This window comes from Ipomoea triloba, chromosome 10 (assembly GCF_003576645.1).
Source record: "Ipomoea triloba cultivar NCNSP0323 chromosome 10, ASM357664v1".
NCBI lineage: Eukaryota > Viridiplantae > Streptophyta > Magnoliopsida > Solanales > Convolvulaceae > Ipomoea > Ipomoea triloba.
Window position 1 is genome coordinate 19846237 of NC_044925.1, and position 71917 is coordinate 19918153.

The 71917-nt window shown below is 34.0% G+C and overlaps 6 protein-coding genes and 2 non-coding genes across 13 annotated transcripts in view; 3 read left to right on the top strand and 5 right to left on the bottom strand.

Moving 5' to 3' along the window:
* Window positions 1-8253: 8253 nt before the first annotated feature.
* On the bottom strand, window positions 8254-8327 carry TRNAV-CAC. The gene has a single exon. It is a non-coding gene; the product is annotated as a tRNA-Val (tRNA).
* Window positions 8328-10288: 1961 nt separating this feature from the next.
* Window positions 10289-10362, bottom strand: TRNAV-CAC. The gene has a single exon. It is a non-coding gene; the product is annotated as a tRNA-Val (tRNA).
* Window positions 10363-14016: 3654 nt separating this feature from the next.
* LOC116033031 (cysteine synthase-like) lies at window positions 14017-18595 on the top strand. Of its 3 annotated transcripts, XM_031275787.1 has the most exons (12): window positions 14090-14134; window positions 14513-14569; window positions 14657-14723; window positions 14805-14914; window positions 15095-15152; window positions 15462-15725; window positions 15801-15938; window positions 16071-16122; window positions 16532-16611; window positions 17301-17374; window positions 17466-17546; window positions 18174-18595. In XM_031275787.1, the coding sequence occupies exons 3-12, from the start codon at window positions 14685-14687 to the stop codon at window positions 18250-18252; spliced, it is 975 nt and encodes a 324-aa protein (XP_031131647.1). In that variant the 5' UTR covers window positions 14090-14134; window positions 14513-14569; window positions 14657-14684; the 3' UTR covers window positions 18253-18595. The 3 variants fall into 3 exon arrangements, with proteins under 3 accessions (XP_031131646.1, XP_031131647.1, XP_031131648.1); XM_031275786.1 differs by lacking the exon at window positions 14513-14569 and having other exon boundaries at window positions 14017-14134; XM_031275788.1 differs by lacking the exons at window positions 14090-14134; window positions 14513-14569 and having other exon boundaries at window positions 14685-14723; window positions 17301-17360; window positions 18174-18518.
* Window positions 18596-25422: 6827 nt separating this feature from the next.
* LOC116032387 lies at window positions 25423-29392 on the top strand. 2 transcript variants are annotated; one of them, XM_031274904.1, is made up of 4 exons: window positions 25423-25562; window positions 25683-25781; window positions 26833-27182; window positions 27260-29392. In XM_031274904.1, exons 3-4 carry the CDS (start codon window positions 26836-26838, stop codon window positions 29223-29225), a joined length of 2313 nt encoding a protein of 770 aa, XP_031130764.1. In that variant the 5' UTR covers window positions 25423-25562; window positions 25683-25781; window positions 26833-26835; the 3' UTR covers window positions 29226-29392. The 2 variants fall into 2 exon arrangements, with proteins under 2 accessions (XP_031130764.1, XP_031130763.1); XM_031274903.1 differs by having other exon boundaries at window positions 25479-25781.
* Window positions 29393-30583: 1191 nt separating this feature from the next.
* On the bottom strand, window positions 30584-33805 carry LOC116031812 (pirin-like protein). The gene is made up of 6 exons (XM_031274121.1): window positions 33513-33805; window positions 33341-33390; window positions 33156-33223; window positions 32799-32861; window positions 32589-32692; window positions 30584-31299 (listed from the first exon to the last, which is right to left on the bottom strand). Exons 1-6 carry the CDS (start codon window positions 33731-33733, stop codon window positions 30819-30821), a joined length of 987 nt encoding a protein of 328 aa, XP_031129981.1. The 5' UTR covers window positions 33734-33805; the 3' UTR covers window positions 30584-30818.
* A 4380-nt stretch (window positions 33806-38185) lies between these two features.
* LOC116031615 lies at window positions 38186-39857 on the top strand. Its single transcript, XM_031273862.1, has 2 exons — window positions 38186-39528; window positions 39611-39857. The coding sequence occupies exon 1, from the start codon at window positions 38380-38382 to the stop codon at window positions 39493-39495; it is 1116 nt and encodes a 371-aa protein (XP_031129722.1). The 5' UTR covers window positions 38186-38379; the 3' UTR covers window positions 39496-39528; window positions 39611-39857.
* A 7358-nt stretch (window positions 39858-47215) lies between these two features.
* Window positions 47216-54353, bottom strand: LOC116032295. 2 transcript variants are annotated; one of them, XM_031274793.1, is made up of 5 exons: window positions 53840-54353; window positions 51374-52868; window positions 49876-51199; window positions 48081-48182; window positions 47216-47927 (listed from the first exon to the last, which is right to left on the bottom strand). In XM_031274793.1, the coding sequence occupies exons 1-3, from the start codon at window positions 54141-54143 to the stop codon at window positions 51013-51015; spliced, it is 1986 nt and encodes a 661-aa protein (XP_031130653.1). In that variant the 5' UTR covers window positions 54144-54353; the 3' UTR covers window positions 47216-47927; window positions 48081-48182; window positions 49876-51012. The 2 variants fall into 2 exon arrangements, with proteins under 2 accessions (XP_031130653.1, XP_031130652.1); XM_031274792.1 differs by having other exon boundaries at window positions 47216-48182.
* A 15106-nt stretch (window positions 54354-69459) lies between these two features.
* The window catches only part of LOC116032012 (serine/threonine-protein kinase haspin homolog), an 8207-nt gene continuing 5749 nt past the window's right edge, over window positions 69460-71917 (bottom strand). The window contains exons 12-16 of one of the 2 annotated variants that reach the window (XR_004100702.1): window positions 71851-71917; window positions 71727-71779; window positions 71305-71642; window positions 70240-70306; window positions 69684-69757 (exon numbers count right to left, since the gene is read on the bottom strand). The exon at window positions 71851-71917 is cut by the window's right edge and continues 4 nt beyond it. Coding sequence is in view for 1 of the 2 variants with exons in the window: in XM_031274398.1 (XP_031130258.1) it covers window positions 69641-69757; window positions 70240-70306; window positions 71727-71779; window positions 71851-71917 (304 nt within the window). In the remaining variant the exon portion in view is untranslated. Of the gene's footprint in view, window positions 69758-70239; window positions 70307-71304; window positions 71643-71726; window positions 71780-71850 lie in introns of both variants that reach the window. The other variant, XM_031274398.1, reaches the window with a different exon arrangement.

Below are 71917 nucleotides of genomic sequence, written 5' to 3' on the forward strand. Positions count from 1 at the left end.
TCCCACGAGGAGTAACTAGTTTGATTTATGAGCTCAAATTAAAGAGGGGGGTTCGGTATGAAATTAACATTCAAAATAAGTAAATGAATAAATAAATAAATAAGAATAGAAAAGATGATAATCAAGCCAAAGTTTACGAAAGAAATCAATTGAACTTTTAATACTTGGTCTAAGAAAACATTCACCACCGGATTTTAGTAACTGATCATAGATTCAAGGTTAGTTCATAACAATTGAGCATTCGTTGTGGAACTAATTTCCAATTTCCCTTAGTCATAGGTAATCAAACACAAGCGGTATCAACTACCTCTAACTACCAAATAACACAAGACAAGCACTTATATTTAATTCGATAGCAGCATTAAAATGAGAAAATCAACGAAACTAAATAACATAAACACATGCGGTTATGTTTAATTTAGATTAATATTCTTCCTATGATTAAATTAACACTAAGCCGTGATAAAATTAATCATAGTTGCTACACAGATTAGAAAACCAATTGAACGAATCGTTAACTAATCTAGCAATAAACTGTTTAAGTAATTAAACTAGTAGGCCTCCTAGCAATTAACTAGAACAATCATATAAAATAAAAACACAGAGAAATATCAATTACTCAAATGAAAATGAATTCAATATAAAGAATTAATTCAATCTCACACTACAAATTGATCCATGGTTCATGTAACCTTGACCAAGTTTAGAGAATTAGCCTCGCAGGGCCATGAACCAGAAAACTTAACAAGAAAAGAAAAAAAATTGTAAACTGTAGAAAAATATAAAATAAACAGATAGTCTGATTCCTCAAACAACAGGAACTCACCCCTATTTATACACTTCTAATCCCAACAAAAACTCTTAAATTGAGGAAAATAATTAATCTAAAAATTAATATGAACCTCTTAAAAATAGATCCAAACAGTAGAAATTATCTTTGACATCCGTTTTATTGCTACCATTGTTGACTGACGAGTTCTCCTCCAAGCACGGTCGAAATCTGCGCTGCAATTTTGACAAAGTATTTCGCCTGCTTCTTCGTACGTACGTAGCTGCGCAGGGAGGGAAAGAAACCAACTGACAATTCGTTTGTTATTAGAATCACTAGTATTTTCACCCGTGCGTTGCACGGAATGAATTTATTATAATATTTTAAGAAATATTTGAATCGATATACAATTATATAAATTATAACATCGAATATGAGTATGAATAAGTGTATAAATGCAATTATAGTAAGAGTCTTCCTTGCATGCGACAAATATCACAAAAATTCAGTGTTCTAAAATAAGTGTATAAATGCAATAGGTAGATAATTTACATTATTGCATCATATTCATTAATTTAATTACTTGTCGGTTAGTTATTGCAAGATCTCGAGGTACACTTATATTTTGATATTCAGTAAGTATAACTATATTAGAGAAAAATTTACATGGGAGTAATGGGATAATCAGTTGAGTAATTGTTGGTTGACCGTAGAGCGTTGTGTTGGAGGAAGAAGATGATATATAGTGAAGATGATATTGCCCTTCACTATATATCATCTTCTTCCTTCAACACGTTGATATTCTCTGGACAAATAACTGTTGGAAAAAAATTAGCATAAAATGGCATTTTACTGGCAATATTGTGGTGCAAATATATGTGGGGTCCACTTTCGATTTGGGTCGGGTCAAAGTGGATTCGTGTTCTTCGTAGTTAGATGAAAAGATTGATATATTGTACGCTCAAAACTGATAATGGGTGAATGAGAAATTAGTTCTCAAAGTTGACCCATTTGAGTTAGAAAAATATAGAGAAAAACCTTTCAAGTAACTTTTGTCCCACATTGGTTTGAGAAGTGGTTTGCACCACTACTTATGCAAGAGTTTTTCTAAGGCTTATTGAATTGTATACCATAGAGGCTCTCTCTCGTGCGCAGGAGGGGTGCAAATGAAATCCGAGAATGAACTTAAAAAGGCTTGACTCGTGTGCCGACACCTGCATGCACGAATGTCGTTCAGAAAATTGTTCAGCGTTGCGGGTTGAATTATGCCAAATTTACATATTTTTTACAATATTACGGAAACTGTTTTGGGCGAAAAGTTAAAACTGAGGATATTGTTTTTATTAATAGTATAGATATAGATTGCATTGCAGAGAAATATATATACTGAATTACTACCATTAGTAATTCTAGTCTAGGATTGTATTACGAATAAGAACGTAGGGAAGAATATATTTTATTAGGAATTCTATATTAATTTACAATTGTATTAGGAATAGGAATTGTATTACCATATTTTACCATATTACGCACACCAAAATATTATAGGTCTGTTTTGGGCGGTAAGTTAAAACTGAGCATATTGTTTTTATTAATAGTATAGAATAGATTGCATTGCAGAGAAATATATATACTGAATTACTACCATTAGTAATTCTAGTCTAGAATTGTATTACGAATAGGAACGTAGGAAAGAATATATTTTATTAGGAATTCTATTTTAATTTACAATTGTATTAGGGATAGGAATTGTATTACCATATTTTACAATATTACGCAAACCAAAATATTATAGGTCTGTTTTGGGCGGGAAGTTAAAACTGAGGATATTGTTTTTATTAATAGTATAGATTCTATTTTAATTTACAATTGTATTAGGGATAGGAATTGTATTATAATATTACGCACACCAAAATATTATAGGTCTGTTTTGGGCGGGAAGTTAAAACTGAGGATATTGTTTTTATTAATAGTATAGATTGCATTGCAAAGAAATATATATACTGAATTATTACCATTAGTAATTATAATCTAGAATTTATTACAAATAGAAACGTAGGGAAGAATATATTTTATTAAGAATTCTATTTTAATTTACAATTGTATTAGGGATAGGAATTGTATTACCATATTTTACAATATTACGCAAACCATAATATTATAGGTGTCTTTTGGGCGGGAAGTTAAAACTGAGGATATTGTTTTTATTAATAATATAGATTACATTGCAGATAAATATATATACTATATACTGAATTATTACCATTAGTAATTATAGTCTAGAATTGTATTACGAATAGGAACGTAGGAAAGAATATATTTTTTATTTAGAATTCTATTTTAATTTACAATTGTATTAGGGATAGGAATTGTATTGCCATATCTTACAATATTACGCAAACCATAATATTATAGGTCTGTTTTGGGGGGGGGGAGAGAAGTTAAAACTGAGGATATTGTTTTTATTAATAGTATAGATTCTATTTTAATTTACAATTGTATTAGATATTGGAATTGTATTACAATATTTTACAATATTAAACACACCAAAATATTATAGGTCTGTTTTGGATGGAAAGTTAAAACTGAGGATATTGTTTTTATTAATAGTATAGATTCTATTTTAGTTTACAATCGTATTAGAGATAGGAATTGTATTACCATATTTTACAATATTACGCAAACCATAATATTATAGGTCTGTTTTGGGCAGGAAGTTAAAACTAAGGATATTGTTTTTATTAATAGTATAGATTGCATTGCAGAGAAATATATATACTGAATTATTACCATTAGTAATTATAGTCTAGAATTGTATTACGAATAGTAATGTAGAGAAGAATATATTTTATTAAGAATTCTATTTTAATTTACAATTGTATTAGGGATAGGAATTGTATTACAATATTTTACAATATTACGCACACCAAAATATTATAGGTCTGTTTTGGGCGGGAAGTTAAAATTGAGGATATTGTTTTTATAGATATTATAGATATAGATTGCATTGCAGAGAAATATATATACTGAATTATAACCATTAGTAATTCTAGTCTAGAATTGTATTACGAATAGGAACGTAATAGGAACGTAGGGAAGAATATATTTTATTAGGAATTCTATTTTAATTTACAATTGTATTAGAGATAGGAATTGTATTACAATATTACGCACACCAAAATATTATATGTCTGTTTTGGGCGGGAAGTTGAAACTGAGGATATTGTTTTTATTAATAGTATAGATTGCATTGTAGAGAAATATATATACTGAATTATTACCATTAGTAATTATAGTCTAGAATTGTATTACGAATAGGAACGTAGGGAAGAATATATTTTATTAAGATATTCTATTTTAATTTACAATTGTATTAGAGATAAGAATTGTATTACCATATTTTAAAATATTACGCAAACCATAATATTATAGGTCTGTTTTGGGCGGGAAGTTAAAACTGAGGATATTGTTTTTATTAATAGTATAGATTGCAGAGAAATATATATACTGAATTATAACCATTAGTAATTCTAGTCTAGAATTGTATTACGAATAGGACGTAATAGGAACGTAGGGAAGAATATATATTTTATTAGGAATTCTATTTTAATTTACAATTGTATTAGAGATAGGAATTGTATTACAATATTACGCACACCAAAATATTATAGGTCTGTTTTGGGCGGGAAGGTAAAACTGAGGATATTGTTTTTATTAATAGTATAGATTGCATTGCAGAGAAATATATATACTGAATTATTACCATTAGTAATTATAGTCTAGAATTGTATTACGAATAGGAACGCAGGGAAGAATATATTTTATTAAGAATTCTATTTTAATTTACAATTGTATTAGGGATAGGAATTGTATTACCATATTTTACAATATTACGCAAATCATAATATTATAGGTCTGTTTTGGGCGGGAAGTTAAAACTGAGGATATTGTTTTTATTAATAGTATACATTCTATTTTAATTTACAATTGTATTAGAGATAGGAATTGTATTACCATATTTTACAATATTACGCAACCCATAATATTATAGGTCTGTTTTGGGCGGGAAGTTAAAACTTAGGATATTGTTTTTATTAATAGTATAGGTTGCATTGCAGAGAAATATATATACTGAATTATTACCATTTGTAATTATAGTCTAGAATTGTATTACGAATAGGAACGTAGAGAAGAATATATTTTATTAGAAATTCTATTTTAATTTACAATTGTATTAGGGATAGGAATTGTATTACAATATTTTAAAATATTACGCACACCAAAATATTATAGGTCTGTTTTGGGCGAGAAGTTAAAACTGAGGATATTGTTTTTATTAATAGTATAGATATAGATTGCATTGCAGAGAAATATATATACTGAATTATAACCATTAGTAATTCTAGTCTAGAATTGTATTACGAATAGGAACGTAGGGAAGAATATATTTTATTAGGAATTCTATTTTAATTTACAATTGTATTAGAGATAGGAATTGTATTACCATATTTTACAATATTAAGCAAACCATAATATTATAGGTCTGTTTTGGGCGGGAAGTTGAATCTGAGGATATTGTTTTTATTAATAGTATAGATTAGGTTATATAGTTGGGCCTTAAATTTATTAAACAACTAAGAAATGGGCTAATTAAACAACACTAGGATGACAACTAAAATTTAACACTTATTTGGGCCTAAAAGTAAAACTAAAATTCTAAACTTTAATCATATCCAATAATTATTATAAAATATTTATTCTAACTAATTAACTCTAGCATTCTACAAATATTAAAATAAAGTAAAATAAAAATTAATAAATATAAATATACTATAAAAACCTACATAAATTAAAGTGTAAAAATATACTTGTCAAATTCCCCCCACACTAAAATGTTTGCTTGTCCCCAAGCAAAAATTATTATTTGCTAAATTAAAATAAAATTCTCAAAACTCATAACACATCATGAACAATAATCTGAAGCACCCTGCAATTAATAAGTTAGCACCCGGGTTCAAAATATGGAGAGAACTAAATAAGTAAGCCCTCACAGGAATATCACTCATAACGCTCAAGTGTTTGATGGGTATAAATTAATTTCACTCAAGTTCATTCCTATAAAATTGCTCTACCATAGGCTTGCATATCTTCTCAATCACCACTACAAGAGCCATGCATGACACAAATCATAAGGTCTTTATGAAGGTTGTAATGGGGCTAGGGACAAGGTAGGGAAAATTTAGGAAAGTAGCTCAAAAAGCTTTCAAACTAGAGGAGCAAATAAATACAAAGAATCCAACGCATTCAATTCCCATTCAAAAACACTCTCTTATTGATACTTCAAAACTACTATCATTCTCAAAAACAAATAATTCTTCCTCAATATCACAAGAACTTTCCCATACTCCATTTATTCAATAGTAACTCAAACTCAAAACTAATTGATGATTCTTTCTCATTTTCCCATAAATTTTCAGCAACATTTTTTCATTTTCAAACATATATTCTTCATTTTTCCATTCATTTTGCAATCTTTCATACTTTTTTTTTGAAATCATGAACTGCCTTCACTTTTCTTTTTTTTTTTTGAAGAAGAAGAATTACCTTCATTTTCTTTATAAAGACAAAAAAAAATAATTGGCAACAAAGATACAACCCACCTCACTCTCAATCTTATTAACAAAAGCAAGTGATCTCCCCCACACTTATTCTTCACAACCCATGTAGATTACATAAGGAATTTAAAATTTGCTCAACTAGTTATTCAGCTGGGTCAAGGCATTAATTTATGGTAATAAAGGCTTGTAATGTGGTTTGAAATAAAGAAAAGAATGGCCACAAAGCTCAAAGTGGGTTAACAAAGGAAAATAAATCATAGGGAAAACTGATTATTTGGCTAGTGAGGCTCAAAATCAAATAATGGCCTTAATCACACTTGAATCATGCATGGTCAAATTAGCTTTAACAGAGAATCAAGGCAAGTTCTAGAGAAACAAAATTATGGAAGAAATCACACAATAGACATGTTGTTGTTAGTAATCTCCTAAGAATAACATACAGAGATCTATGAGATTTATACCATCGACGATTGACAAACCTATATTTTTCTCTTAATATGATTTTTCTTTTGTTTAGATTTTGAATATCTTTGACCATTTTGGCCCTAAAATATTTAAATCCAAAAACATTTCGCCGTCAATTTGTTCGGAAGGACCAAAACTGATAAAATAATAAAGTTAAGCATCAAAATTGAAAAAATTTAAAATTATGCACCAAAAGTGATAAATCTCAAAAGTAGTGGGACCAAAAGTGAAATTAATTCATTCAAAAATAAGTTGTACTTCTACTACTAATGTAGTTTACAAAGAAGTTTTTAATAATTTATAATTTGTGCTTTCAATAATATTAAATTTTCTCTAAAAAAAGAAATTTGTTTGTTCGATCTTATTCTCTTTTTACACCAACACTTCATTTTAATTTATATAATATTAGTCCGTGCATCGCACGGGGCAATAGCTAGTTTATTTAATTTAATAAGACTAAAAAAGTGGGTATTTACTTTTGAATAATATACTCTAACATATTCGTAGTATATGTTCAACAATATGTCAACTTTGATTGGGATGGGGTTCGAACCTAAAACCTTTCTTATAGGAATTAATGGGCAAATTAAAAGTTAACAGAATATTAACGGAGAAGATAATATTTAATAAAAAATTTAACGGATAATCCTATAATTAAAGATAAATTAAAAAATCTCAAGAAAAAATATAAATCTAAACAATCTGAATCATCCATTTGATTTAATAATTTGACCGTCATTTTTTCTACCCATTATAGGCCTAACTTTCTTTGGCTCTTTTATATATATATGTGTGTGTGTGTGTGTGTGTATATACATACATATATACATATATGTATATACATATATATGTGTGTGTGTGTGTGTGTAAGGATTAGTATCTAAAGACATTAAATAAATGATTATACTTAAATATGTATTATTTGTCAAATGGAAGTATAATCATTTATTTAATGTCTTTAAATACTAATCCGTGTGTGTGCGCGCGCGCGTGTGAACTATAAATTTGTATATTTGTCAAATGGAAGTATAGTCATTTATTTAATGTCTTTAAATACTAATTCTTAATGACACTTTTGTCTAATGATGTTGAGATTACTAAATTGTCACTGAGTTTGGGCGGGAAAATCTGCCAATTATATATGTGTGTGTGATATATATATATATATACATATACATATACATATACATATACATATACATATACATATACATATACATATACATATATTACTTTAGTTATTTATTTATTTATTTATTTTGATTCTAATTCTTATACCAAAATGCACTCGCATGTTTTTAACAAGCTTAAGAGTTTAATTGAAAGTTTTTTTTTAAATATTTATGGAAAGAAAATAGTTGTCTGTAATCTATTAAATAAATAGAAAACATTTGATGTTAATGTCTAAGCCTAAGTTTGAACTGGAGACCTCTAGTGTGTGAGACTAGCATGATAACCAACTACACCACCCAGACACTTGTTTATGTTTTCCACTGCCTTTATTTTAGGGTTGAACGTTTCAGGCTTCGGTTCGAGTTTTTTCGGTTTCGATTTTTCAGTTTTAAATAAATTAAACCATTTGGTTTAACATTAAAGTTCGGTTCAGTTTGAAGCGGTTCGATTTCGGTTCGGTTTAAGATTCCTAAATTTTAACGTTTCCTAATTTTCCGAACATACTACCAAACAACACATATTTGATCACATAATCACATAATCCATATCCAAAATCTAAACATTATATAACAAAATAGCAATTCAAAGTTCAAGCATACTACTAATGGGAATACTCTTGACAAAAAAACTCCTAAAAACTCACAAATGGGAATACTCTTACTGAAGTAGTAATTTGGTTTAATTGAGCAAAAATTGATAGTAAATGGTGTCAATTATTATTATTAACTTCAGGGTAGCTAATTGCATTTTTCAATGTAATTTAATAACTAATTTGACGTTTATTTCTAATTGTAATGTTGCATACTAGTGACCAATAGGATTGTGACATAGGCTTTTACAACTCTGAACTCTTCCTGTACTAGGGGTGTAAATGAGCCGAGCGGTTCGTGAGCTGCTCGCGAGCCGCTCGGTCAAAGCTCGGCTCGAGCTCGGTCAAATTCGAGCTCGAGCCGAGCTCGAGCGGCTCATTTAATAATCGAGCCGAGCTCGAGCTCTAATGTATTAGGCTCGTGGCTCGTCGAGCCGCTCGCGAGCCATATATATATATATATATATATATATATATATATATATAATATAATATATACATATAAAATTATAGTTTATTTTTAATTGAAACATGAATATAAAATCAAACAGGTTAAATTTGGCACTCAAACTCAAGTTCAACCCTGATCTCGAGCTCGAATTCAAGCTCGAACTCGAGCTCAAGATCGAGCTCGAGCCGAACTCGAGCAGCTCGAAAATTGGCGAGCTCGAGCTCGAGCTCGAACTCGAGCCGAGCCTTCCTTAACGAGCTCGAGCACGAGCCACCCTATGCTCGAGCTCGGCTCGGCTCATTTACACCCCTATCCTGTACTATAGTAGTGTATAGATAGAAAGAAAGGTAGATCGCAATTTAAGAAATACAATAAGCCAATTGAAAAAAGATCATAATTATTGAAAAACTTTGTCTTGGATGCTATCCACTTAAATTTGTAATAAGATTGATGCTATACAAGAATTAATGGATGCTATGCATTTTCTTTGGGTGGGTTTTTGGGGGATAAGTTTACGTTATAGCATGAGTTTAGAGATTTTTTTCAAATTATTCTTGAATTTGAGCTAGGAGAAATTTTATAAGTTAAAAAAGTGTAAATTTATAAAGAAATTGATGGGCTAAAATATTAGTACAAAATCGTTTGGATAACATCTCACACAATGTTTACTATTATTAACAAAGGTTTCTATTCAGGTGAAAACATGTCTTTAGGTGTGAACGTATGGTCATTTTTGGATGGTATATTATTATTTTTAGTAGTTTTTATGCAATTTTCTAATTGGATGGTGTGGATTATTAGACCGCACATCCTCACCTAAAGCCTTGTTCTCATGGGATTAAGGACATATTAACAAATTTGTAATTATCTTAGGACAACCATAGCCAAGTTGGTTTGGTTATTGGGTTGGTAACCACAATGTTTGTTACTTAAGTTGGTTTACATCCTTGTTTTCTAGGTGGCTATGCATGTCCAATTTTGACATCTCTAAATTTTCAATCACCATGAGTTTTAATTTGTGTGAATTCAACTTGAAATTTAATAATTATTTTGAGAAAGACCTCAATTTATAGTAGGTGTTAGTTATATGGCTACATGATCAACACTAAATTTATTTGATTCCTACATGATCAGCACTAAATATATTCGATCCCAGGCTTCCCAGCTGTTGGTTAAAAATGCATCTGTAAAGTAATAGGAGAAAAAATAAACCCATTGCGTTTTGTCTGAGCCCGGGTTCGAACCGGGGACCTCTAGTGTGTGAGACTAGCGTGATAACCAACTACACCACCCAGACTAGTTGTGAAATCTATAACTACTTTCCTTTATGTTGTTAGTATTTTGGCTATGGTCTTTATATACAATGCTAAATGCCGTCCCTTACATTATCATTGTTGTTTTATGTGTCTCTAATTATATCATTGACATGTTCACAGACCAGGATAGGGTCTCCTAATCCAGACCTTGAACGGAAGATGAATATAATAACATCCCAGTAATACTATATCTACTTTTACTTTCTACAATATATTTTTTTTAATTTCTTGCAAATGTGTCAACTAGAGTTACGGCCAACTCCGATGAACATCCGACCAAAGTCTGGTATCCAAGTCAAGATATCAACGACCGGCGACGGTCAACCAGTCGCGTCTAGCCGTGCAGAAGGGAACCAAGTTGGTCGCCGTTGGTCGCCATCTCCGTCGACTGGAGATGGCGACCATTTGATCACCATCTCCATCGATTGGAGATGGCGACCATCTTTGTCGACTGGAGATGGTGACCAACTTGGTCGCCTTTTGCACGGTCGGAGAAGACGACCAGCCTTCTCCGACCAAACGCGACCGTCGACCGTCAACGGTTGCCGGTCGTTGATATTTTGATTTGATCGCCGGAATTTGGTTGGATGTTCATTTAAGTTGGCTGGAACTCTAGTTTGTATATGTATGTATCAAAACTGGATATGTATATATATATATATATATATATATATATATATATATATATATATATATATTATATAATATTGTTCAAATGCGGTTGGGGTATTCTGGTGCGGTTGGTCGGTGAAAGGAGAGTCATTGATCTTGTCAAAATCAACATTCAAGATTAACAATGTTTAGAAAAAACACGGTGGCAATTTGATCATTTTTCATATGGGTCCAAATTGAAGTGCGTGATTTTCCTTCTTAAGATATGTGATTTTTGTGCTTTAGGTGCGTGGTTTTGAGCTTATGGTGCGTTAGTTGTTGAAACTTAAGTGTGTCGGTCTAAAGCTTTAGGTGCATGATTTTTCTTCTAAAGGCGCATGATTTTCCTTCTTAATGTGTGTGGTTTGTGTGCTTTATGTGCATTATTTTTCTTCTTATGGTGCGTGTTTTTTTTTTTTTTTGGCAATTTCAAAAGACAAACAATATTTTTATAATAAGATTTTCTCTACAAAGTCATTTTTATGTTAATCCAGCTTAAGGTGATTAGATTAGAAGGTTAAGTTACATCAATTTTTTTTTAAAGAATAAATCACCGCATAACCGCACGGGAATCCTTTCCCGCACCTGAACCCTTCCCCCTCTCTGTATATAGACACACACAAACACTTTTAAATTAGTTAAGTTGTGGTAGTTTTTGTTAAACATCGTCAACTTTGTACTGCATTAGTCATTTTGACATTTTTTTTTAAACGGCGGCGGCTATGCACTACATTAGTCATTGTGACATATGTAATGACGATGAACTTGTTTTTTGGGCATTACTTATATTTGGTTGTCGTATTTTTTTTATTTTTTATTTACTTTTTTTGGTCAAACTTGGCAGTGGTTGTACTTGTAGGCAGTAATTTATTTAATCCATTAACATTACACTTATTCTCAATTTTTTTTTCTTTTTTCAGTGCATGACATGTTTCAGTTCGTTTAGAGAAAAAAAAAAAACACAAAAGTTTAACCTCTTAAAAGTTCATATATCATTTTTTAAAATTTAAATTTACCCAAAATTTTAATTAACTAGACTAGCCAATTGAATTGTTCTTTATTTGTTCAATCATTAATCGGTCATATTAGGATTATTAGCGTCAATTTTAACTAAATTAAATTTTCTGATTGATTCAGTTAGTTAATTAAGCTAATTGAAATTTTTTGAAGAATTTCTTAAAATTTTAACAACTTAACTAATTTAATACACACACACACGAGAATATTCAAGCTAAGTGAGAAAGACTAAGGTAAAAATGCCAAGATAAGTAGATAACTTAGAAAGATAATAAAAAAAATATATGTTTAATTTAATAATCCAGTTAGGTGCCACCGTGGCGAGGTAACCTATTGAAGAAATGACAAGTGACAACCTACTAATTGGTATAATTGAACAAATTTAGCTAGTTGAGGGATATAATTGCACATTTTTTAGTTCAATAACCTTATTGCATTTTTGTGTTTAATTAGATGACCAATTTAATGATTTTTTATTAATTAAATGTGCAATGACTAATTTGAACATATCCATTTGTATCATTCGATGTACTCATGACTCATTTGAAACTATATACTCTAGGGGAGAACTGACGCTCAAGAAAGAAATAGGAATTAATCTAAGTCGTCTATATAGAAAAGATTAATGCATCGGATGTAATTTTTTTAAAAAATAAAATGTGGTGAATTTTTTGTAAACAAATCAAACTTTGAGTGCAAGTAACATATGAAAGAGTGCAAGTAAATTTATTTAAAAGTGCAACCATTTACACTTAATAGTGAAAGTAATTTACCTTTTTTCACATTGGTGTACTTAATGACAATGTTTTGTGCAACTAATGATAACGTTATATGCATTTAATATTGTTGTTTGGTATATATTATATTGTTGCATTTTTAATACATTTTACTTCAACTTAAGTACACTCTATGAAATTATTACTTGCACTTTTAATACAATTTATTTGCACTTTAAAATTTGAATTATTTATAAAGATGCACTATATATATTTTTAAAAGTATTTTTGATTTGTTTGATCTATTTAGATGGACGCTTTTATATTTTGCTTACAATATTTTTCTCTTTAAGGAGCATTATCTAATTGGATTTTTCAATATTTTATTATTAATTATATTTTTAATTAGCGGTGCCATTAATAAATTAATGAACACTCATCAATGAATATAAGTCAAGTCAAGAAGAGAATTATAATAGAAGAAAAACATAAGCAAAAGAAAAGAAAAAAGGGAAATTGTAATTTATGCCCCTTTATAATATGCCAATTATCAATGTTGCCTCTGAATTATTAGTGGTGTAAATGTTGCGCCTCAATTTTTAAAAACGGTACATATATTGTCATTCCTGTACTGACATGAGGGGCAATATTTACGCCACGGAAGGGACAATATGTGTACTATTTTTAAAAATTAAGGGGTAATATTTACACCACTAATAATTCAGGGGTAACATTGATAATTGGCATATTATGGAGGGGTATAAATTATAATTTTCCCAAAGAAAAACATATAATAGGATTAGACAGAGTGAGTATAGCAATACATACATATCTACACGAGTTAATTCAATTTTTTGTCATAGATTTATAGGTGACAATCCGCTTTTAGTCGGTTTTTTTAAAACATCCACTTTTGGTCTTAGTATTATTATGGCATGACCATTTTTGGTCCTTTATCAATAAAATAGTTTAAATTTCATAAAATACAAGGACATTTTGGTCTTCAGTTATTGATTTCTTCAAAACAACAATCATAAAAAATATAGCTGGTCAACCTACTTTGTATAAAAAAAGATCGAAATATCCTTATATTCAACTGCATTTCAATGAGTTTTTGACGAAAGACCAAAAATAGTCATGTCAAAATAATTATGAACCAAAAAAGGATGTTCTGATAAAAAGGGAGTAAAAAGTGGATTTTCACCTATAAATCTAGGATAAAAATGGAATTATCTCTATCTGTACGTGTGTTTGATGTTTGAAGTTTGAAGTTTCAGACAGAAAATACAAGAAGTTAGCTACGGAGTATCATTTTAGGCAAATTTCACACCACAGCTGCTTGCTGCAGAAAGCATCCCAATTCCCAAAGGTATTACCTTCTCTTTATTTACTCTCTGATGATTGAAGGTAAAGAATTCACAGTTAAATGGGCACTGGATAGTGGATATTGTCTTTCTCAATGGGTGCATGATAAATCCCAGCATATATGAAGAGGACAGCTCCAATATTACTTCACTCTGTATTTATTTGTCATGTAATTTAATTTCTTCTGAGGATTCTTGAATTCTGTTTGCTATTGCCTCACAAGAGACTCTTACTTTCTTTTTAACTTCTCTTAATTTTGTGTTAGGTGAACTTTGACTTTTTGTCAATAAATTCAATTCATTGTTTAAGAACACAAAATTTTGTCTGAAAGATTGCATAGTATGTTCATGTGAGTTGCATCACCTTTAGTTTTTGCTGCAAGGAATATTTGAGTTCTCAAAATCAACATTGGTAGCTCATTTTAATTTGACAAGGGAAGGTAGGTTGAAAATTATGCATTTTTGAATACTCTTTTATGCATAAGTATTTTATTGGCATTATAATTGTTATTCCTTGTCATTTACAGTAACTCTGCTAGGGCTAGGGCTAGGGTTATGGAGGAAAAGGATAAAATTGCCAAAGATATTACTGAAGTATGCACCTTCTGATAATTATTCAACTCAAACTTTTCTTATGCATTGGTCTTCTAATATTTCGTAACTTTGATTCTATAGCTAATAGGAAACACGCCACTGGTATACCTCAACAATGTAGTGGAAGGATGTGTAGCTCGTATTGCTGCCAAATTGGAAATGATGGAGCCCTGTTCTAGCGTGAAAGACAGGCGAATCCTCTATTCATTCCTTAAATGCATTTGTTTTTTCTTTAATTTCTCCTTTGTTCTTAAAAATTAAAATAAATTTTTAGGTTGATTATATCGATCAACTTTGAAATGCTGTTATTAAAGAAGCATTTTTAAATTTGGTTAATAGTCTGAGCAATATTGCTGATTATCATAATGCAGGATAGCATACAGTATGATTAAAGATGCTGAAGATAAGGGTGTGATTACCCCTGGAAAGGTTAGTGAAGTGTAGTATATTACTATTAACTTCCTGTTGGAACATGGCTAAAATTTTTCAAGGTAAACTTGTTTTTTTGCCTGAGATTTTAAATGAGAAAACTCGTGCTTTGTAGGTGATTTATTGCTAAGATTGAGTTCAACAAGAAACCAAAATTTTTATCATATAATTTTTGAATGAATGACGAGGGAAACCTGCAGCCACTACTTATCATATAATTTTTAATTAGCTGCATAATAGTCCTCTTCACATTCTCAGACTGAAAAATTTGAACTGTTTTCTTCAAATTTGTAAATATGGTTGCTGAAGAGCGTCCTTGTAGAGGTAACCAGCGGCAATACTGGCATTGGTCTTGCATCTATTGCAGCAGCTTGGGGGTATAAACTTATAGTCGTGATGCCACATACATATAGTCTTGAAAGAAGAATTGTTCTTAAAGCTTTTGGAGCTGAACTACATATCACTGACGCAGCCAAGGGTTTAGATGGTGTTCTTGAAAAGGCCCAACAGATAATGGATAGGACCCCAAACAGTTATTTTTTACGTCAGTTTGAGAATCCTGCTAATCCAGAGGTATTCCTATTTTCGGATTCAGGAATTGGTTCGTAGATGGTAGAGGCATTCTTCTTATCAGCTATCCATGTGTAGATTCACTATGAAACAACTGGACCAGAGATATGGAAGTCCACTGAAGGGAATGTTCATGCTTTAATTGCTGGGATTGGAACAGGAGGAACAGTCACAGGTGCAGGAAGATTTCTCAAAGAAAAGAATCCAGAAATAAAGGTGGATTTGTTTTTTTCATAAATACCACTTCGGACTTGCTCATTCGTCATAGTTTTTTTTTTTTTTTTTTTTTTTAATTCTTTCATTTTTTTAGTTTTTAATTGCTTTGTATCCCCTTTTCCTCTCAAGCAGGTATACGGTGTAGAGCCAGCCGATAGTGCAATTCTAAATGGAGGAAAGCCAGGTTTGGAGTAATCTTTGGTGTCATTCAAAATTTTGGTTTTGGTAAAGTTTTTGTTTTGAGTTTTTTGTAACAACTGGGATAGAGTGTGGTAAGCTCAAAGTTGCATATCCGATTTTAGGAATTGGAAGGTTTTTTCTCCTACTGTAGAAAAGGTACATGGTCAAATGGAGTAATGAATTTTGTCTCATATCTTGATGTCAAGCCATGTTGTCCTAAAATCAAGCCTATAGTAATTACTGGCTGCATTAGTGAATGATATCAAAAATAAAAATCCCAAGTTTTGTAGGCTTGTAAGCCTATATAAACAGTCCTGTTTTTTTTTTTTTTTTTTTTTTTNTTTTTTTTTTTTTTTTTTTTCTTCCTCATCTGAGTTTAACATGGGCTATCATATCTACTTATCTTCATCCAGGAAAACATAAAATCCAAGGTATTGGTGCTGGTATGGTTCCTCCGGTTTTGGACGTGAGCATACTTGACGAAGTTGTTACAGTAAGACCCCCCCTTATTTTTCAAGCATAAGTTTCTCTTTTAATCACATTTATTAAGAAAGGAATTTGGGGAAAATGGAGCTGGGGTCTTCCTTGGGATCCTTCAGTTTGGAATTTTGTGACTATATTTAGTGTTTGCCTAAATGTTACAAAACAGATTTATACTGTACCAACCAAACTTTAATAAAATCACTATAAAATGGGGAACAAAATCAATTCTGAGAAGTCATTTTAGCTATAGCCAGTTAGGGGGCATACACAAAAACAAGTGGACCAATGGTACTGCAAGCCATAGTAAAACCATTGGGTCCATCAACAGCCATATGTTGAATTAATTTCCTTAATTAGTTACTTTGACCAAACAGATATTTGTATTCAATGTTAGTAGATTAGTAATGCTAAATTGTAAAGGTGCAGTTTTTTCATAGTACAAAGGAAAAGATATCAATCTTTAATTGTAGATTTTGAATATTCTAAACTGTGTTAGCAAAGCATCATCATTGTAGATTGATTCTTGAAGTGAATAGCAACTAAATCAGATGAAAATATCCATGCATAATCATCTCCTTCTTGAATTGTATTCTATATATTCTATTGCCAGGTAGCTGATCATGTGATTTTGTCTTTGGATATTTTGAATAATCTGCCCAATTTTGCTAACGGCTTGATCTTGTCCGGCATTAATTTTAGGTGACCAATGAGGAAGCCTTTGAAATGACGAAGCTTCTGTGTCTGAAAGAAGGTTTATTTGTATGTGTATTATGGTGATGCCATCTCTATGATGTAATTTCCCTTTAATTCTTCATTGTTTGATGTACATTGCCATAGACCTGAAAGTTCTCCATTTTCACTCAGGTGGGCATTTCATCAGGGGCAGCAACTGTTGCTGCAATCAAAATTGCGCGAAGGCCAGAGAATGCGGGAAAACTTCTTGTTGTAAGTCTGACTCATTTCATATGCGAAGACACTATGTTGGGCGGAGGTCATTAAAGGGCCAAGTCCATCAATTGATGGCTAGTGGGATTGTTGGGCAGAGGCCAGTAAAGGGCTAAGCCCAACATCCTACGCCGTCTATAAGGAAATAAAGTTGATCCTAACAAGTGGTATTAGAGTCGGGTTACGAGTTCGAGTGCAGTTAAGACCAGTTGTTATACCGTGGACCATGGTCATTTACTGATACTGCAGTTGTGTTGAAAGGGAACGGCAGTTGCGCGAAACGGAGGCCGTTTTATCCGTTTGGAACTATAGTTGTGTTGAATTGATACTGCAGTTGTGTTGAAAGGGAATTGCAGTTGCGTGGAACGGAGACGGTTTCATCCGTCTATTTTCATTAATCAAAACAGCGTCGTTTTAATGTGTGGTCCAAAGTAAAATTTGCCAGTTAAGACTGGCCCAAAAATTTGATGGCAGTCTAGATTTTCTCACTGCTCTACCGAGACTTTTGGTGCGAAGCTAGAAATATAAGTTGCATCTAAGCAATGGTCTCAAGTCTTCGAGTCTAGTTCATTACCCTAAAATCCATCACAGTGAAGCTTGCCTTGTTCAATGAAATGCCACTTGCAGGTCATTTTCCCAAGCTTTGGGGAGCGTTATCTCTCCACTGAGCTGTTCGATTCAGTACGGGAAGAAGTGGAGAATATGAGGTTCGAGTAAATGTCTAGCGCTGTTGATAAAGAAGGGGAGATTTGCCGGCTACAATGGTCTCTTTAATTCTTTATAGCTTAAAACAAGCTCATTGAGAGTGGTTCACATATGGTTTCTTCTTCAGTATTGGTTTTAAATCCTCAAAACATATGTATATCATTGCTCATCTACTCCACTAATGTTGTTACTATCTGTATCCTAGACTTGGATACCTGAAACATATTATGGATCTTGGAATGTGTAGTCTTGGGATAATTGCCACTACATCCTTTCACCTAGAAGCTTGGTAGAATCAATATCAAGTAAAAGTTTAAGGTAAAGAAAGATGATTCATTGGGCAAGTAGCTCTCCACAACTGAAAAATACCTCCAATAGTCACAATGACATTATGGCCGGTTTTTCTCAACATATTTAACGATCTACTGCGGATCGGTTTTCGACTTACTGGTGCCAGAAGCTGCGGCGGCATGGCTCGCTCACATGCGCTCTAATACCATGATGGAATGTACCGTGTGCACAGTGAGGTGAAGAGGAAAGTAGAAATGTTGAATGGAGTATCATTGAAGTGAAAGAAGTCTATTACAGGTTGAATGAAGAACAAGAATTAATTGTTCTATGTGTGTATTACAAGGTTATATAAAGAAGGGAAAATAGGATGAAAGGACTCTAATGACTCTAATGCCCTTCACCACCTTCTTCCTCCAACAGCCGCTGCAGGAACTTCTTGTCCCAACTCCAGGTCCGCCAACGCCGCCCACTGCCCGCGACTTCAAGTCGCGACACCCGCAACTTGTTGTCGTCCATGCATTCTTGAGGAGCAGCGATAATCCGTCGCCTGAAGGAGGAGAAGAAGCCGGTCGTCGCCTAGAGCCTAGCCTCGTCATCGTCGTGTTTTCCAAATCTCGATGCCACTATCGATCTCTCATTGCAGCGCCCAAGCTCCTCGCTGTGGATTCAACAACGTCGTCACCGGAATGGAAAAACCAGTGCAACCGGAGAGGGAAAACGTCGATGGAAAACCGGTGAAGAGGGGAAAAATATCGACGGAAGAAAAAAAATAACAGAAAACTGTTTTTTTTTTTTTTTTTTGAAGAAATACAAATTCCTTACTTAATGCCAAAAAAAAAAAAAATCAGCAATCCAAATATTAAACTTCAATAGTCCAAAAATCATATACGAATATTGATGTATATAAAACAAATTAATGTTGATATAGGCAAAAGGGTCAAATAGGCTTATGTACTACTATTGATTGTTCATCTAGCACCATGAACTAAAATATGATCCATCTAAGCCATTATACTCTTAATAATTTTTCATCTAGCATTTTTAGCCTATTTCTAATAAGTTACCTATCTAATTTGATGACATGAAAAAATAAAATTAGAAAAAATGATGACATGTTATTTATGTGGATGTTTTGATGATTTCTACCCTATTTCATTAATGAAAAAAATAATTTCTTGCAATAAAATAGAGTAGAAATCAAAATTGCTATATAAAATTTTAAGAATTAATATCACTTTTGGCCCCACGACTTTTGAGTTTTATCAATTTTGGTGCACAACTTTAAATTTTTTCAATTTTGGTCCCTAACTTTATAATTTTTATCAGTTTTGGTCCTTCCGACCAAATTGACGGTGAAATGTTGTCGAATTTTATATTTTAAGGGTAAAATCGTCATCTCAATGAAACGCCTTCATTATCTAAACAAAATCACTGTAAAATCATATTTATAGGTGTTTTATCAGTGCAAATAATAGGGAAGACAGACAGAAACTAGATAGAAATCTATGAGATTTATAGCATCGACGATTGACAAATCCTTATTTTTCTCTTAATATGATTTTTCTTTTGTTTAGATATTGAAGATCTTTCTTTGGGATAATGATTTTGTCCTTAAAATATAAAATTCTGCAACATTTTGCCATCAATTTGGCTGGAAGGACCAAAACTGATAAAAATAACAAAGTTAGGTACCAAAATTGAAAAAATTTAAAGTTTTGCACCAAAAGTTATAAGACCTCAAAAGTCGTGGGGCCAAAAATGATATTAGTTCAAGTTTTAACTACAGTGTATGTATAGCGGGGTATTCACTATCGTTCGGCAATGAGATTTCATGGAAATCGATATATGAAAATTAAATTATTTTTATAATAACTTAAGATATTGTATTTTTGGATGATTTCTTGCAATGAAATAAGGCAGAGATCAAAGTTGCTATATAAAGTTTCAATTACAGTGTACTGTGTATGTATAGCGGGCTATTCAATGTCGTTCAACAATGAGATTCCATTAAAATCGATATATGAAAATTAAATTATTTTTTAAAAAATAATAAAATTTACCCAATACAATATCTTAAGTTATTATATTTAATTTTCATATATCGATTTTCATGGAATTTCATTGCCAAACAATTTTGAATACCCCATTATACATACACAGTAGTGCAGTACACTGTAGTTAAAACATTATATAACAACTTTGATTTGTAACATATTTCATTGCAAGAAATCATTTTCTTCATTAATGAAATAAGGTAAAATCATCCAAAAACATCCACATAAATAACATGTCATCATTTTTTCTAATTTTATTTTTCCATGTCATCAAATTAGATGGGTAACTTGTTAGAAATAGGCTAAAAATGCTAGATGAAAAATTATTAAGAGTATAATAGCCTAGATGGACCATATTTTAGTTCATGGTGCTAGATGAACAATCAATGGTAGTACATGGGCCTATTTGACCCTTTTGCCATTGATATATTATAAGCAAAAAAACCAACCAGGCAGAGATTGGTAAAGACTCTTGATACCAAATGATAGATCACAAATATAATCTAACTATACAGAATGAATCTATGAGAAACTTAAGTCGTAGTAGCGGAAGCATAAGTCGTGTTGATCTCCAGCCATAGTTGATGCCTTGTTGTTAGCCGTTTTGTCTCACACTTGACTCAGAACCCTAGATGGTATACTGGTATTATCTGAGCAGTATGAGTACCACATCTTTAGGTGCTATATAAATTGTCTGTCCTGCATTTAGGGGTGAGCAAAAAAACCGGACCGATCGAAAAACCGATGACCGATAACCGAACCGCCCGAATATTTCGGTTTCGGTTATTTTGGTTTTTTGGTCGGTTATCGGTTTTTCAAGAGAAAATCGGAAACCGACCAAAAAACCGAAGGTTAATCTAAAGAATATATATATATATATATATATATATATAACTTCATCCATTTACATTTTGCAAGTCTATAGTCTATCACATTAAATTTAATCACTTATTTGATTGCACGACATTTGCTAATAATATAATGTATAAATATAATTCATTTATATCGCACTAAACTACTATAGGAAAATGTGAGAAGTAGGCTAATTTCACAGCATGTAATGGTTTAGGTAGTGTTTTGTTAGTACTGTATTTACTTTACAATTTATATGCAATATGTATAGCATAATGATTTAAGTTCTAATAGTTTTGGAATTATTTTTTTGAGGAATATATATACCTACTGCAATGTTCATTAGTGTTCAATAATCAAATAGATGTAGTATACTAGTATCTGTAAATATATTTTTCCCATAGATATATTTTACTCAATTGTTCATTCACTAAACTACTATTGTATTAATTTTAATTGATTATAAATATTAAGATATTGTTTTTTTCCTTTAATAATTTATTCTTTTAGCATTAGTCGAATAAAATTTTTTTTAGCTATTTTACTAAAAAATTTCGGTTATATTTAACCGACGAAACCGATCGAAAACCGTCGGTTTCGATTATTTTGGTTATGAAGATTGGTTGATCGGTTTTCAGTTGGTTATGAAGGTTCGGTTAAATTTTCGGTTATTTCGGTTATTAACCGAAAACCGACCGATGCTAACCCCTACCTGCATCCCATCAATGCAAGCTTTATATAGGCATAATGATGGAATATGGACTAAACCTAGATGAATAATCCAACCTATAACTTAATGGGCCTATTATTAAGGCACACAATATATAATATATATTGTATTGGGAAAAGTCTTACACTTAGGAGCATGGGATAGATCATGCTTTGCATTTGAAATAATCATATGAGAGGTTGTAGAGTTGAATAAGGAATAGTGCCGGAACGAGCCACTTTAAGAACTTTCCAGCTTCTCGTGAAATCAGAGGATCTTGGCCTATGAAGACTAACACTTTTTCCATATATGTCCACAAGATTGCGAGCGAGATGCAATGCCCACTAAGCGTTTTCCAATGCACATGCATGCCATTCCTAAAAGAAAACTGAACCTAGTGACACCAGCAATAGAGATGGCTATGGAGGTACTAGACAGAGAAAGCTCACCCAAGTGCCCAACCATAATAACTGAGATAACCTGTAACAAATACTGTGACAAAGTCATAGCCACCATTGGCCCTGCCAAATACCCTAACCTCTTCACCTCCACCCAAACTACCGCCCATCGCTGCCTCTCGTCTCCACCACAGCTTGGTGGGTATTATTTTGCTTTTCTTGGGCATGAACCAAATCTTTACGTGAGCTCTTCTTGTGAATATTAAAACTCGCAAGGGAGGAACAATAGAGATTGAGAGTTTGTTTTTTCATTGTGTACTATCTTTCAAAACAATATTTGTTGTGTGCGTGTATCGTGCGTGCGTGGTGCTCTCTCTCTCTCTCTCTCTTTCTCTGTATACACACACACACACACACACACACACACACATATATTGTTAATCAACCGTGCAACGTTGGTGTAGCGTCTGTGCAATGTTCGTGCAATGCCCGTGCGTAAATCAACAATCAACGCAACTCTGCAATGATACTTAGGAGCATGGGATAGATCATGCTTTGCATTTGAAATAATCGTATGAGAGGTTGTAGAGTTGAATAAGAAATAGTGCCGGAACGAGCCACTTTAAGAACTTTCTAGCTTCTCGTGAAATCAAAGGATCTTGGCCTATGAAGCCTAACACTTTTACCATATATGTCCACAAGATTGCGAGCGGGGTGCAATGCCCACTAAGCGTTTCCAATGCACACGCCATTCCTAAAAGAAAACTGAACCTAGTGACACCAGCAATAGAGATGGCTATGGAGGTACTAGACAGAGAAAGCTCACCCAAATGTCCACATGGACGTATTAAAACACACAATTCCACAGCATAGTTACACATCATTCTACGTATGAAAATGCACCAGCGAATAGATTAAAACACATCATTCCACAACACAGTTAATGCACCAACATACGTAATAAAAGGCACCACAACATGTATTCAAACGCACCACACTATATATATAGGGTCATAATCAAGTGTGGCCGCCCCTTAACGTTCGGTCAGTGCAGCCGCACCACTATATATACAAATATACACCACTCAATGTTATAGAATGCAACACACAAATATGCATCATTAGGTACGCATCACCAAACAATACACCACTAGGTATGCAAATATACACAACATAGAGTTAGCAAATGCACCATTAGGGACAGGGGAGTTGTGGTGCATTATTTTGGGTTTGCGGTGTGTTTTTTGGTGTTTTTGTGTAATTTTATTATGGTGTGTTTCCTAACATTGAGTGATTCATTTTCTAACATTGAGTGGTGTAAACGGTACCGACCGCACAAGAAGGTGCGATCACATTTGAACAGATTTATATATATATATATATATATATATATATATATATATATATATATATATATATATATATATATATTTTTTTCTACCATAAAAGTATCATAATAATTACACGGGAAAAGGGTCAAATAGGCCCTCGAACATTTCATGAAAAATCAATTAGGCCCACGAACTTTTAAAAGGTGCAATTAAACTCTCAAACATTACAAATTGAAGCAATGAAGCCCAAAAATTGGTAATTGACCTGTTATCACCGGTCATTGGCATTTTCCGGCGACCGGCGTCAATCTCCGGCGACCGGCGACGACCGAATCGTCGCCGGTCATCGGAAATTGACGCCGGTCGCCGAAAAATGTCAATGACCGGTGATAACAGGTCAATTACCAGCTTTTGGGCTTCATTGCTTCAATTTGTAATGTTTGAGGGTTTAATTGCACCTTTTAAAAGTTCGTGGGCCTAATTGACTTTTCATGCAATGTTCGAGGGTCTATTTGTCCCTTTTCCCTAATTACACGGAAAGAAGAGAATGATAATTTGAGAGAGTACTATTAACTCCTTGAACTTGTGATCTCTCATTTGAGAGTCACAGAGATGTCATGAAACAACAATAGAGACAAAACCAAGGGTGCGTTTGGTTCGCATATGGGAATCGGAATCGGAATGGGTATCAAATATTTGGTAAGGGTAATGGGTTTTGGTGAAAGTATTTAACGTGTTTGGTAGTTGGGTGGAATGGAATGGTTGTTAATAGTTGGGGAAGAAAGGAAGAAGGGAAACAAAACCCGTATTTAATAAGGGTATGTGTTTTCTCATTAATGAGGTATTCCAAACCCATAATAACATTCTAAAAACCTATCAACCAAACACTAACAATCACTTTTATACCCATTTCTTATGCTTAAACCCACAAATCAAACATACCCCAAATATGTTATTAGCTAATAAAGCACATCTTCGCTTCAAAGTGTTCAAACCTAATTCAAGATATCTATGGTGGCACCTGGCAAGCAGTGAAAACTTGGTCCAGTGCCCAGACAAAGTCTAACATGTTATAAATCATTTCAACAAGCATTTAATAATTTGTAATTTATAGGGATTAGGAATATTAATATTTTATATTTTTAAAATTCCCATAATTATATTTCTATTGTAATCCTATTTGAAATATTCTATTTTATATTTTCAAATTCCGATGTTTTTCATATAATGGCATGCTTAAATCGACAATGACTTTCGAGCATAATTTTAGACCATACATCGCACGAGTAAAAATAAATCAATTATTATTATTTTTCAAATTTAAGCATATTTTAAAAAAAATTATTTCAGTAATTTAATTATATATTTCAGAAAATATATATTATTTCAGTAATTTAAATATATATTTCAGTAATTATTTTCAAAAAAAAATAAAATTATATATTTCAGAATAATTCGAGAATGTATATATAAATATATCCAATCTTATTTAATATTTAAAACAAAAAGCAATAGAAGCAGATATAGGGATACGTGTCGTTATCTAGTCCCACTACAGACCAATCCTTATATTGCTCGAAAGTACAAAGAAACCCAAATTCAAGAACTGAGTATGATTGGGCGATGGTAGGCAGCCACGTCCGACGGCTGTTACATCGTCTTCTTTCCATAACTGGGTTTCTTCCCTTTCCTAACCTAATCCCTCTTATTTTTCTTCATTCACCCTAACTTCTCAAATCTCCCCCTTTCTTTTCTTCTCCCTTTGGAACCCTATCTAACCCCCCCTTTTTATGCAGATTCTAATTCACCCCCATTGCTTTCTCTCTGCAAACGCACGCCGATTTTAGCCCCTCCCAATTCCGCCCTTCGTAACTTCCCATCCCAGACACTCAAAGGTACTATCTTTTTCCGCCCCCCGTTTTGTTTTTTTTGTTTTTTTTTTTTTTTTCTGAGAATTCTGAGGGTTTATGTGATTGGTTTTGTGGGTTTTTAATTAATTGGGTTAAGGGTTGAGTTTTTGCTGTTGATTGGTGTAGAAGTTTGATTAATCTTTCTAATTCTTGTTTTGCTTAGTTGTTTGTTTTTGATAATGTTCGTGATTCGTGTATTTGGTTGCTGAATAAATTGCGTGCCGGATGGAATTTGAAATTGCTTTTTTTTTTTTTTTTTGGGTTCGTAAATCAATTATCAATGGAGGTTAATATGTTTGAATTGCGTTACTGGGTGATTTTCAGTTTGTAGAGAATCCACTTTAAGAATGAAAACAAGGGGTCTTTAGATCTAGACAAAGACTTTTAGATTACCTACACTCTGAAAATACTCCATGTATTGTCTAATGAGGATGGGCATCCAGTAAAGATAAACATTTTAGGCTGTTTCTATGATTTTCATTCTACATAGAAGTCCTTGCTTGTGTATTTAGTAGACTGCTGTTGGAATTCAGTTCCTTGGAGGTTTTGTTTTATTTTATTTTCATATTTCATTATCACTGGATTCACTGCCATTGCATAGTTCTAGTTATATGGGGTTTGAGTTAAAGCCAACTGGGTCCTTGGAGTATAGTTGCACTGCCACATTTAGTCCTAAAGTTTTAATTGGTCCTTCAACTTTTAAATTTAACCAGTTTTGGTCCTTCCCTTAGTTTAAGTAAGGGCAAAGTTAGGACCAGGTATAAAATTTGAAAATTGAATGACTATGGGTGTTTAACTTGAAAGTTGAAGGACTATGGGTTGTTAAATTTGAAAGTTGAAGGACTACAAGTGGTTAAATTAAAAGTTTAAGACTAAACATGGCAGTGCCACTATACTCGGAGGACCCTGACTAGTATTGTCCTATTTGTTTTGGTTTAGGGCTTATTATAGGTATAGGGAAAGATATATATAGTTTTGTTGTTTATGCATGATGGGGCATTTGCTCTAATTTTGTTGTTGTTGAAAAATGTACTAGGTCATGACTGGGAAGCGAGTTATAGCCATATGCCAGTCGGGTGGTGAGTTTGAGGCTGATAAGGATGGGTTACTCTCCTATAAAGGCGGAGATGCTCATGCTATGGAAATCGATGACCAAATGAATTATGAAGATTTCAAGACGGAGGTAGCTGAGATGTTTAGCTGTAGTCTCGCTACCATGTCTATTAAATATTTCCTCCCCGGCAATAGGAAGACTCTTATCACCATCTCCAATGAAAAGGACCTCAAGCGCATGATCAAATTCCATTGTGCATCTGAGTCCGCCGAGATATATGTTATGGCTGAAGAACCGGTTGCTCTTGATGTGTCTAACATGCCAGCCAGTAGGTTGTTTTCTTACTGTCTAGTGATGCACATCTTTATCCCTTTCACAGATAAAATATGTTTGGGGCCTTATCTTGCAGGTCAAGCCGGACAACTTTGTCAGAATCTGGTGTTCCAGTTGATGCTCCACCAAGCGTTACAGAGGATATTGTGGATGACCCTGACCAACCTGTCCTTCTGCTCGATGATGCCTTTGATATCGTTGGTGACACGAGCACCGCTGATGCTCAAATGGAGATGTCTGCTGAAATGCCTGTCCCCGTTTCTTTTGCTGTTAACTACAACGAGAAGAACGCGAAAGCTGCTCAGCAATGGCAGAACAGTATTACGGGTGTGGGCCAAAGGTTCAATACTGTACATGAATTCAGGGAAACACTGCGCAAATTTGCAATCGCCAACCAATTCGCTTTCAAGTACAAGAAGAATGACAGCCATCGTGTGACTGTAAAATGCAAAGCAGATGGGTGCCCATGGCGAATTCATGCATCAAGGTTGTCAACCACTCAACTAATTTGTATTAAAAAAATGAATCCTACCCATACATGTGAAGGAGCTGTTGTTACAACGGGTTATCAGGCAACAAGAAGTTGGGTGGCAAGCATTGTAAAGGAGAAGCTTAGGGTTTTCCCTAATTACAAGCCTAAGGACATCGTCAATGACATCAAACAGGAATACGGGATCCAACTAAATTACTTCCAGGCATGGCGTGGTAAAGAGATTGCCAAGGAGCAGCTTCAAGGCTCATACAAGGAGGCATATAGTCAGTTACCACTCTTCTGTGAGAAGATCATGGAGACGAACCCTGGCAGTCTTGCAACATTCACGACTAAAGAGGACTCGAGTTTTCATCGACTCTTTGTGTCGTTCCATGCTTCATTGTATGGCTTTGAACAAGGCTGCAGGCCTCTGCTTTTCCTCGATGGTATATTTTTGAAGTCAAAATATCAAGGCAATCTTTTGGTAGCAACAGCTGCTGATGGGAACGATGGTGCTTTCCCCGTAGCTTTTGCTGTAGTGGACACAGAATCTGATGATAATTGGCATTGGTTCCTACTCCAACTGAAAACCGCACTGTCTATGTGCCGTGGTATTACTTTTGTGGCCGATAGAGAAAAGGGGCTAAAGAAGTCCATTGCTGACATATTTCAGAATGAAGATGTCTTCCATGGATACTGTATTCGCTACTTGTCTGAACAGCTAATTAGAGATTTAAAAGGACAGTTTTCCCATGAAGTTAAGCGTCTGTTAGTTGATGATTTTTATACTGCTGCCTATGCCGCTAAACCCGACAGCTTCCAGACGTGCGTTGAAAGCATCAAAGGTATTTCACCCGAGGCTTACAACTGGGTTATGCAAAGCGAGCCTGTTCACTGGGCAAATGCATTCTTTCCCGGGACACGATATAACCACATGGCTTCAAACTTTGGCGAGATTTTCTATAACTGGGTAGCAGATGCACATGAATTGCCAATCACCCAGATGGTCGATGCTATACGTGGCAAAATCATGGATTTGATATATAGCAGGCGGACAGACTCGAACCAGTGGATGACAAGGCTAACTCCATGTATGGAGGAAAAGCTAGAGAAGGAAAGCCTTAAAGTTCGGTCTCTTCAAGTGTTGATGTCGCCTCGTAATAAGTTTGAAGTGCACGGGGAAACGGTGGAATATGTTGACGTTGATCACTGCGATTGCAGTTGTCGAGGATGGCAGCTCTCGGGCTTACCTTGCTGTCACGCTATGGCTGTCATTAGTTGTCTCGGCCGCGATCCATACAGCTATTGCGCTAGATACTTCACAACAGATAGTTACAGGTTGACTTATTCGGAATCAGTGCACCCGATTCCAAGTTTAGATAGCCTTACACATAACAACGCTTCTTCACAAACTGTTGTAACCGTAACCCCTCCTCCAACTCGTCGCCCACCAGGTCGGCCTACTACTAAGAACTTAGGCCCGAACGAAAGGCGCCAAGTTCAATGCAGTAGATGCAAGGGCATTGGCCACAACAAGTCGTCTTGCAAAGAAGGCGTGCTGGAGAGCTAGCCTAGTTTATGTAGAGGTATGTAGTAGTCGAGAACTTTCTAGATGCATGAGCCATAATTGCGTATATCTATTTGTATATGCGAATGCAGCAAGATTGATTCTATATTATAACTTATTATAAGAGAGAGACTGATTTGTTTCCATAGATTGCCAATTCATTTGCCCTATTCTTCATCTTCTACATCTGCCTTTTCTTGAAGAATTTCTATAGATTGCAAAACCTGATGTTTAGGGACCAGGATTGTTAGCTATGCTTGCCTGCCTGTTTGGTTAGTTTTAACTCAACTTTTATAATGCAGAGAGATTGCAATTTCTATTCAAGTTTGGATGTTAAAATAATGTTTTCTCAGATTAAACTTGGTTTGGATTCTGATATTAAGTGCCCCATCTGAACTCAAATTTAAGACTGAGTGTGCCCTTTTTTGTCAAGTTTTGTAGGAAAATAGATTTTTAGGGAAAATGACACCTTTTATTTTCTGTGTATTTTCTCCCTGAATTATTTATGTATCCACAATTCCACATTTAGTACCTCAATTATTTTAGAACTGGTGATTTTTCACCCTCTATATTAAATAGGTTTTTGAACCCGTAAAAATAAGGGTAAAATAGGTGCTTCAAGTAACTTTCGTTGTCCAACAAATTATTGCTACATGTAAAAATTAGAATATTGTTTGCAAATACTTTGATTATTATTTTACTAATGTTAGTAATATAATTAAGACTTAAACACTATTTGTATTTACAATTATAATATTCACTATTTGTATTTACAATTATAATATTTGTAAATGGTGTTTGTTCTTTTTTTACTTTTATTATAATTTTCATATATAAGCAATAATTTGTTGGAGAAAAAAGCGGTATACTTTTCCTTTATTTTTAACAATTCAAAAGCCTATTTGACAGGGAGGGAAAAATTGCCATTTTTGAAATAATTGAAAGGACAAATATGAATTCATGAGTAATTCAAAGGGAAAAACGATACGGAGTATAAGAACAACCACAATAGTGATTATTGTTCAGTTTATGAGGAAGAAAAAATCAATTTATGATTTTTTATTAATGGGAGAGGTGATTTTTGTGGGTTTTTATTCCTGCAAATGTAGTTTTTTGTGAGCTCCAGGCTTTGAGAAGAAATGGAAAAAGTAAAGAAAAAGTTAAGTTTGCAAGTGTGTGTTTTGCGCACCTACTGTGCCTAGTTGATGCGTGACCAGGCGCGTAAATATACTATTTTTTATTTTTACTTTTTGATTGTCATGTTTTTTCTTTTTTCCTTTTTTTTTTCTTTGCTTTCCCATCTCTCTTACATGAATATGACAAAGCATTATAAAATCTTCAACTAATGAGGAGGCTCTAAGTATATAAATCAGAAAAAATTGTTATTTTCCCATAGATTAATGAGGGCTATCTGACATAATGTTCCATGTAATGAACACATTCAAATCACTCAATCTTATTTCAATCTTTCAGCCAATCAAGAATACAGGTTGAAAACAATGACCTATCATATCAATCTACACAAAATACATATAATAAAAACCAGAATTTCAGAAAGAAAAATAACCATTTGAATATAAAGCCCAGAATCCCAGATTAAGATCTCCATTGCCTTGCCTTCTCAAACCCATTCTTGCAATACCTGTAATCCTCAAAAGCCTGTTGAATTTCTGCTTGTGTGTTCATCACAAAAGGGCCATATTGCACAACTGGTTCATTCAGAGGCTGCCCGCCTATCAGAACAAATCTCAGTGGCTTTGAAGACTGGTTCCACACACTTAAACCCTCCCCACCACCCAAAACCAAGCAGTGGTGAGCCAATACGGGTGGCGAATTCAGGCCACCAAAAACCCCTTCTCCTTCGATAATGTACACGAAAGCATTCCAAGATTCTGGGATGGGTTGATGGTGTTGAGCCATCGGTTTTAGTGTGAAATCGAGGAACATCGAGGGAGTCCTTGTATAGACCGGAGATTGAACACCCATTGCTACTCCTGCTATTACTTTCACTTGTGTCCCATCCCTTTCTGCCCTAGGAATGTCCTTGTCCAGCAATTCTTGATACCCTGGCTCAATCCTAGGAAATTGTTTCAGACACACAAGAAGTTAGAAGCAAATTGTGCTTAGGAAACATAATAATGTTTGGCTGATGATATCTAATGTTAAACAAACAATAATGTTTTGTTGGGCGTATCGAGGCTGGTAAGGGCCAAGTCTAACACCATGTGGTTAGGGGGATTGTTGGGCGGAGACCGGTGAAGGGTCAAGTCCAGAACCCTGACTCTTGAAATGGGTGATGATATAATATAGGGAAAATGGCATCTTTAGTCCCTAAGTTATAGGGGTAGTGTAGACTCAGTCCCTAAGCTATGGCTGTATGCGAGTTTAGTCCCTCAGTTATTCACAAAGTGGCGAGTTTAGTCCCTGAACATTAAATTTGACGAAAAAATTAAAAAATATTCAAAATTTGAAGGGTAAAATAGGAAATTCACATTTTATTATTCTTCTTATATCAAAACCACTTTTACAACATTATTTTTTCACTTCTTAGCCTAATTATTTTCAATATTTTTCATTTTTAAAAGCATTTTAATAACTTTCAAATGACTTGTTAGGAACCTTATAACACACTTAAAATTTAGCACAAATAAAGAAATGCATGATCATTGTATTTAGGTGTATGAAACACATTGTCCTAACAAGTTTTTATTTTTTTTACTAAGCAACAAATGTAATAAAATTAAAACTTTTGACATAGGATAGTGTGTAAAAAAATCTCAAAAGTTTTAATTTTATTACATTTGTTGCTTAGTAAAAAATAAAAACGTGTTAGGATAATGTGTTTCATACACCTAAATACAATGATAATGCATTTCTTTATTTGTGTTAAGTTTTAAGTGTGTTATACGAGAGTCAGGTTCCTAACAAGTCATTTGAAAGTTATTAAAATGCTTTTAAAAATGAAAAATATTAAAAATAATTAGGCTAAGAAGTGAAAAAATAATGTTGTAAAAGTGATTTTGATATAAGAAGAATAATAAAATGTGAATTTCCTATTTTACCCCTCAAATTTTGAATATTTTTTAATTTTTTCGTCAAATTTAATGTCCAGGGACTAAACTCGCCACTTTGTGAATAACTGAGGGACTAAACTCGCATACAGCCATAACTTAGGGACTGAGTCTACACTACCCCTATAACTCAGGGACTAAAGATGCCATTTTCCCTATAATATAAGGAAATAAAGTTGCGTCTTCGCTACTTCCTAACAGGTTCAGATCTTTCAAAAACTCTTTTTGTCAACTCATATGAGCAATTAACCAATCATGCACCATAATGCAATTTACTGATATGATGATGTCTTACATTTTGTTCTTGGAGGAGAGATTTATCCAGAGTTGCAACCCCTTATTTGCACCTTCTTTTGCAGGCATTTCTGAGTGCATTATACCTCTTCCTGCTGTCATCCACTGAATCAATCCGAAAACCACAAATTTTTTTAATTATATATATAATTGATTACATATCCTTTTTCTTCTCAAACAAATGATTGAAAACCTGTCAACAAGGACCTACCTGCACATCACCAGCTCCAATTGTACCCCTGTGCCCAGCAAAATCTTGATGAGTAAAAGCTCCCTAAATAAGCAAGATAGAAATTCAGTCACTTTTTGAGGTTTTGTATCCATTTTGAACCAACCAACCACAAGGTTACAAGTTCGACTCCTAGCAGGAGTGGCTTGTTAGCCTTTTTGGTTTGAACTGGTCAACTATAGGCAATCTAGACTGGTTTACCTCCTTGTGCCGTCCTTTGTCAGCTAAGGTTACAAGACTAGGTTTGCCCAGTACGCACCTTCAGATAGTGGCTGTGGGTTTCTATTAATAATAATAATAATAATTGGAACATAGAGAGTAGTTAACAATTAAACATACCTCCAACATATATGTTACAGTCTCAAAACCTCTATGTGGATGATCAGGAAATCCAGCAGGTGGGGACACTGTTACATCAAACAGGGTACAATCTAATTATCAATCCATTTGCACTTAAGAATTTGGCATGAATGCAAATAAACCCAAAAATAATTTTGTGGAAATTGAATGAATCAATCAATCACCTTCAAATTCATCCAACATGAGGAATGGGTCAAGGTTCTTCAATTCAGGCCTGAAAAATAAGACCCACAGCTAAATCAATACACACAAGAAATTGCAAAATCTGCAGAATCCCAAATCTTGGAAATGAAAAAAAACAGATAATCTGGAAATGAAAAGAACTGGAATACATACCTTCCAATGCTTCTCCTGACAAGAGCACCGTCACCCTCACTTTGGGGATTAGCCAAAACCCTTTTAACAATTGATCTTGGGCGATTAAACCCGGACAACAAAGAATTATCAGACATGGTATTTCTGATCGAGTGATGACAGTAATTAGCAGCTGATTTTGGTATTGCTTTGGTTTTTGTTGTCTGATAAAGACCCAGAAAACTTTTAGATATGGCTTTCATGTATTGATGTTGTGTTGTGTGCCAGTATGCATTCAAAATCTGGTATTTATAATTTTTATAGGTGTGCGGCTTGAATAGATTCTAGAGGTTTCAAATGTGAAAGAGGAATATCTTTCAATCAATCTGTGATTGTTCTCAATTGACGTCTTGAGATTTCGCTGATCTCAAGCTCATGTCAGCATGACAAGTGCCGGCCGGCTGGCGTACCTATGACGTGGCATTTAACGGATGATGACATCATTAATACGAAACTTTTCACTTTTATTAAGAACATTCCTACCAATAGTTTTTTCAAAATTCATGTCAGAGAAATAACTAATGCATGACTTTGAAACTAATGTAGGAAAGAGTTATTGCATTCTTGGTTCTTCCTGCAAATGAAGAGTTAATGTCAGAATAAATTTAAAAAAAATAAAGAAAGAGCTGCAGTGCGCACTGCAGCCCGCTTGGGAAATTGGGAGATTGAGAGTGGCCGCCTCAATCTCTCTTTGTTTTTTTTTTTTTTAAATTCTTGCGCATTGGGCTGCAATCTTTTTTTGAAAACAGGAGATAGTGGATGCTGAGGTGGATGCTAGGGCCCACAAAAAACTGGAGAAAAACCTCCAACTGATAAGGATGCTCTAAGACTATCCTTATCAATGATTTTTTGTTGATTTATTGTATGACATGTAAGTATATGAATTGATAATTCAAAGTATATAAATGCAAGATAATATATGAAACGTTGACCATAATTGTTAGCAAAATAAATGTTTGCAATTTTGTAAAAACGCTAATCAAAATACTTAGTCTAAAAATGATATAATCAAAATACTTAGTCTAAAAATTATAGTATAAATAAATACTATTTTTGGTAATAAAAATTTATACATTTTAAATCGTATTAATAAAGAAATACGAATGAACAACTGTGGTGTAGTTCATAAAATATTAGGGGATGATTTTCCGCTTCAATTTATTGAGTTATATGAATATTTTCCTTTTCAACAAATCATCCCCAAGTAGTTAATATGATTGGGTTCAAATTATTTATTTTAAATTTTTTTTCTATGTTATTAACAGAATACTTAGTAAATAAATATATAACATTATTTTGTATTATAATTAACTTTGATATAGAGTATTTAATTACAACATAGTGTAAAAAGAAAACAATGAATAATGTAGTGAATATAATTAATTAATTAATAAATTTGAAGGTAAAGAATTTTTGAATTGTACGTAGAAAATAAAGACAATATAATTAAAGAAATTATATTTCTTTTTTAATTTTTTGATAATGAATAATTTTTATTATAGAAAATAGAGACAATATAACTAATGAAATTATATCTCTTTTTTAAAATTGAGCAACATATAGATAGACTTAGGCGTATAGTAGTTACTTTTAATCCTCAATTTAGGTGTATGTTACTTTGAGTCCTCAACACACACACTCACATATGACTTTTATACCAAAAATCAATACTTTAAAGAGTATTAGTGTAAATATTTTTATTAATTGAAATTAAAAAATTAGAAATAGCATTGGAAATATTAGTGTAATAAATAATTTGTCATTAATATCCTACTTACAATTCACGCACCGCATCCCCGCTGCTATATATATATATATATATATATATATATATATATAGGTAGCCTAATGAAATTAAGCAACATTAAGTATTTTAATATATACAAAATGGAATCTTTTCGTTTTCTCTCAAATAATGTCTACTAATCAGTGATATAAGCCCGTGCGAACAAATGGTATCTTTTCTTAATATCGCATTAGGTAATTTATTATAGTTAAAATAATATCATTCACTAATATAGTATTAAGCAGCTAATTCATTAAAACAAAAAAAAGGTAACTTTCAAAGTTTTAGTACATAGTTTTAACTATATAATGCACAACTTAATACACCCCCTTTAGTAAGTTGTGACCAATAAGCATTATATCTTTAATAATTTGTAAAAAAACAATAGAAATTTCAATGGCAAACCAGAGGGCAACATGGACATGGGATGAAGAGAGGATGTTTCAGATTGCTCTATCAACCTATGTAGAAGGAACACGTAATAGATGGAAAAAGATTGCAGAGTTAATTCTTGGAAAATCAGCCAAGGATGTGGAAGAATATATATTATCCTATTTTGAAGACCAATATTGAAGCCATGGAAAGTAGCTTTACTCAATTGCAAACCAACACAAATAATGCACCATCGTCTTCACAACGTAGAGAAGAGAATGAAGAAGTGGCTCAGTTTGGGATTTGGATGAATTGGTTTCATGCTCCCAAGTTTATCAAGTTTTAAATAAAAAATAATACTCCCTAATAATATAGTATTACACTATTTTCTAGTTTATTTACATTAGTCCTACGCATTATTATAACTTTTTAGTTTAGTTTAGTTCTAATTATAATAAAGTTATGGGAGTTTATTTGTAATGTTTATTATATTTAATGGTCGATTTTTATTATTTGATTACAATATTTTTACATAAAATATTATTGCAATTTAAGTAATATGCATAATTAATTATGAGTATAATTTATTTTTAAATGATGTTATAAAATAAAGTCTTAAAGCTAAGTTATCAATAATAATAATACTTCGTATATACTTTTCCAAACTTCTATGGTAATGCTCTTTAAAATGGTTATTTTTAATTTAGTATGCTGTGCACATTAGTTTTATAAGTTTAATTAGCATTGATATTAGTCATATTACCACAACGATATATATTGATAGAGTTTTGTTTTTCAACCACGGATGAAATAGTAAGTAATATTATGTATAATCAAACGGAAAATTGTTGCCAAATACTTTGTGGTTTGACGGCATTATTGTTGCCTTTCATAACGATAATTTGATGAGCAGATACTGTAGTTTGGTTAGAGCTGAGTGTGCTCAAAAAAATTATTTTTTTCTATTTGGCTCATTTTTTTTAAAAATAACATAAATCTATTACAATATCTTTACAAAATATTAATTATTTTAATGATGATAATAATTATTTATTCATATTTAAATAAATATAAATATATTTTAATAATTATAATAAAATGGTGTAAATAAATTATTTAAATTTCTAAAGTATTACATTAATAACAAACATACATAAATTGAAAAATATAATAGTTATGAACTAATGAAAATGAAGAAAAAAACTTACTTTTTTTGAATGTGAAATCGGGATGCATCAAGATTTTTATTGTTTGGTTTGGCCGGCATAGCTCGACTCATATTTAATTAAGTATTGATAAATGTAATAACTCTGAACTAAAGAAATTGAAGAGCAAAAATTAATTGTTTGGGTGTGAATTGGGTCAAGATTTTTATTACTGTTTGTTCTATCGCAACTAATCCGTATTTTAATTGGTTTTTAATAAAGGTAATATTTTAAATGTTTTAGGTTACTGGTTGGACCAATTTTTATTGTTTGGTCTTGCCCAAACACCTATATATTAACTGGACTAACCCAGTTAAATTTAAATCTTGACAGATGGTGGGTTAACGACAAATTATGCTATTGACACAGGTCCACTTTGCAATATTAATCCAGGTCCAAAACGCGCGTCGAGAATAACGGTGCCATTAGTGGCACCGTTTTCTCAGCCAATGATTTTTTATTATTTTTTTTGTGAATATAGAGTTAAAAAATTGTGAATATAGATTCAAAAATTGAGTTTTATTATATTGTTGAATATATAGTTCTTTAATTGTGAATATAGAGTTCTTTTATTGTGAATATAAAGTTCAAAAATTTTAAATATAGGGTTAAAAAATTATAAATATAGAGAAACGAATTTGAAAGATAAACACCAAGCAAAATGAAATTGAGCAATATATATGTCAATGTTTGGGGTTAAGCTCCCCCATTTGCCTTGTGCTAGCCGAGGCCTCATGATCGAGCCATCATGATCGAGGCCTCGTAGCCGAGCCCACATGGCTGAGGCGTTGCCCTAGGACAATCAGGGTCACAGGGCTCAACTTCAGCGCTCCGGATCCGTTCGAGTCATTCTTGCTCCATTTTCCCGGATTGATTTGCTCTATTTTTAATATATTCATCACATAATTTTGTTTCATTAAGCTTTATTACATAATTAAGTGTTCAAAGACAATTTGCATTTTATCATATTTTGAAGTAAACTCACTGTTATAGTTTAGTCCACACACCGAAACCGACCTGTTCATGATAGGGTGACTCAGAAATGGTCTTTGTCTAATTGTCTCCCACGTAATGTTCATTAAAATAAAATATGAAAATATTAAGAAGAAAACAAAAGACATTACCAAATATGCCCTGACATATCTAATCACTTTCCGTTCTTATTGGGCACAATATTTTTGCGCGGGGAACGAAAGGAAATTTGTCATGTCACATTGCGAAACGGCGTCGTTTCTTTGTTCAAAAAGTCAAAGCTGCCCTTGTTTTCTTCTTCCCCGCTCGACCCTCCCAAACCCTAGTTCTTCTCTCTCTCTCACCTGAAAATAACATTCCGACTCTCATTCTCTCTCTCTCTCTCTCTTCTTTTCTCACCATAAACATTCTCAATCGTTTCTCCAAAATTATTCAAAATCCCTATACACACAGAGTGCATACATACGGAGTGTTGATAAATTCAAATGTTCAGTTATCTGACGGCGCCACCGCAATGATGATGATGAGACAAGACTTTTCTGCCGGAGGCGGCGGCGCGGCGTCGGACCCCAACTGTTGCCGGAATTGCGGCGTCAAGGAACGCCCGCTTCACGAAGTCTGCCACCGGGGAAACTTCCGGAAGGTTTGCACTTCCTGCGTCCTAAGGCTCCACCCGCAGTCCTTCTGCCCTACCTGCTTCACCGTCTACAACCCTTCCCAACCTCATTCCTCCATGAACGACGTCGTTACCTGCTTTAAGTGCTACTCCGCCTCCCATTCCCAGTGCGTGGGCCCCAGCCCCCCGACGCCTTACGTTTGCCCCATTTGTGTTAGCCCTAATTCGCCGTTATTTGCCCCCAAGAGGACCAAGGACGCGAATGCGGATGCCAAATTTGAGAATGATGATAATAGCTTCAGGGTCGTTGACAAGAAGGCGGCGAGGGTTTTTCTGGCGGCCGCTAGGATTGCAATCATGTCGACTAGTAAGGCGGCTTTAGCTGCTAAGGCAGAGGCCGAGAAGCGCGCCAAGGAGGCTGCTATTACAAGGAAACGCGCAAGGGAAGCTTTGGAGCACTTGTCCAATCTCGTGGCCATGGAAAAGATGAGGAGAAAGGAGTTCTTATTGCCGCCTCCAGATGTCTCGCAGCCTGGTGGTTTAGTCCATATGAGCGACAATAAAGGTTGGAATATGGGCACTGCTAAGATGCCAGCAGCAGTTCAAGTTCAACATGATGATAGGAATAGATTTCGTAATTTAAACAGGGTAGAAACTTCTAGTGAGGTTTTGGCAGCACTGAATGCAGTTGGTCTGAGGGAGAGGGAGAGGTTGCAAGAGCACGAGGTTCAAAATCCAGCGAAAAATGTCAACATGATGGATGTGGAGGAGAATGGGGGATCAACAATGCCTTCTGATTTGGTTAATTCGGGATCGGTTGTTCAGAGTCATGGTGGTGGGATCCAGATTGATAAGTCTGGAAATGTGGGCAATGTGGATAACATTGAGAATTGTAATGGTCGGGGTATGAGAATAAATAATGGGACAGTTCCTATACCATCTGTGGAGGATAGAAATCAGCAGATCCAACGTATTCAAGCTGGGGAGCAGATTAATAGTTCCTTGAAACAATAACTGGTGATGCCCGCAATGTGTTAAATGGACAAGGTCTGGTTTTAATGAGATGATCTGAAAATTGTCCAATTGAATGATTGTTTTGTGTTTATTTATGTTTGTTCTCTTATTGCAGGCTATATGAGGTTTGCACAGAAGCTATTTTTCTGGAACTTCATTGAAATATGGACAGGGGCATATTTGTGTGAGTTGTTTTTGATAGATTAAGGAAAATTTATCCTTGTGCAGTTGCTTCAATTATGTTTAGAGCCTAGTTTCATGTAAAAATGTTCGTGAACATGTGATGTGCTTATGTTAGCTTAATGACACATGCACTTTTACTGCAGTCTAATTTAAATCTACCAAGGAGTTTAGTTCAGAAATTACCTGTTGGCACACATTTGGATTTTATTGTCACCATAAAAAACAAGCTTGCCCCTGCCCCCCAAAAAATCCAGCTTAAAATTGTCTATTTTGGTATGGCTACTTCCTTCTAACGTATCTAAGTTGGTCAAACCTACATAGTTTTTAAGTGATTGAAGCATCAATTGCTTGAAGAATTCCCCTAGAAACAATCTTTTGTTGAACTTGTGAGTTGTGATTTGCAGGTGCTTGTAAATGAATTCTAGTAAAAGCATTATTGTGGAGAATGAACTAATGAATTCAGATGATTTGGGTATAGTTATACAACATATCAAATGGATTTTCTCTGATCTGCATTAAAGTTATAATACATTTTCATGTATTACTCTATTAGAACAATAAATAGGAATGATAAAGAATTTGCTTGACTTTGAACTTTGGTGAATATAATTGACCCAGATGTATGTTGATTGCCCTCATATTTTGCAACTAACTTCCGTTCAATACCTGGCATCTTCATATCATTCCATAGCATTTTGAGTACATTTATTGGAAGCATTTGGAATTAAAAGTTAAATGTAGCCTGTAAACTGCCTTGTGGCCTTGATGTGAATTTTACTTGTCCAGAGGAATATCAACTTTGCAATTTGGCACGTATGTTTTTGAATCTAGATAAATATGGGTTAGGGGTTTAGGTTCATTGTTCGAGTACCCAATTTGCTGGATTTGGAACCAAATAGTATTTTATCATTTGGTTACTTAGGCAGATGGATTAAGGTTCTAAGCACATGATGCTCTCCTTTATTGAGGCACGTTTTATACTTTCTCAATCTTTTTCAACCCAAAGAATCAATGCCCCCACTACCAGGGTTTGATCCTGTGACCATCCATTTGGAATAGTAACATATGTGCCATCACACTATATAGTAGTTGGCTAATTTTGTTAGTTTTGGGTCAGTATATGATGTTATGCTTCCCATCCACTGCTTTATGAGTGGTCAGGGTTCAATGAAGTTCATTGTACTATAGAATTTAGATCGTTCTGCTGTGCTCTTGTTATGTTTTTTGTATTCTGTTCTGCTCCATTTTGACATGCAGGATTCTATTTAGAATTTAGTTGGTTTAAGAATGGCTTATTATTCTCCTTCTCTGCTTTTGATTTTCAAGTTGGTTTAACTCATTCTTGCTCCTTATGCTAGCTGCATGGTGTTTGATCAGTGCACATTTTTGGATTTGCCTAATCATATGGTTTGTTTCTGCATTTCTTTCTCTTGTTCTCCTGGCTACTTTCTCAAGAGCACTAGTATAGGTGCCCCTTTTAACACAATACTCAAAAATCAATAAAAATGTTTTTTAATAATATATAAAAAGAAGTTAATTTCATTTTTTGTCTTAGATTTATAGGTGACAATCTACTTTTAATCCTTTTTTATTAGAACATCCAATTTTGGGCATAGTATTATTGTGGCATGACCAATTTTGGTCATTTATCAACAAATCAATGTAAATATCGTTAAATACAATAACATTTTGATCTTCAATTATGAATGTTTTCAAAAAAATAAACATAAAAAATATAGCTATTCAACATACATTGTATAAAAAAGATTGAAATGTTTTTGTATTTTAACAATTTTGTTGTTGGAGGACTAAAATTGGTCATGCCACAATAATACTAGGACCAAATGAGGATGTTCTAATAAAAAAAGACTATTGTCACCTATACATCTAGGACCAAAAATGGAATTAACTCAATTTCAAAACAAATGAATATAGTAGTAATGTTTATAAGATGTAAATTTGAATAATGAATAATTGTCATTAATGAATTTTCTTAAATTTGAAGTGGATCAAATGAAAATAGAGTCCTCTTGTAAAAAAGTAGGGTTAATTTTATAATTATTGAAAATTTTTACAAACGTTATTTATTTTGGGAGTTAATCCCACCAATGGTCCTCCGACTATGTTGATTTTTCTAAATTAGTCCTCGATTTTTAATTTGGACAATTTAGGTCCCTTGACTTTCAAATTCTTTCTAATGTTGGTCCTTTCGTCAAATTTTGGTTAAGTTGAGGTCAAATGAAGAGGTAAAATTATCCGTTCACATGTTTAATGTATTATTACTCGTATTTCTTCTGTCCTATACGTTGTATATATGAATATAATCTCAGTCGAAATCTAAATCGGAACCATTAATCTCAGTCAAAGTCTCTTCGACTGAGATTATATTCATATATATAGCGTATAGGACAGGAGAAATACGAGTAATAATACACTATACAGGTAAAGATACAATTTTACCCCTTCATTTGACCTCAACTTAATCAAAATTTGACTAAAGGACCGACATTGGAAAGAATTTGAAAGTCAAGGGACTTAAATTGTCCAAATTAAAAGTCGGGGACTAATTTTGGAAAATCAACATAGTCAGAGGACCATTGCTGAAATTAGCTCTTTATTTTATAATTATTGCAAACTTGAATGTTTAGTAATGGTACATTTGATTTCAAAATGAAGGGTAAGGATATGTCCACACTTTTTGAGCATGAGTTTTCAGTTGAACCCATATGTGTGTGTGTGTGTGTGTGTGTGTGTGTATAGGCTACGAGTCCTGTGAGAACACTTTCATAGGAGAGAAATAAGAATCAATCATAGTCTTACATTTTTACACTTTCATAGGAGAGAAATAAGAATCAATCATAGTCTTACATTTATAAAAATTTGACAAATCTAATTAGATTAAAAAAAAAAAAAAAGGCACAGGCAATTTTGTAATTATCATCAATTCCATTGTACAAACTTTAACACTTAAATATGTAATGAGCAAATTCCACTTTTAGTCCTTGACTATTGTGGCATTGCCACATTTAATCTTATTCTTTTAATTTTGTCATATTACATTCCTCACTTTGAACAACTTTCACTTTTAGTTCTCAACTATTGTGGGATTGCCACATTTATAGTCTTATTCCTTTAATTGTCATATTACATCCATGACTTTAAGCAACTTCTACTTTTAGTCCTCGACTATTATGACATTACTATATTTAGTTCTATTCTTTTAATTTTACTATATTGTATACATGATTTTCTGTTAAAAATTTTATTATTTTACCATTAGAATTGACAAATAACAAAGAAAAAAAAATCTTTACACATATTATAACTCATATTTCAAACACATTAGAAATATCGTAAACATAAAATAATATAATATCGTAACTCATAGAAATATAAGTTACGATATGTATAATATTTTTTTTTTCCTTTGTTATATGTCAATTTAAGGATATTATTGTGTTTCAATATCGTAAATCATATTTCTAATGGTAAAATAATGAAATTTTTAATGGAAGATTAATGGTGGCAATCAAATGAAAGTCATGGATGTAATATCACAAAATTAAAAGAATAGAACTAAATGTGGCAATGCCATAATAGTCGAGGACTAAAAGTAGAAGTTGTTCAAAGTCATGGATGTAATATTGCAAAATTAATAGAATAGGACTAAATGTGGCAATGCCACAATAGTCGAATACTAAAAGTGGAAGTTATTCAAAGTCAGGGATGTAATATGGCAAAATTAAAAGAATAGGACTAAATGCGGCAATGCCACAATAGTCGAGGACTAAAAGTGTAATTTGCTCAATATGTAATCTTTAACAACTAAATTTTCCAAACCAAGTAAATTCTATAAAATCAATGAAAAAGCTAAATGTTAAATTTAAACCATAAATGTTAGACTAGTAAAAAAGTGAATCACTAAACCAAATAAAATTGGTTCTCGTGCGGTTGGAGTGCTCAAGTGCGGTTGTGCAGTGAGAGGAAAGTCATTGATCTTTGCCAAAAGCAACATCCAGGATTAACAATGTTTTATTAAAAAAAATTGCAGTGGTAATTTGATCATTTTTCATATGGGTTAAACTTAATTAAGGTGCGTAATTCTTGTACTTAAGATGCGTAGGTCTTGTGCTTAAAGTGCATCGTGTTTCTTCTTCAAACTGGAATAGAACTATCCACATAATTGGTGGGCTAGGGTGGCCTTTCACCCAGTAACTCAAGAAAAAGGCAGTAGAGGGTAATGGGCACTCCTTGCCCGCCACCATTTTCCCTTTTGAACTAAGGGGCCTGAGTGAGGGGTCTACCAGACCCCTCACTTAGGCCCTTAAGAACAAAACTTTTGAACTGAGAGGTCTGCCAGACCCCTAGCTTAGACCCTCAAGAACAAACTTTTGAACAAAAGTTAAGGTGAGCCATTTTTTACACTTAATGTGCGTTGTTCTTAAGTTGCGTCTATGTATCACGTTGAAATTGACACCCAATTATGTTAATTTGGCGTTCTTAGGTAAGATTCGATCTAATGAAGGTAATTGCTAAGTTCGACGAAATCTACCTAACATGTTAGTGAACTAGTGCGGCTAGTAGTTCAGAAAAGCAAACTCATAATCAGAAGCATACACATAAAGCAATAAAAACACAAGCAAATTGGGTTACCCAATTTGGAAACTCAGTTCCTACATTTAGGGGGGCTTCACTCTGGTTGCCCAACTCTCCATTGAATCAACAGTATGAAATGTACCCACAAATACAATTGTGTTCACACGGCTAACTCCAGACTTTTCACCAACGCATCATCGTAGAGTTCTGCCTTGGAGAGTTGGCAAATAAGCGATCTCCCGATCTTCTTGAATTGAGGCTCCCCCTCAACAGCAGCACTCCTTGCCTTCCCAAAGTGAAGTCTTGCCCTTCTTCTCGTAAGGAGAAGTTCTATCTTGAATCAAAGGTAAGCTTTGTCAACATATTACTTGAGCTCAATCAGATTATATTCTGTGAATATAATCTTCGTAATTCTCAACAACCCTCTGAAATAAGAGTTGACTCTTATTTAAACGAGTTGAAATCTTGAAGAGGTTGTAACTGAATAACCGTCTCTGAACTTCTTAGTTGGACTAGACGGCCCACGCATCCCACCGGGAAATCGCGATTGCCCTGGTGCCGCAACAAAGTGGCTCGTGGTCGAACTGGCGACTGAGGTCGCCGGCAGCTGCGTGCCTGCGTCTGGCCAAGACGCGAAGCAGGAGGTGCGACCGAGTGCAACAGTGTCCGGCGTGACCCACCTGCGAAGGGAAAAAGAAGAAGGAAAAAAAAGGGTTAGTAGGCGAGTTGCGCGAAAAGGACCGAGCGAGGTTCATTGCAGCGCCCAGGTTGATGGGGTGCAAGTTCTCGACGTCAATACGGTGAAGAGGTTAACCTTCTGGTCCAGGCGAACAGACGTTGTGCGCACGAGAGTCTCCTGGAACTCATCGGGATATTCCTCCACCGGACGGCCATCCTGGCAGAGCCTAGTGAGATTGCCGAGGGAGTTTCCGCGAAGACCAGGGCCAAAACGGAGGTAGCATCGTTGCTTAAACTGCTGCCAAGACATGGCCGGTTCCTCCATCTACAAATGAAAGTGTCACAGCTGCGCCACGCTTGTGAGGTGGAACGCTGCTAGGCTCACGAAGTCGCCTTCGGAGGTGCCCTGTGCCTTAAAAAAATGTTCGCAACGATGCAACTAGCCAGTGGGATCCTCTCTGCCATCGTAGTGGGGGAATTCGAGTCGCATGAACTTCGGGACAGTCGCAAAAACGGTCGGTGTTGTTGCTGCCGGTGCAGAACCGTGGTTGTGGCTACCGGAGTCGTCTCCCGCAGGTCCCTTTCCAGCAAGTAGCTGGTGGATTTCACTTTGTTCAGCTTGCATGGCTTCAACCGCAGTCTGAAGGGCCTGGACAGATTCCGCCGAGGCGTGATTGCTCATGAGGTCAGGCTTTGATACCAAATTTGTTGCGGGCTTAGAGACCTGAGAGCGCGCCACTAAGGGATGTACAGGGCTAGAGGGCCTAGTCTGAGGTACGGGGAAAGTTTTGGAACTTTTTATACCTATGATTGCTACTGACAAAACAAGGATAAGAAAACAAAGCTGGAGAAGTTTTGGAGTTCTTCCTCTCCGAATTAACATTAATTCAAATCACAAAATGCTTGCTGAAAAACATCTAAATCCTAAGCTTTTAAATACTAGAAGGAGCAACAGTCATACACGGTAACAAGCATGAAAATAGGAAAAAATATAACAATAAGAAATCAAAAACTAATATAAATAGCTTATGAAGTTGGCTTATGAACTGTCATGCGTCGTTGGTAAGTTTTTCCCACGAATGCATCAAAATCATTACATAGGTGAACTAAGTCTTTGCTTAGGATGCCCCAGAAGGCTTGAAAGAATCCCGGATTGAAACCGTCTGACCCTGACGATTTATATGGATGCATGCTGAAGACTGCGTTCTTAACTTCTTTGATGCTAGCTGGTGCACATAAAATGGCATTCTGTTATTTGATATTCTGTTATTCAGACAACTAAGTACAAGGTTTAAGTCTCCTGGTTCAGACTTGAAGATATCACCAAAATACTCAACAATGGTAGCATTTAATTCAGGGCCCTTGTCAACCCAGTTTCCCTACTTGTTTTTCAGCTTGGTGATAGAATTGTTCCTCCTTCTTGTGTTGACAGTTTTATGGAAATACTTAGTGTTGAGATCACCTTCAGCAAGCCAGAAAGATTTAACACGTTGTTTCCAATAAGAATTCTACTGGGTCAGTAACCATATGCACTCACGTCTGGCATTTTCGAATTCCATAATTCCAGTCACATCAGTTCTGTTTCGGAAGTGGCTCATAACTTCCATGCATTTATTGATTTTTGACTGGAAGTCTGTAGTGAGTCTCTTTCCCCAATCCCAGAGAGCCTTGCTACAAACACCTAGCCGAGAGAAAAGTGTCCGACCTCTAGTGGATAGCCAGCAGTCCGAAACAATCATATGGCATTTGGTTTCTCTTAACCATAGGTTCTCGAATCTGAACCTCCTGGTGATCTTTGCATGCTTAGTGGGAACCGACCATAAGATGAGAGGAAGGTGGTCACTAACTGGTGTTTCGCAAGATGATGCTTTGGCATTGCTGAACAAATCCATCCACGTTTCAGAGGCTAAAATGCGGTCAAGGCGTTCAGCGATCCAATTAGGAGTGCCCTTTCCATGTTCCCAGGTGAGTTGATGGCCGAAGAACTGTAGCTCGTTGAGACCGCAACAAAGGATGGTGTCGTTGAAGCCCTTTGTTTTTATATAAGCAAATAGATTGGACAATAAAAACCTACTGAAAATATAAATAAATGACATTGTTGTAAACCATATCTCATAAACTTAATATAAAATGACACGGTTCTAAACCAAAACTCAGACTCTAGTCCACAATATAATTTGAGCCAATGCCTGTCTATCATATTCCTTCCTTTGGTTGTTGTTCAAATTTAACAAATTACAGTGATATAAATATAAAGTCACAGTTAAAGTGAAAATTAAGTCGCAATTAAGTAGCTGCATTGTTTTTGTACAGATTCACCACAACTTTGGAATGATCACGAATATCCACAGTACTGGTTATTACATTAATTAAAAGTAAGAAATACATAAAACCCAGTGCCTTAGAATTTCTCTTTCAATGATTCATCATATTGATCTTCATCTTAGCTAATAATTCTTTCAATCTCCCAAACATGCGCTTAAGATGAATAAAACCCTATGATCCACACAACTCTCAAAGCTGTAGTCAATAAAAACATCTGACTCTTCACCTGTCTGTCATCTATCTTCACAAAGAACCATTTCCCAGCATCTTTAAGCTCTTGCTCCACTACTCAAGTACATGATAGTTAAAGGGACCAATGTTACAATGTAGGAGAAGTAGTTGAAATAGGGCTCCCACTCTGGCCTTCTTTAGCTGATTGGTGAAGTAGAGGCAAGTCTTGCACCCAAAGTTCATAAGGGCATTAAAAGTATGGGAAGGTAGTCCTACATGGAATTTTCCCCTAAGAGGGCATCAAGTCATTGCAGTGATTTCTGCCAAAAGGTCCTTCCCCATCCTCATCATCATCACAAACATCATTGTTTCGTTCATGATGCAGGCAGGGGATGAGAGCCTTGAGTCAAGTTCTTGATCTGTCTTCTTTAATTGCACAAGGAGCACCCAATTACCGATATCCCAACTGAAGATATGATCTATACTCCAAACAATTTTTCCTTGTGAAGGTAAATCATTTATAAGGGGAATACAGGAGGATTTAGTTACCACAAGACTGAACAGAATATTCTGAATTTGAGTACCCTGAGGAATAAAGTTTATTCCATCCACAAGTACATCAGATTCCATACCTTTTTCTGAGCTGAGCTTATGAGACACATCAATTGTTACTCAGCAAGAATGCTTAGGATTTGTTGAAAGCGAGCAATTATAGGAGTTCTGGCTTTGAGCCTCTGTATGTCATAAACATCATTATATACTGTTAGCAAAAATGGAATTGTTGAATACACATTTACGCACAAATGTATCACAAAAAAGTGGATAATAATTAATAAGATAGATGAAGTATCTTCAAAATATTAAGATTTGAAAGCACAGGCAAGGCACTATATCAGCAGCTAAGATAATAATATATTTATCCTGCATAGACAAAAGGAACCCAACTTCAAAAAGATCAACTCATTGGTGCTAACATCACGGAAGCCAGAAATTTTTATTGTAATCCAAGATACACAAATGTAACAAGGTCTATGCTGTCATCTGGTTGTTAATCATTATGAGAATGTTGCTTTTTTATCCCTGGAATTGTAAGGCATGTAGCTACAAGAAATCTCCAAAAACACAAATTGAATGTGTGTGTGTGTGTGTGTGTGTGTGTGTTGGGAGGGGGGAAGGGGAGGGGGGGGGGGGGGGGGGGGATTACCATACTAAACTTCAGTGCTTACTTGAAAGTTAATTTGCTTGATCCATTGACTAATTGCCATTCCTTAATGTAATTGGTACAGTCATTGATTCAGTCTGTATTTTCTTTCATTTTGTAAGTCTCAAATGTCAGACAGATGGATGTTGGTCAGTCCATCTTCGAGTCTCCTTACCAATCTCAGAAGCTAACATAATAACATAATTTTGATTGCCTCTTTTTGGTTGCAACTTGCATGTAAAAGCCTCCGATGTCCGTAATCGACAAGCAGTGTTTGGCTTCCTCTTGGCTCAATTTAATAACACACAGCAGACAACAGCAAAACACATTTTCAAACTTCTTTTGTTCTCTCTCTGACACTTCCAAAACCAATGCATGCCCCACAAGCATAATTATTTGGTCAAATTCCATAATATGCCCGACGATGACTTGTTTTGAGATGTATGTACTTGAAACCAACAATACACTTCCGCAATATGTTTTGCCAAGAGTTCATTCTCTCCAAGAATTCATCAACTGTAACTCTTTTATGTATTTTCCAGAAGTCAGAAGCAAATAGCTAAAGATCAATTAGATCAATCCCAGCATGCCCACAAGCATAATTGTTTGGCCAAATTCCATAATCTGCTCAGCAATGACTTTCTTTGAGATATATGTACTTGAAACCAACTAGGACACTTCCACAATATGTTTGGCCAAGAGTTCATTCTCCCAGAATTCAACTGTAACTCTCTGGTGTATTTTCAAGTGGGAATCAAGTAGCTATAGATCAATTGGGTCGAACCCAGCAGCAACTACTAACAATTGGTGATTTTCAATGTTCCAATACATGAAAGAGAAATCCAAGACCCACCACCAAAATGGGAACATTCTGACCTTCAGAAATATTAAGCAACAAACAAATCCCCGCGCCAGTGGATTCTATTGTCCAACTACCACAAAGGAGTCTTTATACTTTCTCCAAGGATAAGAAAAGAGCAGAAGCAGACGAATTAATATACACCTAACCTACTATCTTCTAATTAACAATTGAAGCCGTTGATTCTCCTTNGGGGGGGGGGGGGGGGGGGGGGGGGGGGGGGGGGGGGGGGGGGGGGGGGGGGGGGGGGGGGGGGGGGGGGGGGGGGGGGGGGGGGGGGGGGGGGGGGGGGGGGGGGGGGGGGGGGGGGGGGGGGGGGGGGGGGGGGGGGGGGGGGGGGATTACCATACTAAACTTCAGTGCTTACTTGAAAGTTAATTTGCTTGATCCATTGACTAATTGCCATTCCTTAATGTAATTGGTACAGTCATTGATTCAGTCTGTATTTTCTTTCATTTTGTAAGTCTCAAATGTCAGACAGATGGATGTTGGTCAGTCCATCTTCGAGTCTCCTTACCAATCTCAGAAGCTAACATAATAACATAATTTTGATTGCCTCTTTTTGGTTGCAACTTGCATGTAAAAGCCTCCGATGTCCGTAATCGACAAGCAGTGTTTGGCTTCCTCTTGGCTCAATTTAATAACACACAGCAGACAACAGCAAAACACATTTTCAAACTTCTTTTGTTCTCTCTCTGACACTTCCAAAACCAATGCATGCCCCACAAGCATAATTATTTGGTCAAATTCCATAATATGCCCGACGATGACTTGTTTTGAGATGTATGTACTTGAAACCAACAATACACTTCCGCAATATGTTTTGCCAAGAGTTCATTCTCTCCAAGAATTCATCAACTGTAACTCTTTTATGTATTTTCCAGAAGTCAGAAGCAAATAGCTAAAGATCAATTAGATCAATCCCAGCATGCCCACAAGCATAATTGTTTGGCCAAATTCCATAATCTGCTCAGCAATGACTTTCTTTGAGATATATGTACTTGAAACCAACTAGGACACTTCCACAATATGTTTGGCCAAGAGTTCATTCTCCCAGAATTCAACTGTAACTCTCTGGTGTATTTTCAAGTGGGAATCAAGTAGCTATAGATCAATTGGGTCGAACCCAGCAGCAACTACTAACAATTGGTGATTTTCAATGTTCCAATACATGAAAGAGAAATCCAAGACCCACCACCAAAATGGGAACATTCTGACCTTCAGAAATATTAAGCAACAAACAAATCCCCGCGCCAGTGGATTCTATTGTCCAACTACCACAAAGGAGTCTTTATACTTTCTCCAAGGATAAGAAAAGAGCAGAAGCAGACGAATTAATATACACCTAACCTACTATCTTCTAATTAACAATTGAAGCCGTTGATTCTCCTTGCACTAGATAAGGGGAAAAGGACCAAATTTTAACGTAACCTCAGCTACCAGCATACAGAGACATCACCACTACTTAAAAGTCCTTCCCATCAATAATCAGTTATCGAAAAACTTAAGTTGCAGCTACCAACTCTGGACCAGAGTTGGTCTCTGCAAGAGCAATCTTAATTGGTTGCCATCCTGAGTGATGATGCATGATCCATTTTTTCATATTGATAATCATGTGCAAGATCTGAAGTATTTCGCCCAAAGCAAGCTCTTTTAAGCACATTTTCTTTATAATAGTAGCTGCTTCGTACCTTGAGAAAGACGAGAATTGTAAATACAATAATGCTTTAAAAGGAACAAAATGCATCAAGTATAAAAGAAATAGAAAACAAGTCACTCATACTTCAGTTAAATTAGGCACTAAAAGGTTTTTTAAAAAATGAAAAATAAGTAACTTGACACAAATTGGTAGATTAATCTTGTACCTGCATTGAGTAGCCAACAAAGCAGCTTGTCCAGTAGAAGATGATAGAAACTTATGAATTTCATCCCAGGTTGCTTTTGAATACTTGTTTGGATTTCCACTAATAGGATTTACACACTTCCACAACTTCTCATTCTTGCGAACATATAATTGCAAAGCACCTAAGTTTTGCATTACTACCATCTGATGTTCAACTGCACTCTCAAGAGCTTTCTTAACATCAATATCACAATGATTTGGATCTCCATAGCGAATACAATCTGCAATATTTGCTTCAGTTGGCATAATTTTCTCATTTTTTAGTGTATCCAGGGAAAGTATAACAACCCCCATAAGGCTTAGAACATAGTCAGAAGGATTTGAGAACCCTGGGGTCCCCCATACACCATTACTGGATACATTGCTACTACCAATTGCAGATGTTGGTGGTGGCTGAATCTCTGGACTAGGATGTGCGTACCAGTTGGCTTCCTTTTCATTGAAAAGTGCTGATTTCTTCTGCACCTTATGTCCTTTCTGTGACCCATTCAAGTTTTGATGTCGAGATGAATTCATACTGGGAGATTGTCTAACCTCTCCATTCCTTGGTTGATGAAAAGGAGGATTGTTTCCATTATTGGAGTATTCACCGACTTTTAGCTTACCAATGTCGGGTAAATTTGTTAATGGACTTGGGGTCATATTGGATGCATCAGGCATGGTCATCATATGTGGTGGTCGCAGATGTGGGTTAGGTGGTAATAAATTACCCGGTGGATATGCAGGTAGCATTGGCACATTGTTAGGCCTAGTTGGAGTAGTATAGTAATTTTGATGAGGATTTGTAGGGTTACTACCATTCATCCGAGGAGGTTCAGGGTAACTGATATTTGGAGCAGGTCCAGGACCAGTAAAGGGAATTCTGGAATTGTTAGCAGCAGATAACTCTGGAGAATCATTAAACTGCTTAGGATACCCATATCCTTGTTGAAAGTTCAAATTATTATAATCTTCTTGGGGCCCCATTGTCACACTTGAAGTTCTTGACATATTAGGTTGAGTCATATTTCTTCGCATTTGTTTGACCTTATATTTAGTGTCTGTACCCCTTCCGAAGTTGGAGAACTTCTGACTCCCTGAGTACACACTTTCATTGAGTGTATCAACAGACTGGTTGAGCTGGCTGGACTCACTGACTGGCAGCAATGGGGTGTCACAACTGGAAAAATTTCCATAACTGCTATTTACAAACTGCTTTGATTCACTATTAGTAAGAGGAGGGCCCCCAGCTGAAAGGCTTGTCCAGAGCCATACAGTCTTGGCTGCAGCAACAAGTGCAGCAGATGCTTTTTGAGGTTGTGCTAAAAGAATATTATATCTACGCATGCGCAGCTGGTGGAGAGCATTAGAAAAATCTCGGTCACCAGATATCAATAGATAGTTAGCAGGTGCAGGATTGTCAACTGCCCAGAATAACATATCCACCAGAATCTTCTTATCGCTTGCATCTTTAACACCTATTATGAGGAAAAAAGAAACAAATGAGTTAATTCATTTTACAGTGCATGAATATATAAATTGGAGAGAGATACAACTCGCTTTTATGGAAGAAATGAATGTAATAAGTCTTTGGAACCTGCAAATCACAAACAGTCTTCATCATTAACAGATTTACTCAAAACCTACAGCCAATCCCAGTCAAGTGTAAAAACTCAGACCCTGAATCTCCAATCTCTTAGTCATTTTATCCCCTAAGGTTTCATGCTTACATCCTGATATTCTCATCAAAATTCTATTATTTGCATGATCCAACTTATTTTTCCATAAAAAGGGTCAATACATGCAACACTTTGGAAATCAGGGGATATTGAGCACAAAGGTTGAGATATACCGTAAATTCCTTAAGAAGTGTCTATGTGGCACATACACCAAACCTGATTGGTCTGCATATTATAATACAATACAGCTAAATTTAACTTGGACCGTGCAAGGACTAATATATAATACGAGATCTAAAGCATAGATCAAGTAACTCCATCCCACACCTTCAAACAAAACCACAGAAATATTATCAAACAAGTGGCGTGTTAAGCTGATTCAATTAATAGATTAAAACAATGAATCTCCTAAAAATGGCCACTAGATCTACAAGAGAATGAAATATGAAATGAAAAAGAAATCTCCCCTGGATTAAAGAAATTAATACATAAATTATCAACTCATCAATATCAATACAATTAGTCCATTACTAGGACAAAACACTATCAAGATCTAACTATTATTCACACATGAACTTCTAGAATCACCAAATCCAGCGAATTCACTAAGTAGAACTCAGATCGCGCGACACAACAGCTCTAGAACCAGAATCCATCTAGATCTGAGACCACTCTCACCAGAAAACCCCAAATCCTTCACTTAATTACACAAATAACATATATGCAGAGCATCAGATGTATCTAACCACTACAAACACAGAGATACATACCTGCGGGGACATGATTGAGGGCGATGCCGGTGCTATTGAGGGCCTGCTGAACCGATGGCGAGATCTTGGTAGTATCCCCGTAGGCGGAGATGGAGACGGGCCCGCAGTAGTTCAATTTGACCAACGCGGAGCTAATATTCTGCGCGATCGCGTGCGGATCGGAGCCCCGGGGCACCTGGCAGTTCTCTATGTCCCACCACACTGATATCCTCGCTCCCGAATAAAGCGCCTCCGCCGCTTCCGATGGCTGCTGCAGCGCCAACCCTCCTCCACCTACTACTCCGTTCCCGCCCGCTCCACCCATGGATAACGACGATAGCCGCAAAAGGAAATCGGAATGTACGGGAGTGGTTACGATTGTCGGAAATGGCGCACGATAGCAAGCAAGCACAGCTGTGAAGCTTCTAGTCTATCCTAGTTCGTTAATTTATTGGTTTTGAGCGGCCAGCCGTCCAGAGCCAAAAATTAAATAGAAAAAATGAAAGGAAAGGAAATTGCATTGGGAGGTGGCGTGCGTTGGATTTTCCGCCCCGGACCGCACTTTCCGTGTTAAATTACGGTCGTGCCCTTTTATCAGACAGAATGACGCATCATTGTGGAAATCCGGGGATTCGTCCAATCCCCGCCGAGTCTACACGTGGACTGACTTTCACAGTTTCACCAAATACACTAGGCCAATATTGTAGATCTGGAAACCAGTGGGGTAGTTCAAGTGGCAAGTGAGTTCTCTTTGTGGGGAGGAATTTCGGGAGAACTCGGGTTCAATTCTTACAAGTAACGATTCTCCCTGGGCTAGCTTCCGTGCCTCCCGGAGCGAACGTGGGTGGACCCCGTACCGTTAAACGGACGGAGAGAAAACAAATAAACAATACTTCATGTACTCTCAAAATCGTACTTCTAATTTTTACAATTATTTATATTCAAATTTGATTGGAGCAAGAAAAAATAAACAATAAATATCATGGTCTCTTACTAAATTGAACAATCAAAACATGTCAAATTATAAAGAGTATAAAATGTGAGTACATGTAGAATTACACTTAGAAAAATACTACTCTCTGTTTGGCCAGATCATTAAAAATTTTAAAGAACCATTAAGTTTCTTCAAGGGTCTCAGATTCATTTGTGAAATAGTCTACGAACCAAGTTTTCTGTAGCTTAGCTAGGGAAGTTATTTCTTTGTGTGACTATAAATAATAACTTACCATTCCATCGAGTTTTGTTATAAATATTCCTATTTTTTATTAATGAATTAGTATTTCCAAAAAAAAAATAAAAAATACTACACTTACTCCCAAATTTTTAGTCACTCTCACAAAATTTTGATATTTGACATTTTTATTGGGACTCACATGATGAAGATAACTAATCATCAATTGTCACATCACGGAATAAAAGTGAGGGAGTATAAATAGAGAGTACTTCTATAGATCATGATCTAGATTTGTCCATATTATACACTTGTAGTTAACATATGACAGTACTTATATATTTCAACTAGAGCAAATCGGGTTCACTTACCTTAACCGACTAGGGAGAGCCAGACCAAACAACCTTATCAGAGTCGAGTAACACGCATGGCAATATACTTATCGGTTTCTCGATTACAATGATCAAGAACTCGGGAATGCCATATACACAACCCGAATAATTATAAACTTGATCTTCCGTTTTACCGTGCATAAGTTCCGCCCAAGACGTTGTCTAATCACATCACATCTCCTTTTTCCTACATATTAAAACACTTGGAACCACGGGCCAACTCATACACTCCACATGTAGTTCATGTTGAATTCTCGACATGTATCTCAATCTCTGCCTATATAGGGCGTGTTTATTGTTGGAGGAAGGACTTTTGATCCAAAAACCTTCCCAAAACCCTTCCGGTTAGGATTATATATATATATATATATATATATATATATATATACATATATGTCCCGATTGAAGAAGATACAACTTTAACAGCTACATATAGAGATTTATCATATCAATATATTATGCACATTCAGTTAATAAATTATGCATCAGTACAATTAATATATTATGTATCTCCAATTTATTTATGGCAAAAACTTGTGTGAGACCGTCTCACCACGAGACGGGTCGGGTCAATATGTAAATGTAACACTTATATGCACAAATGTCATACTTATATACTCAAATGTAATACTAATCAGGAATAAAAATTTTGTTACTTATTAGGGTAAATGTAATACTTTTAAGGGAAAATACAATACTTTTACATTTCGATTTAAAAGTATTACATTTTTCCTCAAAAGTATTATATTTGCCCTTATAAGTGAGAGGCACTTGTCAACATTACTTATTATGAAAAATGTATTACTTTTTCTCTTATAAGTAACAAAAATTGTATTTTTTATTAGTGTTATATTTGAACATATAAGTGTGAGATTTGCACATATAAATATGACATTTGCATGGTACTTTGACCCGACCCGACTCGTCTCACGAATAAAGATCTGTGAGACGGTCACACACAAGTGTGACCATCTATGTATAGAATATAATTTTAGTTTTCAACAATAGTCCACAAAATACAATATGGTCATGGTCCACGGTATACTTTGCGCACTAGGCCAGTCATATTCAATTATTGAATTGTTCCGTGGACTACTTCCACTTCCACTTGGAGCAATAATGTTTAGTATTGAATTTTCTATACCATATTTTATATTATTTTGATGGAACCCAGTTTTGCATTTAAATATTAAATAAAAAACTAGTTTAAAATTATAAAGATGGCTCCGTAATAATACAATTAAGGAAAGGAATATTTTTTATAATGAATTTACAATCACTATTTAATACTACGTAGTATATATAGTATATATTATGTAAACTTCGCTTATATATAATAAATATTAGAAAAATCATGTGCGACAGACTCGATTAAGTGAGTGTTTCATAATTTTCTAATATAAAAATTATGTTCCACCGACCTGATTACACTTTTTAGGACTAATGAAAGAAATTACTACTGATATGAGAGGATTATATATATATATATATATATATATATATATATATATATATATATATACACACACGTGCACGCGCATTAGCACTCATCCAATTTATATCTCGATTAGCATAATAGAACACTATAATTCAAAAATCAAAACCCCACACTATTCGTACAAGGATATTGAAAATTTGAAATTCGCCCAAACTCTCTTCTTTTACAACAAATTATATTGTGAATTATGGTTCATATTACAAAGTAAATTTCAAAATAAATGTTTATTTTAGTATATTAAAAAAGTATTTTTAATTTATTATAGAGTAATTTTTCAATGTAATATATTAAAAATAAGCATGTAGTACACTAAAAATTAACCTTCAAAAGCTGAATTTGTAGTACGCTAGAAATAAACATTCAATGTACTAAAAATAAATATGTATGTGGATTGTCTATCTTACAATATGGTCCATAGTCTACAATATAATAATTGATCATTTACCTACTCCCATACAAACTAAAACTACTTCACTACATCCTATGCCAATCATTATATCGCAAATCACGGTGTATATTATAATATGGATCGGTGACATACAAGTTCATTTTTAGTATATTAAAGATTCATTTTTATTATAAAAAAAAAAGATTCATTTTTAGTATATTCTAAGTCCATTTTATTAGGAAAAGACTATTGTACTCGCAACTTTTACTCCTACACTTGAAATTTTGATATGATGTAGGCACTTGTAATAGGACCTACATACAAAATAGCATATCAATGCATGTTATATCATGGAGTAAATTTGAGGACGGAATAGAATTGAGAGTACATGTACTCATGTAGTATAACTTTATATTATAGTTCACCTATTAATTTGAATAGCTTATCAATGCATGTCATCATATCATGAAGTAAAATTAAGGAGTAAGAATTGAGAGTACATGTACTCATTTAGTATAACTTTATATTATAGTTCACCTATCAATTTGAATCATGGTACACTGCATAATTTGTGCATCCAACACACACTGGGCGAATCACGAACCAACTGGCAAAGCTCCCCTATATTGTGACAAAAAGGTGGACTCTGTAGGCTCCTTCACACCGCAGCTAGACAAGATTATGGAGGGACAAAACTCCCATATCTTTCTTCCCAAAAGGTTGAACCCCCAATCCTAAGCGCCCTCACGCCCCGGCCCGATAGGAAGATGGATTATGTGTATTCTAGGCAACCGTTCTGTGTATTCATGTTAGTAACACATGTTGTGATGTGTTTGTGCATTCGAATGTTAGGAGGATGACTTCTGTGTATTTTGTGTCAATGTTCTGTGTATTCTAGGCAACCATTCTGTGTATTGTAGGCAACCGTTCTGTGTATTCATGTTAGTAACATAGGTTGTGATGTGTTTGTACATTCAAATGTTATAGGATGGGTTATCTGTATTTTGTGTCAATATTCTGTGTATTCTAGGCAACCGTTCTGTGTATTCATATTAGTAACACAAGTTGTGATGTGTTTGTGCATTCGAATGTTAGGATACACAGAATATAAGCCCAAGTATTATCTCTTATGTTCTATGTTTTTCAAATTTCACAATGTTGTTTAAATATTCACCTTTTGTCGTGTGTGTTTTTGTGATCTAATGAACTTGTGTGTGTTTTTTGTTCTTGCTTCTTCGTCACTATTTTTGTTGTTGTTCAAATTACAGTTATATTTTAGTATAAAAAAAATTGTAATGACATCCGAATATGACGTCGTTCCGGACTAGGGTCCACGATATAACGACCCATCCCAAGGGCCCTCACGCCCCCGACCTGATAGAGCATCTAAGAGAATGTAAATCATGGTAACTCAATTGAACACATGGGCTAGATATTTGCTTACTGCGCACAAGGAACTCCCTTCACTTTGAGAGGTTGCTCCCACATTGCCGCTTGTGAGACTTGATCCGTGATCTTTTTTTCCAAACTTCACCAATGTGATCAACTAAGTTGCCCGGACAAACCTACCGTATCTTAATCCTACACCAGGCACGTTTAGTTCAATTATATTAAATTAATTTTTTTTATTTAAATTTTATTTATGAGTTAAAATTGGATGCAATATTATAAAAAGTTAAATTTTATTTAATATAATTAAATGCAAAATCTAATAATGACATCATAATAGAATGCATCAAAACTTATTAATTTATACGGAGTAGATAGAAACAATATATTGTGAAAAATGTCACTTTAGGATTGAAAGGTTAGTACTTGGTAGGGAATAGAAGAGATTTCAACCCCAACCCCTACGTTACGGCCGAAATGTACGTGTCACAAAATTTTCTCCCATTTTTTAGGAAATTATTTATAAATTTTTATGTAAATATTTTCAATATTTATTTATGTAAAAAGTGTTAATTGGTCATCTAGGTATAACAAATAATGCAATTAGGTTTCTTAACTGGAAAAAAAAAAAGTTCAGTTCCCTAAACAAGCAGAATAGTGAAATTAAATCTTATTATTGTTATACATATTTATTATTTATGGCCATTATCCCATTTCGCATCCTTTCTATTGGTGTCTAATTACATTATTTTATCAATTTAAGGTGGTTCATCAAAACTTTTTTCAATTAATTAAGTTAATTACAATATTTGTTAGCCTCAAGGTGTCAAATCGAGATTTTTTTTTTCTTTATTTATTATTCACATACTACCACTATCACTTTTATAATATTACTAATTTTATACGCGCATTGCGCGAATGAGTTAATGCCCAATGTTTATATTTAAATAAATATTTGAAAGTATATCAATGCAAGATTATATAGGAGAAGTTTATACATGGGTAATTGAATGTCGAATTTTTTTAGTTAAATATCTAACTCAAAGAATATGAATCCAATATAATATAGAAAATTCATTATAATCATTACTAAAATAAATGTTTGCAACATTGTAAAATCGATAGTCTAAATATTTGGTCTAAAAATGATAGTCTAAATAAATACTACTTTTCATTTGAATTTTTCTAAGTGTTCTTAATTCTCTTTTGAGTAACATTGTCATTGTCTTTATCTTTACTATTTGTTCGCTTCCTTATTGTTGGTAGTGTGTTATTTGTAATTCGGTTATTGTTGGTAGCATAGATGACAACGTCATGTAATGAGATTATGATATAGAAGCTATGGACTTTTCTTTAGGTGTTCTGCTTGGGGTTCATTTGGTTCAACCATTATTGTTGAATGAGTTATTATGGATAAAGAAATCCCTAATTTAAGAAAAAAATTTAAATAAATTAATAAAAATTTGAAAATTTAAAATATTATATATTCCAAAGATATTAAAAGGTAGTTTCTCGCTTCAATTTGCTGGGTAATGGGTTATTTGAGTACTTTCATTGTCAACAAATCCCCCAAGTAGTTAATATGATTGGTTTCAAACTATTCTTTTTTATTTTTTTTCATGGTATTAAAGAAATACATATATATCATTTTTTGGGGTAACTACTAATTTATTTAATTCAATAAGAGTAAAAATAGAGCGATTCCGTTTCAATTTGTTGGATTATTTGAGTACTCTCTTTGTCAACCAATCCCCAAGTAGTTAATATAATTAGCTTCAAATTATTTTTTTTTTAAAATTTCATAGTATTAATAAAATACTTGGTAAATAAATATATAAATTATTTTGTACTATAACTTTGATATTTAATTACAAGATATTGTAACAATAAGATAATGAACAATGTAATGAATATCAATTGATAAATTTGAATGTTAATAATTTTTGCATGAGAGAAAATAAAGACAATATAACTAATGAAATTATTTCTCTTATTTAATTTAATTTTTTGATAATGAATAATTTTTTTAAATAAAGGTATTGTAGACACATAATTCTAAATTAAAGAAATACATATGTATCATTTTTTGTTGTAGCTACAAATTTATTTAATTTAATAAAAGTAAATAGAGTGAGAAACTTAATTATGTCAAATTTGATTGAGATGAGGTTCGAACCTAAGACCTTTCTTATAGAAATTAATGGGTAAGTTAAAAGTTAACGGAATATTAACGGAGAAGAGAATATTTAACGGATAATCATAAAAGTAAGATTAAATTAGGTAATTTCTATTAATAATATTAATCTGAATTATCTTAACCATCTATTTGATTAAATAATTGATCTGAACCATCCATTTGATTAAATAATTTGACCGCTATTTTTTCTACATATTTTAGGCCTAACTCTCTTTTGACTCTTATTAGTATAGTGGATTTTGATTTGTGTATTACAATTATTGATTTTATTGTGAGTAACCTAATCGTTCTAATCTCATATAGAAAATTTATTTATTTTATATAGAGCTCATCCACTTTATTGGTTGGGAGGTAGATTTTAAATTTTGTGGCAGGCCACAAGGCTTCGCACTTGGACGTATATTAAAGCAGGATACCTGCTCCTTGCTACGTGCTACCTACCCAAGTGGACGTGGCCGATTCAGATACCTGCCGTGCTAATGCAATTATTAATATTTATAATACAGCTTATTCTAAGAATAATTATTTAACTATTCATCTTTATTAATTTTTATATCAATTTTTTAATTTGATGACAATTAATCTTTGATTATTGATTCCTTCGAAAAAAATCTTTGATTATTGATTTTGTTTCAGATTTTATTTTTTAGTTAAATATACATTAAATTTAATGATAATAATATAAAAAATTAGCTAGCAAAAAACCTCTCCAGATTTAATCACCTCAAATTTGAGACATAAAGTTTCATTAACATGGTCCATATTGACTCGTACATTAACATTTTCTTCACATTTCTACTAATGATGAACTTAGTATATGAAATTATGAACTCAATTTGTCTATTTCAGTAACAAGCAAATTTTTACATTCTTACCCTTAAATTCAACGGTTACTAATTGAAAATTTAACTGAATGACCAAATCAGAAACAAAATCAATATTTAAGATATCAGTTATGGTCAAATTGAAAGTCGATGATAAAAATTGGTAAATGTCAATAGTCAATGGACTATTATTGGAATTAATTAACTCTTTATAATAAGAATATCTGGTATGACACTATCTGATTGAATTCATTAATATTTGATTAAAAATGAATATGTTAATTCATGAGCACTCAACAAATATAAACTATATTACGAGAGAAGAAAAATGACCAAAACACAATTCACACAATCAAACTTGAACAAGGCCTCCCTATTAGGACACTATGTATTTGAGTTAGATTATGACTCCCTATTAAGACAGGCTTCATGTGATTCTCCTATTTCTAGTCTCCCTGAGATTCTCTCATTCTATATATTCCTGTAATCTGTATCTTTCCACTATCTCATTCAATACCATACATTCAATTCTCATCCTCCCTAGCAAAAAAAATTGCGATTATGTTCACAGACCGCTTAGCAAGCACAAAGCTAAGATTAACAAAATCACTAACTAATTAACCTAATTTCCTAATATCATTAATAATAAGATCAAAGGATGTTATCACACTGCTATTTTGGATTCCATTAATCACTTTCAGGGAATCAGACTCAACCTCCACATAGTCCTCGCTTAGCTCCATGATTAAAATACAAAAATAAGATCAAAGGACGTTTATTTGTCCATGATTAAAATACCAAAATTGCCATTTTTCTGTATATATATATATATTAGAGAAAAGCGGCAGTGGCCGTCGTTAAAGAATGGTTATCTTCTAATCTGGCAACGATGTGATTGGGCATTGATCCTTTCCAAGATGATGATAGCTATTAGCTAAGCAACATTATAATATACATAAATAAATTATATTTTAATACTCCGTATTAGATTAAAGTTGTCCATATATTTTAATATTTTAGCGTTTTGCAAATCCTTATTGCGATTAGAGTTAAGTTGTTCAACTGTACTGCAACTTCAATTATTTAATCCTCTTCTTTACCTCATAAAGACGCATTCTATCAAAAGCAAATGTCTTGGTTTTACCAAAAGAGTAATGTTATTTGCCATTCCAAAACTTTCCCCTCCTAATATTCTATCATGACGATATGAAATTATTTAAGTTAATATCCAATAGTTCTAGTAGTTTTATTCAATTTAGTTCTAAATAATTTTTTGTGTTCAATTTAGTTTTCGATTTTGATAGTTTACACAATTTAGTCCTTTATTAAAAATTCTTTTAGTTGATTATTAGAAATATGATCTTAATGGTAATTTTTCATCCTTAATCTCATTTGGGATGATTCATTCTTCTTCTTTCCGTTATTAAGATCCACGCAAAAATACAAATTTTCGTACCAAATCAACTTCAACCCTAAATAAATAAATATAGAATAAAAAAATATTTGGATACGAAGATTTACATTTATGTGTAGATCTTAATAAGGAGAAGAATAATGGATCATCCCAAATGGGATGAAGAATGATAAATTACCATTAGGACCATATTTCTAACCGTCCACTAAAAGAATTTTTAACAAAAGATTAAATTAGATAAAACCATCAAAGTCGATGACTAAATTGAGCAAAAAAAGTCATTTATGACTAAATTGAGTAAAATCATTATAGACGAGAACTATATTGGCTGTTAACTCAAAATTATTTGATTGGATACTTTAATGTTTCATTACAAGTTAGTAGGGCTACTAATTGATAGACATCCAATGATTATAAGTTATATCAACGAAAAAATTTAAAAGATGAAACTTTAGGAAGCGAATTATATTATGGATTATAGCAAGGTCTATTAATATATATGGAGTATTTCATTTTTAATATACTAAATTTTTATTTCTTAAAACATAATAAGTTTCAATTCAGGTTATATTCCTGGTTTATGTCCGTTTTTTCCTGTTATATTTTGTACCTTATGCTATAAGTTGTACTACATAATTTTTTGAACAAAAATATCCATACCGTTATAACTTCTGTTATCTTTTCACATTATTATTACCATGCACATGCTTACACAATATTTTTTCTTACCTTCTTCAATGATAAATTTGAATTCACTTAGATTTTAATTAAATGCTACCATAATTATATTTAGTAATTTATCATTTTTATAATTCTTACTTCAATAATATTAATATGAATTCTACAATTATAAATAAATAAATAAATACACACACAATAATATTAATATGAATTCTACAATTATAAATAAATAAATACACACACTATTATTTTAAAAATATTTTAATATAACTAAGATTTTAACATTGAGTATTAATATTGGACATATATTTTTACACATCACACATATAAAATACTAGTTTAGTTAATACATTAAAAATGAACATGTAATACACTATAAAATAAACATATAATAAGCTAAAAATAAAAAATAAAAACTGAAATAAAAAATAAAAATTTAATATACTGCAAAAAAAAGTTTATATATCATGATTTCACTTTCTAATGTAGTCCATAATTACATTTATGAAGGTACTAGTTTTTTCACGCTCGGCGAATAGCACAATGCCCAATATTTATTTTTAAAAGAAAAAGTGTCAAATAGGCCACTGAACTTATCGTTTTTGTGTAATTAGGTCATTGAACTTAAAAAGTGTACAATTTAACCATCAAACAAGTAAACTATGTGCAATTAGGACATTTTTCTAAAAAATTTTAATTCAATTTGAGTTTAAAACATTTCAATATTGACTCCCAACTAATATGGTAGAAAAATGTCACTCTTAATACATATATGTTAGTAATATAATCAGATTTTACTAGAAATTTTTTGTAAAAATGGTCAAATTGCACAAATTTTGCTTGTTTGATAGTTGAATTGCACACTTTTTAAGTTTAATGGCCCAATTGCACAAAATCGGTAAGTTCAGTGGCCTATTTGACACCTTTTCCATTTTTAAATAAGTATTTCAAAGTATATCAATACATGATTATATAGGAGATGTTCATGCATATGTAATTGAATGTTGAATTTGTTAATTTAAATCGGTAATTCAAAGTATATGAATGCAATATAATATATAAGCGATTGATTATAATTGTCACTAAAATAAATGTTTGCAATTTCGTAAAAACGATAGTCAAAATACTTGGTCTAAAAATGATAGTATAAATAAATACTACTTTTGGTAATAAAAATATATACATTTAAATTATATTAATAAAGAAATACGATTTACCTTTAAAGTGAACAACTGTGATGTAGTCAAAAAAAATATTATGGGATAGTTTCTGGCTTCAAAGTATAAAATGAAATATATGTAAAATTACTCTCATAAAAATCGGTAAATTATTGTGTGGATCATGATTCACATAGCTGTTAAAAAAAATACTCTTTTTAGAATAATGAACATTCTGAAGTAAGATAATGTATTGTATGAGTTATAATAATGTACTTTATGTGTTAGAATATGTGATAGTTTTTGGCTTCAAAGTATAAAATGAAATATATGTAAAATTACGCTCATAAAAATCGGTAAATTATTGTGTGGATCATGATTCACATAGCTGTTAAAAAAAAATACTCTTCTTAGAATAATGAACATTCTGAAGTAAGATAATGTATTGTATGAGTTATAATAATGTACTTTATGTGTTAGAATAATGAAATTTATGAGGTAAGATAATGTATTTATGAGTTAGAATAATGTACTTTATGTATTTTTAAAATGTATTTTATGAGTTAGAATAATATACTTTATATGTTTTTGGACCGTTGGTGTAACACCCCAATTTTCACATCTTGGATTTATTACAAAATGCTTAAAATATAATACATTGCGGAAGCGTCTAACCAGCAGAAAACTGGGTGTTACCGCCACGCTTAGGTATCTTTCCTATACCCAAACGCTAAGGCTCAACTTACAACCTAAAATAACCGTATCAATATCCAGATATGTACATATGGAAATAATCTCTCCAGGGTGTCTATTCTAGGATAGAGTAATCTTCAACCTCGACTCCCATCCTATTTAAAGCTCATCGGCCACAGGGGCCCACGCTAGACTGCATCTAATAAAGGACACAATGAAGTGTAGTTAGCGCGACGGCTAAGTAAGGAAATCCATTGTCACTCGAAAGTAAACAAAGGTTTCGAAAAACATATTTTCCAGAAAATGTAACTTTACCCAACGGTTGCATTCTACCTGCAACAGTTATAAATAGCAACTTGCATACATTATGAGCACAATTCAGTAACGTCTCATGTCATTTCCCTCTTGACAAGGTCATTTAATAATCATTTTCATACCCAGTAATATATTGTTAAACAATTAAGCATACTAGTAAGTAGTAAGAAACATAAATCACACATCTTGCTTGTAATCACTTTAGTAGAAAAACCTTTCCCTCATAATAAAATCCTCATCACTTTTCACTTTTCCAAAAAGAGAGATCACCCACAACCTTTGGGTACTTAAAAACTTATCACATCTTTCTTTCCCGTAGCTACAGCGTAACTACATTCATATTTCAAAATTCCACTTAGTCCTAGATAGAAAGTGTGAGGCCTTTGGAGTCCTTTCTCCACTTTTGACCACTTGGATCGTTGAACTCGGGTTCAGTGGTCATCGCCCGGTCTAATACTGATCCCCTGGACTTATAGGAGCGTTGGAATGATTCCTAGCTAGCCTCACTAGGTTCATAAGAACGACACCTACCTGAACATAGAGTGACTATACTTAAGTGTGCACACCCCCCGTAGGAGTTCTTTTCCTTCCGGGTGATATAGTACTCGGCGAATAGACTTCGCCCACAGTATGAATGATCATACACATAACTACCATACGGGATAGGCACTTTAAGCTCATCTTTATCCCGTAGGTTAACAAGGTCCTCCACGACTTTTACTAGAATTAAGGTTTGAAAACATTTTTCCACTCTTTTCCCTTTCTTGCTTGAAAATATTTTGGACATACTTGGGTCAATCCCAATACTCGGAAATTAATTCTCCTTTTAACCCAATTCACAAATTCTCCTTTTCCTTTGCAAAACATTTGGATGATCCACTAACATCCTTTCACAAAAGTAAATCAAGTGTAACTACCCTACACTTTCAACTCCACATTTATCACATAAGTCTCATATTTGACACATACATCTCAATGCATATAACGTGTACATTTCCCAAGTTAAGAGATATAATGTACAAAGGTAATATTTGAGTCTTCAAAAATCCACTCGGTTGCCCGTAGGCTTTCAAAACATCATAATACTCGGGATTAAAAACATCGGGGAAAATTTTGGTCAAAAACAAGTCGAAAACGAGTCCGCGTCGCGCGGACTCGCGACTGGCCGCAGCTGCGGACGCGTGCGTCCGAGCCGCGTCCGCACGTTCGGCAAATGGCGCCGAAATTGGGCGCCCACGGACGCGCAGCGGACGCGCGTCCGTGCCCGCGTCCGGCCGAACGCCGTAACTCTGGCGTCGATGGACGCGCGTTGGACGCGCGTCCAAGGCCGCGTCCACCCTAAAACTGCCAGAAAATTTCTGGCGCAGTCCGAAAGATTGGGCCGGTAAAAATAGTTCCCGAACTCTTTTTCACTTGAAATTTTTATGGTAGAACCCCAACTTATAGTACTTGATGTCCGTAAAAATTTTTGGTCATTTTGATCCACGAATAAACACAGAAAATTCCATTTTTGCCCTTGGCAGTGTGCTGTCCAGAATTTCTCTCTCTGGACCAGTTTTGGAAAAAAAATCTAAAACCATACTTATACTACTCCGATCATTATGAAATTTTATATGCGGGTTCTACACTTATAGAACTACATGTCTAAAAAAAATGGGATCAAAATACCTCACCGATTTTTCCCAGTAAATCTCGGAAGTTACTGCCAGAGACTATCCTTATTTCTTTTCACTATTTTCACAAATATAAGCCTATATGAGCATAAATACAACATATACATGCATAAATTAGCTATGGACATGCCTAGTAAATTTACCAAAAATCAAGGTAGAGAATTTGAGCCCACTTTTAGATCTATAACATAGCACATAATTTTCATGTAAAAATTCCTAATCATGTAATTTCCTAGCAATTGTCTACCTTCAAGTGATTGGGCCAACTTAAGGGATTCCTTACCTCAATAGAAGATTTCTAGAACCGTAGAAGTGTTAGATCTTCTCTCGAATCCAAAGCCCCTAAAAACATCACCATAACAACAATATTTTCATGCACTAAACATTGACACTTAAGTTCTAGAGATGAATAAATCTAACAAAGTCTAGGATCTTACTTACACTTAATCCTTGAGTAAGAAAAATATTTTGGTGCTCCTTGATCACAATGGAAGACTAAAATTATTTCTCTTCTTCTTTCTCTAAGTGTAAAATCCGAAAATGAGAGAGAGATAGGTGATCTTGGTGTGATTTTGTTCTTGTACTACAAGTAACAAGTGCAACTAGGCCATACTTCCATTAATGCCTCATTAATTGCTCAATCCAACTTAGATTTACTTGCCACATGTCAACACTCCATGAAGTCCTTACAAGATCTCAAATCTAATTGGCCAGTTTATGCTTAAATCAGATGAATGTTCGGAGGATTATAACTTAATTCGGGAAAATTCTAATACCAAAATTATCGTAAAAATATTCCCGTCGCAAATCACCAATTTTGGAAATTTTCCGGTAATCCGCCAAATCTAGGTTCAGAGTCCGTAACAATTTATCCCTTACAGTCCATTTAAGATCTTCCTTGAACTAACTAAAAATTCAGGCTTGATCGTATGATACTTAATAATCCCAATTCTAGAAAATTCGAACTGAATCTATATCCTTAAAATTTCTCGGTTCGTGACCGGTACGTAGTTCGCAGCTTATCGATAATTAGTCTTACTAAAAAAAATCCTTCTGAAGTACCGAGAGATCATCTCATAAGTGTCATAGCTTAAAAAAATATTTTCGAGCCTAAACTTTGTCGGAAAAAAAAAAAAACCGAGGGGTTACAGTTGGTCCATGCAATAATGATTAAAAAAAATCCCAATAGTCGTGGACAAATTATTCTGTGGACCCGAGTTCACCTTACAAGGCGGATTCAAGTCCAAAATACACAATTTACATATTGAATGTTCATAACTAAATGTTCACAATTTACATACTGAAGTTTATATTTTTAATTGTAAACATTCAATATGTAAATTGTGATAGATCCACTTTGCAAGATGAACCCGATCTATGGTATAATTATTGGTAGTGGGTGTTTGCAACCACGTGTCCAGAGACCATGGATGGGCCAGCTAACTACTTCGTGAACTAGAATATGGATGAGCCAAGCTGACGGAAAGGATCAAAGATCACCCAATAAAGAAGGAAAGAATAAATACGTGTACATTTTAGCTTATATATGGTTTTTCACAGAAATCCAGATTCCCTTTCTTCTTTTATTCCGTTTCCCCCCTCTTTAATACCTACTCTTTCTTCCATTTACAAGACAATTTTTGCCCTATTATGAGTTGGTTAAAATTTTGTTTTTTTTTTTGAAAATTAAAATTTTGTTTTTCATTCTCAAAAAAAAAAAAATGTTTTTCATATAAGATTAATTTTTAATTTATTTTTCAAGTAAAAATACTTCTAGTCACATATCTTGTCTCATCACATTATCATCACTATTTTATCATTGGCACAATAATAAATTCTTATGAAATAATGAAAATTCAAAATGCTGTTGATAATGGGGCAAATTTCTTTCATTTTTCAACATTAGCTACACATCTACAGACAACAAATGAAAACGGCTTCATTTCAAATCTATGATTTACTATTCAAAAGATTGTTTTGCAACAGAGTTGCTTTTTCTTTAGAGCCCCTTTCAAGCATCCTTGGCTGGTTCATTGTGCATACAAGTCGGAGAAGAAGGGATCAGAAGCTGCCTCTTTTGCGGAACCGTAACTATTCAAACGCTTCTTCAAAGAGCGCAATTCCCTCTCGTCTTTAGTGGTTCGTGCCTGTGCCACAATGTTCATTGTCTGATAAGCATATATCTACTTTCTTATGTTTCCTTAACCAACATTATCATAAATGTGAACAACCCAGAATTTAAAAGTAACTACAACCTGTATGTTTTACTTCATTGCTGATTATATTGACACATAATGTTTAACAGAAGTGTAACAACTTTCGAACATGTGTATGAATGAACTTTACTATAAAGAGAAATGGTCACAACATTGATTTTACAGTTTATGATCTTGTCACATATTGGTTTTATTATTATGATCTCAAAAGATAACAATTTTACACAGGTATAATACATTTAGCGTGTGGCTATGAATGAATTTAATGAAAGGGAAAATGGTCTTGATACAACAAATTTACTGATTAACTCTCAAGGCATAACGATTTTGCAAATGTGTAATATATCTAGGACATGGCTGTCAATGAATTTAATAAAATGGAAAAATATTTTTGTATGTGAAGTGAAACTTACATATGCTTTCTTCAGCAGCAATATGTCAACCAAGTATTGCAGCCATAACACATTAGTCTTGGGGAAACTGCATAGCATCAAAGAGAGCAGATCCAAAATAAATAACATAAGATTATCTATTTGAGGTCTTTATTTATTCATCAACAAGGAATCAAGTACTGGTAGTTTTTGTTTCTTTCTCAAAGACATTATTTTTGGAGAGAGATAGTATATCAATTTTCATTAGAAACATGACATTTTTGCTGCATCCATACTGAATAAGTGAAAAACGATAATCAACCTGGGGGGGGTGGGGGGTGGCGGTAGTTTTGTGCTAAAGTGCCCAATTAATATATCAGAGACAATAATATAAGTATGAAGCAAATTATAAGAATATGGCTAGGATAGCACATCAAGAGATAAAGTACGATACGATAAATATCACAATCAAACCAATTTAACAAGTAATGAGAGAAAAAAAGAGGTCCGATATTTATAGTGTTTCAGCAACCAACTAATCCACTACCTAAGGATTGCTTAGGATTTAGCATTCCACTATACTCCGGTCCTCTTTATCCTTGGTGGGCCAATATTGGCGAACAACCCTCATCGATAAGCTTTACACCGAGACTATCGCAATAGTCACAACAAGCTACGGACTATACAAGTCCAAATACAATCACCTTATACAACGGATTTTTTATTACGCAGTGGTGTCTCTAAGCAGACTGATTGTGTAGAATTGAAATTCTAAGGTTGATTCTATGGATTTTAAAATGCATGCTCAAGACTCAAGTGATATTCTTGAAGGCTGTAAGATTAGAATAAGAGTACTTGGCTTTCAAGAATAACTTGAAGAAGGATAGGAAAGTTGCGCTAAAGAGATTTTTGATTGCTTGGACGATCAAAGTTTTCAAAAGATTACTATTCAAAGTGAGGTTAGACTATATATGTGAGGGATAAGTGATGAACGGATTGAAGAAAAAAACATATGTTGGAGGTCATTTAATGAGGAGAGAGATAGTCTAACATTCAGATTTTTCAAATAGGAAGTATGGACTGGTTCCATGGTAAGGTTGAGTAGACCTGTTGAAATTGACACCATTCTGCCAAGCGACTGGTTGAAGACAAGGGCTAGCTTAACGGGTTCAATAGACCTATTGAGTAGTACTGTTCTTCATTTTCCAGCCAGTATTGCAGGTCTGTTCAACAGGTCTATTGACCCCGTTGAATAGCACCATTGGTTTCCAAATCTTATGCTCCCCGGGAGTATCACACTTCTTATCCTGGAGTGATTTTTGAAGTATCCCAAAGGGATTTAGAAACTTGAGTGTTACCAATATTATACCAAAAAACCCTTTGAGCTGGTTGCTAAACACCACACTAGGAAGAGGTACACAAAGCATAGTGAATTATTGCACAACCTGTACACTCCAATAAAGTTATTAGCTACATTGTTTATTAACATCAAAACCAAGATTACATAGCATATAAATGCTAACACATACCTTTCTTCCCAGAATTCTCCAGTGACTTCCCTCATTTTTCTGTAAGTTTCTGACTGCAAGAGGAACAACTCAATCGAAGAATAAGAGAAAGAACCTAAAGACTAATGAATTCCTTGCCTTGTACCTGTTTGTCTCCTTTTGGGCCTTCAAAGAGTTCAGGGTCTGATGACAGGTCCAGGTAAAGTACATCT

Excerpts from the sequence above, each read along its gene's own strand:
- LOC116031812 (XM_031274121.1), bottom strand. The coding sequence starts at position 33,733 with ATGAAAGCCATATCTAAAAGTTTTCTGGGTCTTTATCAGACAACAAAA. Across the intron at positions 33,391-33,512 it reads GTCAGGAGAAGCATTGGAAG|GCCTGAATTGAAGAACCTTG; the intron begins GTATGTATTCCA and ends CTTATTTTTCAG. Across the intron at positions 31,300-32,588 it reads CTCTCCTCCAAGAACAAAAT|GATTGAGCCAGGGTATCAAG; the intron begins GTAAGACATCAT and ends ACAATTTCCTAG.
- LOC116032295 (XM_031274793.1), bottom strand. The coding sequence starts at position 54,143 with ATGGGTGGAGCGGGCGGGAACGGAGTAGTAGGTGGAGGAGGGTTGGCG. Across the intron at positions 52,869-53,839 it reads CCTCAATCATGTCCCCGCAG|GTGTTAAAGATGCAAGCGAT; the intron begins GTATGTATCTCT and ends TCCTCATAATAG. Across the intron at positions 51,200-51,373 it reads TTGTTGGCTACTCAATGCAG|GTACGAAGCAGCTACTATTA; the intron begins GTACAAGATTAA and ends GTCTTTCTCAAG.
- LOC116033031 (XM_031275786.1), top strand. The coding sequence starts at position 14,685 with ATGGAGGAAAAGGATAAAATTGCCAAAGATATTACTGAA. Across the intron at positions 15,939-16,070 it reads AAAAGAATCCAGAAATAAAG|GTATACGGTGTAGAGCCAGC; the intron begins GTGGATTTGTTT and ends CCTCTCAAGCAG. Across the intron at positions 17,547-18,173 it reads ATGCGGGAAAACTTCTTGTT|GTCATTTTCCCAAGCTTTGG; the intron begins GTAAGTCTGACT and ends TGCCACTTGCAG.
- LOC116032387 (XM_031274904.1), top strand. The coding sequence starts at position 26,836 with ATGACTGGGAAGCGAGTTATAGCCATATGCCAGTCGGGTGGTGAGTTT. Across the intron at positions 27,183-27,259 it reads TCTAACATGCCAGCCAGTAG|GTCAAGCCGGACAACTTTGT; the intron begins GTTGTTTTCTTA and ends CTTATCTTGCAG.
- LOC116031615 (XM_031273862.1), top strand. The coding sequence starts at position 38,380 with ATGATGATGATGAGACAAGACTTTTCTGCCGGAGGCGGCGGCGCGGCG.